At 35.4% G+C, this 60,948-nt stretch overlaps 1 protein-coding gene across 8 annotated transcripts; it reads left to right on the forward strand.

Annotated features, from left to right (window-relative positions):
* Nucleotides 1-6,064: 6,064 nt before the first annotated feature.
* Nucleotides 6,065-57,997, forward strand: ZMAT1 (zinc finger matrin-type 1). Of its 8 annotated transcripts, XR_014020080.1 has the most exons (8): nt 6,065-6,393; nt 29,838-29,885; nt 31,239-31,345; nt 35,451-35,625; nt 37,546-37,614; nt 49,959-50,058; nt 51,186-52,872; nt 54,314-57,997. XR_014020080.1 is itself a non-coding variant. In XM_081277838.1 (7 exons), exons 1-7 carry the CDS (start codon nt 6,096-6,098, stop codon nt 52,504-52,506), a joined length of 2,118 nt encoding a protein of 705 aa, XP_081133964.1. In that variant the 5' UTR covers nt 6,065-6,095; the 3' UTR covers nt 52,507-52,930. The 8 variants fall into 8 exon arrangements, 7 of the variants coding, with proteins under 7 accessions (XP_081133964.1, XP_081133965.1, XP_081133966.1 ...); XM_081277838.1 differs by lacking the exon at nt 54,314-57,997 and having other exon boundaries at nt 51,186-52,930; XM_081277844.1 differs by lacking the exons at nt 6,065-6,393; nt 54,314-57,997 and adding an exon at nt 6,589-6,647 and having other exon boundaries at nt 51,186-52,930.
* The last annotated feature ends 2,951 nt before the right edge of the window (nt 57,998-60,948 follow it).

Here is a 60,948-nt window from a genome sequence, read left to right on the forward strand (position 1 = left end):
TTGAGAGTATCACTAACAGAGTGGAGCAAGTAGAAGCCAGAACGTCAGATAATGAAGACAAAATATATCATCTTGAAAAGAGTCTAGCCAACTCAGAAAGGCTGGTAAAAAATCACGAGAAAAACATCCAAGAGTTATGGGATAACATAAAAAAACCAAACTTACGAGTCATCGGGATAGAAGAAGGTACAGAGATTCAAACCAAGGGAATGAGTAACCTGCTGAATGAAATAGTTACAGAAAACTTTCCAGAAATAAAAAAGGAAACAGATATACAAATTGAAGATGCATACAGGACACCGAGCACACAAAATCACAGTAGACCAACGCCAAGACACATTGTTATGAAGATATCCAATATACAGAACAAAGAGAAAATATTAAAAGCTACAAGATTACATTCAGGGGTAAACCAATAATGTTAACAACGGATTTTTCATCAGACACTGAAAGCAAGAAGGTCATGGAACAATTTATTTCAAACACTGAAAGACAATGGATGCCAACCAAGAATTCTGTATCCAGCAAAATTAAGCTTCAGGTATGACAACGAAATAAAAATCTTTCATGATAAACAAAAGTTAAAAGAATTTGCAGCCAGAAAACCAGCATTGCAAAGCATTTTGAGCAAAACACTACACGAGGAAGAAATGAAAAACAATAACCAAAACCATCAGTAGGAAGTGCCTCGGTAAAGACAGAGGGTGAGGGGAAAGATAATCATGGAGAAACAAACTAAATTTTTTTAAAAAAGGATAAATAATCAAACATGGATGGAAGTACAAACCATATATCAATAGTAACTCTGAATGTTAATGGCTTAAACTCTCCAATAAAGCGACATAGGCTGGTATCATGGATTAAAAAAACAAATCCAACAATATGCTGCCTCCAGGAGACACATCTGATTGGAAAAGACATACACAGGCTGAAGGTGAAAGGATGGGAAAAAATATACCATGCACACGGTCCTCGTAAGCAAGCAGGGGTGGCCATCCTCATATCGAATAAAATCGACTTCAAGACTAAGTTAATCAAAAGGGATAAAGAAGGACATTATATACTGTTAAAAGGAACCATTCACCAACAAGACATAAAAATTATCAATATTTATGCACCAAATAATGGTGCTGCGACATTCATAAAACAAATTCTCCTCAAGTTCAAGAATCAAATAGACCACAACACAATAATTATGGGTGACTTCAACACACCTCTCTCACCATTGGACAGATCCTCCAAACAAAAGTTGAATAAAGAAACTATAGAACTCAATATCAGAATCAATAACCTAGACTTAACTGACATATATAAAATATATCAACCATCATCAAATGGATATAATTTTTTTCTCAGCAGCACATGGATCCTTCTCAAAAATAGACCATATATTATGCCATAGGGCAACCCTCAGTAAATACAAAGGGGTGGAGATAATACCTTGCATTTTATCTGATCATAATGGAATGAAACTGGAAATCAATGATAAAAGAAGGAAGGAAAATCCTACATCACATGGAAAATGAACAATATGTTACTGAATGATCAATGGGTTACAGAAGACATAAAGGAGGAAATCAAAAAATTCTTAGAGATAAATGAAAATACAGACACAACATATCGGAATCTATGGGACACCATGAAAGCAGTTTTGAGAGGAAAATTCATCGCCTGGTGGTCATTCCTCAAAAAAAGAAAAAACCAACAAATAAATGAGCTCACACTTCATCTCAAAGCCCTAGAAAAGGAAGAGCAAAACAACAGCAAATGTAGCAGAAGGCAAGAAATAATTAAAATCAGAGCGGAAATCAATGAAATTGAAACAAAAGAAACTATTGAAAAAATTAACAAAACTAAAAGTTGGTTCTTCAAAAAAATAAATAAGATCGACAGACCTTTAGCCATGCTAATGAAGAGAAGAAGAGAGAGAACTCAAATTACTAACATACGGGATGAAAAAGGCAATATCACAACAGATGCCACAGAAATACAGAAGACAATTAGAAATTATTTTGAAAACCTATATTCCAATAAAATAGAAGATAGTGAAGACATCGATAAATTTCTTAAGTCATATGATTTGCCCAGACTGAGTCAGGAGGATACACACAATTTGAACAGACCAATTTCAATGGATGAAATTGAAGAAGCCATCAAAAGACTACCAACCAAGAAAAGCCCAGGACCGGATGGGTATACAGCGGAGTTTTACAAAACCTTTAAAGAAGAATTAATACCAATACTTTTCAAGTTATTTCAGGAAATAGAAAAAGAGGGAGCTCTGCCAAATTCATTCTATGAGGCCAACATCACCCTGATTCCGAAACCAGACAAAGACACCTCAAAGAAAGAAAACTACAGACCAATATCTCTAATGAACCTAGATGCAAAAATCCTCAATAAAATTCTGGAGAATCGAATACAAAAACACATCAAAAAAATTGTGCACCATGATCAAGTAGGATTCATCCCTGGGATGCAAGGATGGTTCAATATATGGAAATCAATAAATGTTATTCACCACATCAATAGACTTAAAGATAAAAACCATATGATCATCTCGATAGATGCAGAGAAAGCATTCGACAAAGTACAGCATCCCTTTATGTTCAAAACATTAGAAAAACTAGGGATAACAGGTACTTACCTTGACATTGTAAAAGCTATCTCTGCTAAGCCTCAGGCTAGCATCATTCTGAATGGACAAAAGTTAAAGGCATTCCCTCTAAAATCTGGAACATGATAGGGATGCCCTCTATCACCACTTGTATTCAATATAGTTCTCGAAACACTGGCCAGAGCAATTAGACAGACGAAAGAAATTAAAGGCATAAAAATAGGAAAAGAAGAACTTAAATTATCATTATTTGTAGTTGACATGATTCTATACCTAGAAGACCCAAAAGGGTCTACAAAGAAACTACTAGAACTAATAAATGAATTCAGCAAAGTGGCAGGATATAAAATCAACATGCATAAATCAAAGGCATTTCTGTATATCAGCGACAAAACTTCTGAAACGGAAATGAGGAAAAACACTCCATTCACAATATCCTCAAAAAAAAAAAAAAATACTTGGGAATCAACCTAACAAAAGAGGTGAAAGATTTATACAATGAAAACTACAGAACCCTAAAGAGAGAAGTAGAAGAAGATCTTAGAAGATGGAAAAATATACCCTGTTCATGGATAGGCAGAACTAACATCATCAAAATGGCGATATTACCAAAAGTTCTCTATAGGTTTAATGCAATGCCAATCAAAATCCCAACGGCATTTCTTGTAGAAATAGATAAAGCAATCATGAAATTCATATGGAAAAATAAAAGACCCAGAATAGCAAAAGCAATTCTAAGCAGGAAGTGTGAATCAGGCGGTATAGCAATACCAGATTTCAAACTAAATTACAGAGCAATAGTGACAAAAACAGCATGGTACTGGTACCAAAACAGGCAGGTGGACCAATGGTATAGAATAGAGGACACAGAGACTAATCCACAAAGTTACAACTATCTTATATTTGATAAAGGGGCTAAAAGCATGCAATGGAGGAAGGATAGCATCTTCAACAAATGGTGTTGGGAAAACTGGAAATCCATATGCAACAAAATGAAACTGAATCCCTTTCTCTCACCATGCACAAAAGTTAACTCAAGATGGATCAAGGAGCTTGATATCAAATCAGAGACTCTGCGTCTGATAGAAGAAAAAGTTGGCTCCGATCTACATATTGTGGGGTTGGGCTCCAAATTCCTTAATAGGACACCCATAGCACAAGAGTTAATAACAAGAATCAACAAATGGGACTTACTTAAACTAAAAAGTTTTTTCTCAGCAAGAGAAACAATAAGAGAGGTAAATAGGGAGCCTACATCCTGGGAACAAATTTTTACTCCTCACACTTCAGATAGAGCCCTAATATCCAGAGTATACAAAGAACTAAAATAGTTAGACAATAAGATAACAAATAACCCAATCAACAAATGGGCCAAGGACCTGAACAGACACTTCTCAGAGGAGGATATACAGTCAATCAACAAGTACATGAAAAAATGCTCACCATCTCTAGCAGTCAGAGAAATGCAAATCAAAACCACCCTAAGATACCATCTCACTCCAGTAAGATTGGCAGCCACTATGAAGTCAAACAACAACAAGTGCTGGCGAGGATGTGGAGAAAAGGGTACACTTGTACATTGCTGGTGGGACTGCAAATTGGTGCGGCCAATTTGGAAAGCAGTTTGGAGATTCCTGGGAAAGATGGGAATGGAACCACCATTTGACCCAGCTATTGCCCTTCTTGGACTATTCCCTGAAGACCTTAAAAGAGCATGCTACAGGGATACTGCCACTTCGATGTTCATAGCAGCACAATTCACAATAGCTAGACTGTGGAACCAACCCAGATGCCCTTCAATAGATGAATGGATGAAAAAAAATGTGGCATCTATACACAATGGAGTACTATGCAGCAATAAAAAACGACAAAATCATAGAATTTGCAGGGAAATGGATGGCACTAGAGCAGATTATGCTTAGTGAAGCTAGCCAATCCCTAAAAAACAAATACCAAATGTCTTCTTTGATATAATGAGAGCAACTATGAATAGAGCAGGGAGGAAGAGTAGGAAGAAAAGAGTAACATTAAACAGAGACATGAGATGGGAGGGAAAGGGAGAGTAAAGGGAAATTGCATGGAAATGAAGGGAGACCCTCATTGCTATACAAAATTACATTTAAGAGGTTGTGAGGGGAATGGGAAAATAAACAAGGAAAGAAATGAATTACAATAGATGGGGTAGAGAGAGAAGATGGGAGGGGGGATAGTAGGGGATAGGAAAGGTAGCAGAATACAACAATTACTAATAAGGCATTATGTAAAATAGTGGATGTGTAACCGACGTGATTCTTCATTTTGCATTTGGGGTAAAATTGGGGGTTCATAACCCACTTCAATCTAATGTATGAAATATCATATGTCAAGAGCTTTGTAATGTTGTGAACAACCAATAAAAAAAAAAAAGGAAACAATAATGACTTTGCTAAAATATTGGGGGGAAAAAGAAGAAAATTCTATACCTAGTAAAAATCTTTCATGAATAAAATTTTAAAAAAAAAGTAAAAAAAAAAAAAGAAACAGTTTCAAGCCAGGCAGGGGGGCAGGGTGGCACACACCTGTAATTGTAGTGGCTACAGAGGCTGAGACAGGAGGATCAAAGCCAGCCTCAGCAACAGGGAGGTGTTAAGCAGTTCAATTAGACCCGATCTCTAAATAAAATACAAAATAAGGTTGGGGACGTGGCTTAGAGACCAAATGCCCCTGAGTTCAATCCCTGGCTCTCCCACCCCCACAAAAAAGGAACAGTTCCAGAATGCTACCTAGAAAAAGATATAAATATTTGTGAAATTTGAAACTAATCAAAACTAAGAAACATTAGTTAGACAAACATCTTTGTGAATAAAGTGTTAAAAGAGCAAGGAAATAATAAGCATGAATCAGGATTGGGGAGTAAGGGAATTTGAAAGAAAAGAAAAAAAAATATCAGTAATATCCCAGTTCTTTGGGTACCAGATTGAGGGAACTTCACTGTAATTTAGATGGGTAGATGTACAGATAAACAGTCCTTTAAGAGGCCATGGGGAAAATGTATAGTGACCAAAGATTCTTATTTCTAATCTGTTTACTAAGGGTTGTAAAACAGAATAAAATGTACTTTAGAGATAATTTGGAGGCGGGATCAATACATTTCCAGACTTACTTATTATTATTATTAAATTGGTTTTAGATAGATGCTCCAAGAGTCCTCACTGTGTGAGGTCCAGGTGCTTTTACACCCCGCGCTTTTTGACCTTTACCCTTGGTTATCATCACTTTCCCTCCAAAGGGAGGCTGGTGACGCCAAGCAGGAGGAGGTGGGAGGGGGAGGCGTCCTGTGGGTGTACAGCATTCCCATTGGCGGACAGAAGGAGCCAGAAGGAGGCTCCAGTTGAAGCGAGGAAAAGAGGGGCGAGAGGGAGGATCTAAGAGGAAGGCGGAGCTAAAGAAGCCTAACCGGAGCGGGGCGCAAGTGCAATTGTACGCGCCTCGCTGTGCGATGGCGGCGGCGCCGAGCACAGTCATCCTGCTGGCCGCGGAGTCTTCCCCTCAGGAAGCTACCGTCTCTGCCGCCTCCTCCTCCTACGTCGCCTGCGCGGCGGCGGCGGCGGCGGCGGCGGCGGCGGCGGCGGCGGCGGCGGCAGTGATTGTGCCTGCCTCCTCCGCCACCTCCACCCAGGTCTGCCCGCTCGCCGGTGGCTGTGGCGACGGCGGCGGCTTTGGCGGCTCCACTATGGCGGCGGCGGGGAGGGGGGGCAGTAGTTTTAAAGTAGACACCCGCTCTTGCCTCAGAGAAGGTGAGTTCCCGTCCCGGGGTGCGGGGGCGGCCCCATCTCCTTCTCTGCCTCTCTTCAGCTTGTCAGAAATCGGACTGGGCGCGGTTCGCCTCCGCCCCACCCCCCACCTGCTGTGGCGCAGTAAAGGCCAAACTCGCCCCGCCCCGCCCCGCTCTATTAGCCCTGAGTGTGCAAGATGGACTGAAGCAGAGGGGCTTCCCTACCTCTTCCCCTTCCCCGCAAAGGACTGGGGTCCTCAGGCAAAGGAACTGCAGGTACTCACAAGGCAGGAGTTAGAAGGGAAAAAAAAAAATATGTATATAACACATTATTTCTCTCCCAGCCAGACGCTTTAGTGTGATGTAGAACGGAGGTGTGATTTGGGAAAAGAAGAGGCAAGGTAGAAGTGCTGTAGTCCTTAAGGGTCAGGGAAAGAGGAGGCTGATGGAGGAAGGGCACAGAAATCAAAGAGGAAAGAAAAGAAATGAGGGAGACACCCCCCCCTCCCCCGTGAAATTCAATGTCCTGAAGTGTACAAACTAACAGTAGGCTATTTACAGAGGATTTCCAAGAGGTTACCTTGTATACTTGGGCTTTCAAGTAGGATCTGTTGTATTTTAGGATCCAGCGTATGGTGCAGAAGACTACTGGAGAAAGAGAGGCAGAGAGTTTGACAGAAGTAGAGATTTCAGAGACCACTGGAGAGTTTTCTGTGGCTATTTGAGGTTGTATACTAGTAAAGCAAGGTTTACAGGCCCATCTTAAAGGTGCTTTGGGTTTGAATCAGTGCTGTATTACTTACCAACACATACTACTCCTAACAAAAATGTATTTCTTGACTATTTCAATATAAATGGACTTTAGTTCACATGAAGTACGATATACTTGTAAACAGTCTACTAATATCAGACTTATAAAATGTGCCTTTGAAATGTGTTTTAAAGCAGTTTTGGAAATGTTCTTAGACGGTGGAGACCGATATCATTGTAGAAGATCTCAGAGAATATTGCCATTGTAAGTTTTGTAATTTCCACTGTGTGCTTTGTTACTTTATCTTGCTAACTTACCTCCAAAGTGAAAGATTATGGATGCCAAAATTGAATAAAATAATTTAAAATAATTAAAATTACCCCATAAAAATTTGTTCTTCACATTTGTAAATGATATATATTTGTGTGTGATATTCCATAATTTTCATACCTTTCACTTTGGTAGAATGGCAAATCAATAAAAACAAATCCCTCACAATAATTGTAATAGGCACATTACATAAATGCCACTTACTAAATATGGATATTAGAAATACACTGTAATATGATGGTGTTTTATTTATCAACTCTCTTAGCAAAGATGTTAGTATCTTCAATCAGCTTGGATTTATGTCATTGTCCTAGGATGAAACTCCTAGATTTTTAAGTTTTATACCAAACTGTGCTGTAACCAGCAGGAAGGTGAGAGCAGTGTTACAGGCATCAAAATCACCACTCAATTTGGCTCTCATACCTGTTCACAGTTAAGGTTAAGGTCAAGGTCATCATTTCATGGGGGGGAAAAGTGGCTTTTGCCAGGCTCTCTAACTGGTTTGATTGTACTATCTTTGAATATATGCAAACATTAAAGGCTTTAAGAGATGTAAGTTCATAAAGTAGCAGCAACACCTTATCTGTATGAAGAGAACTCTGGCTTAGAAGTCCAGTGCTGCTAACTAATCCACTAGACTTTGTGACCCTGAACAGGTCCTAAGCTTCTTGGATTTGGGTTTTGTCATTTCTGAAATGGGGGAATTGGACTGTCCAAACTCTTGAGTTAAATTTCATACCTAAAAGCATGAACCATTATTTTGGAGTTCTGCATTGATAGTCCTTTGTGGGTTATTTGCATGGTTGTGTATGGGGACAGTAACTTACAAAATATAAGAAACCTTGACCAATAATCATCATCTGACATTCACTGAGTAATGAATTCCGTGTTGAATTAGGGTTCATACAATTTATTAGGGTATGAAAAACCAAGTATAATTGTTACCTAAAAATCATTTATCATTTCTTTTTAGCTAAATATCCATCATTAACTCTTTAGTCCAAATTAAAATTTTCTCACCTTTTCACTTCACAAATGGTGAATATTTGATATATCACACTGCCCAAAACACTGTTAGGCCTCAGTGGCTTTGCGAGGTTGTTATGAAAGTAGATAGTTATAAAAGTCATAATGGCTGACAGTTACAGTGGATAAAGGAGAAAATAGAAAAATGTTACTTGGTTGTGTGCCAATATCTTTTGCCCATTTGGTTTTTTGAAGTCTAGTTAGGATACAGCTCTAAAAGACACCAAAGGATTGTCAGGATTCCGCTTATTATAAGTCAGCTCCTGATAAGATCATTAAATGTGATTTGAAAAAGCCTTTGCTGATACATTTTTCTTTCCTTTTTTTTTTTGATACTAGGGATTGAACCCACGGTACAACTGAGCTATGTTCCCAGTCCTTTTAATTTTTGCACAGGGAGGGACAGGGTCTCACTAAGTTGCTGAGGCTGGCCTCAAATTTGAGATCCTCCTGCCTTAGCCTCCTGAGTCACTGGAATTATAGGCATTTGCCACTGTGCCTGAGGCTTGATAAATTTTCATTTCCTGCTAAGATTCATGGATCTTGTCCCTCCTGGGTTGGCAATGGGCAAATGTCAGTGGAAATCAGAAATTGTCAAGGAATATCAGAAACTGTAAAAAATGGGATGTGAACAGACATGAAAAAATTCAAACATATACACTCAATACATTCAGAATTCATGGTAAGGTTGGGTCATGAGATTTTGTAGAACATATTTCATTTAATGAAGTTTTTAAAAAATGTTCAATGGCTCAAACATGAATTTTCACCCAGTAATGATGTTACCTGTACTCATAGTAAAAACCAAAACAAAAAAATAAATGAAGCTCCCTGTTAATTTGCTATTTTCTTTCAAGAAAAAGAAATTATGAAATAGTTGTTGTTTTATATTCTTGCTTTTTATTTAGTTATTAATCCTTTTGCATAGCACTAGAAGTGTTTTGTTTCCATATTGTTCAATAGAATTTCAAGTCATATGTCAGTAAGTCCACCGTGTAAGAAAACCTAGTTACTAACCTTTCCTTCATTTATTCAGGAATCACTTAATGAATACCTGTGTATGTGTGCCAGGCACTAGGCTTAGTGCTTAAAGATACACAGACAAAAGACACAGCTATACTGAAGAGCTCAATAGTATTTCTCAATATTAAAACTACAAAATAAACAAGTGGGAAAAAATGTAGTTTTAAATGACTAATTGTGCTCCTGAATGAATTGTGTTCCATTGTTTATTATAAATCTGCATTCTGATCTTGGTGGTTTATGTAATAGAGGCATACTAATGCACATCATATTTTCAGTCTAGTATATTTGTGAAGAATTATTAGTAAACTGTTAGAAATAATTTTTTATTTTGTATTTCACAGGTTGGGGATGTCTGGAGAGAGGTTAATGAACATTTGTTAGTTTCTGGCCCTCTCTCTTAGGTGTCAATATATGAAAATATTTACTAAGTTTATAAAGAATAACTTAAGCAAGTTTCCTACCATATTCATTATATCTGTGAGAACTTTGATTCTTTCCCATCTGAAAACCAGTCTTACAAATCCAGTCACGTTTATTAACCTGTTGGAATGAATGGCATGTATTTAGTGGCTTTCTGATGCAAAGTAGCTGTCATGGGATCAAGTAAGTTAATGGATTACACAGGACCTAATTCAGTTTCTGACTTCAGAAGCATGAACCCTGAATTCACTAGCCACAAAGGTTTATGATTATAAAGGTCAAGGTTTAGTTGAAATAAAAATGACATAAATGTTTAACATTATATCTAGTACTTTTCAATTATTTTGTTAATTCCTTTTTATTTGTAATTATTAATGTACAATGGGAAATGTCATTATCTGATTGTGATAATTTCTGTAAATTAGTCAAAACTTGGTAAACTAATGAATCAGACACTAACCTAATAACCTGAAAGTTTAAGGATATTAGATGGCTTTATAGCTTTGAGTGTTCATCATGTTGACCAGTACAGATTTGTATTTCTAGCGCAATTAATCTTTCTGAAAACTCCTTAAGAGGAGTGCGGCCTTTTAAACACCTTGGCAAGATTAACACAGTTCCTCATTCTGCTGTATCTTAGTATTGATGTGCTCTGGTCATTCTTTTCTGAGGTTATGATGGTATGCAAAAGATTTCAAAGGTCAAGCCAGCATTTACCAAAAAAGTCCTGTTTATTCAAGAATGTTTGAGAGATTATCTCTAAAGATGTAATCATGGAGAATATAGCACATGCACTCTTTGCACAATTAAAATGCTTATTTCTCAAACTTCTCTGTGACTATGTTTATAGTATTACAGCCAACACTTTTGAGGTTTGCTCCATTTTGGTCACTTTATTTTAAACAGGATGTACAAAAAGTTCTTTACAATCCTGGATCTCTTTGCATCAAGATCAGTTAGACTATGAAATTCCCATTCAGCAATGAATTAAAACAGCTAATAGCAAGTTCTTGCCATAGATATATATGATTTGTCCTTAGGAAGAGATTTGATGTTTGTATAACTAAACCCAATTGTCATTTAAGAGATGCAAGTAAGATTCATTTTATTCATACAGCCAGATATATGTAGAATCACCTAATTTTAGGAAATTTAAACTGATTATCAGGCTAATCAAAGAACATTTCATAAAACAGAGAAAATTATATTTCCCCAAACTGAATAAATATGGTAATCTTCTGTTTCCCTTCCTCAGACATTCTGTAACATTTATAATTCCACAAACAAGTGTGGACCAAATTCATTTTTCTTTTCTGATCCAAGCCATAAGTGTTATATTTTTTGTCACAAAATCTATTTCATTTTAAATTGTCTGGTGTTATCTAGTAGTATTAGATAGGAGAACGTTTCAAATATGATAATTTGGTTTTAACACACAGTTGCATTTTTGGAAGCAGAAGATAGTGATATTTTGCATTTTCATAATAGTGTAACTATTCAAACTAGGCCCAACCTAACAAAAGTCACTAAAATTAAGTTTCTGTCAAATGACTCCATCTTATTTTATTTCATTAAAGGCAAATATTCTGGTATAAGCTGAATCAAATATTTTTATATTGTAATCCTGTAATGCCCAAGTCCACAGAACATGAGCTGTTCGTATTCATAATTATGGTTTACTGATTAGCATTTCTCTGATATTACTATTGACTTTCCTTGGACTACTACAGTTATTTTCTGGACCAAATCCAACTGAATCTAGAATTATATCTTTTAAATTTTAGTCACCCCATTCATTTATTTCCTGTAACCTCCCTGGGCCTTAGCTTCCTCATTTATGAAATGAGGACATTAGGATGGATTCGTCCTGAATTGGAGGCAGTTTTGCCCCTCAAGGGACATTTGATTATGTCTGGATATGGTTTTGTTTTTACAACTAGGTAATGCTACTGACATCTTATTGATGGAGGCCAGGGATGCTGTCAGATATACCTATAATGCATAGGACAGCCTCTCACAACAAAGAATCATCTGACCCAAAGTAACAATAATATCAAGAATGAGAAATTTTAGACTAGATGATCTTTCAAATAACCTGACCTGAACTAAGATGTTTAAGCATAATATTAAGTAAAAACTCAAAAGTGTTTGGATTGGTAAAAAAAAGTGTACTTTTATTAAAGTGTGTACATGTTGAATGAAAAAACTTTTATCTCATTTAATATTTGCCAAATCCTTGGAATTACATATGCATTTCTGTACTTCTTAGATGAAAAATCAGTTTAGAGTAATTAAATAATTTCTGAAGTTTATATAGTTACAAGTACAGATGGGATTTGAATATATTTAAACAACTCAAAAGCTTAACTTGTTTTCTCTTACTACCCAGTGAATAGGTCATAGTTCTCTCCCATTCCAAATTATTATGAAAGCTTTATTTTTTTCAGATCATGTAAATATTTTCTGTAGTAAAGAAATAAAGAGATAAACACTTTTATTTTTATTTTTGCAGTGCTGGGGGTTAAACCCAGTGACTTGTGCATGCTAGACAAATACTCTACCCCTGAGCCACATCCCCAACACAACAGTTTTATTAAAGGAATATTGGGGTTGATTCATTCTCCCACCAAAGGCTAAAGCCACACTTAAATGTAATAAAATACATTGCATTGAATTATGAACACTCTTGTCAGATTCCATTTATAATTTGTCACAAAATCACTCTTTCATTCAAATAATCCTCATAAATATTACTCAGGAGGTTCACTTATACTGTGGTAGCAAACAAAAAAACGTTTATCACTTGCTCTTGCATTTTCTTCTCATTAATGGGTTCATTCTGGGGCACTTGTTTTTATGCACTGATTCCAGAAGACGAAGGTGCTTTTATCTTTTATTTTCTCAATATTTAAAAAGTTTTGCAAAAAAAATTGCCTAAGTATTTTAAGTGTGCCATTTAGTGGCATAAAGCACATTCATAATGCAGTGTAGGCTTTACAGTGATTCATTTCCAGAACTTTTCCATTGTTCCAAACTGAAACTCTGTACCTGTAGGTAATAGTTTTGTTATATGACCATGTTTCTCCACTCTGTACAACTTTCTGACATGTCTAACTTCTAGAAAATAACATATTTAAAAGCTATGCTTAATTTGTTAACAGTTGACAACCTGAGGAAATACAGTTTATTATGACCACAAGGCACAAAGCAAAGCAGTTTTACCCTCTTTACCATAGTATAAATGGGACCATCCGTTAAACATTATTTTATCTTTTCCATATCCTATCATTTTAAGCCTTATTCCATTGCAGATTTATTTTTTCCCATTTCCACTCTAGTTTTTGTGACAGTTATTTCCTATTTCTCATTACACGTATGTTAAAATGTAAAGAAATGATGTTAGCATTAGAAATTCCTGTTTCAACAACAGTACATCCCTGTCCATATTTGAGAGCATTCTGTTGTATCATTAACATCTCATTACTGTTTCACTAAAGTAAGCTTTGATTCTGAGAATAAAATCTTGCTCTGCTATCTGTATATCTTTTCCAAGTTCATAGTAGCATAAAAATTTAAGTACCATGGAATGAAGAACAGTTCAGAAGCACTATGCTAGAAATATTAAAATAACATTCCAAAGATTGACTGGGGGCATTTACCTTACCATGTTCTATGACATTTATTCAATGCAAATGAGAGATGAATTTATACTTTGCAGCATTCAGTATATTGTCATTTGATATTCTAATGTATAATCTATATTTTTTACCCAACATCTCCTAACTTCTTACTGAATTGGATTGAAAGCTACAAGACCCAACATGCTATGAATTTTGTGTATTTATTGGCAGAGAAAAAAAATGAACTCTTTATACCAATCTATAACAAGAATGTTAAATTGCCAAAGAAAAATTCTTTTTTTACACTTGTAATAATGACTAAAACAATATAATTGTTGATAGAAAGGTTGTGTGTGTTTTCGCAAAGAAATATTTTGGGGAGAGCCAGCTTTAGGGTTTGGACATAGACAAGAAAGTAAAGGGAAGGAAGGAGTACGGGGAGAAATATCGATTTTTTTAGGCCCTTAAAGTTCCATGTTTACAGTAAGGCTTCTTAAAATGTTAAGTCATCTTTTTTTTGTTTCTGATTGTCTTATTATGTGGATGCAGCTAAAATATTTATGTCCTCTGTAAGTGTTCCACCAAAATTCTGCTTCTATATGTATTCCTATCTAAAAACTTTTTTCCACCAATCACCATAAAAAATATAAAGTCAAGTACAACAGAAATCTGAAAGGTTGTGATACGTTCTTAGTCATACAGTAAGTAAATAGCAGGATGACAACAGTAATGCAGTCTCTTACTCTGGTGTTTTTTTTTTTTTTTTTTTTTTGTACTTGGGATTGAACCCAGGGGCACATTACCACTGAGCTACATCCCCAGCTCTTTAAAAAAATTATTTATTTTGACTTGGATGGGGGGGGTCTCACTAATTTGCTGGGGCTGGCCTTGAAATTGTGATCTTCTGGCCTCAGCCTCCAAGTTGCTGGAATTACAGATGTGCACCACTTCTCCCAGCTACTCTGGTGCTTTTTACAACTCTGTTTATGGAATTAAGAAACAGTGTAAAACTGAATGTAACAACTAACCAATAAATACATTTGTTTAATATTCTAATCAGTTAAGGAAGAAAAGATCTTGGAAAGACTGTAAAGAAGAAAAGAAAAGAGGATGACACAAACCCCCAGGTTTCCTCATTTCTTCAGCTATGCTCTGGTTCCCATTACTAGCAGAAATAGTTTCTAAGTTCTAGTTCTTTTTTTATAGACAGGGTCTCACTAAATTGTTGAGGCTGGCTTTGAGTTTGTGATCCTCCTGCCTCAGCCGCCCGAGCCACTGGGATTACAGGCATGCACCACCTTGCCTTACTCCCATTTTTTTTTTTACTAGAACACTTACTTTTAATTTGAGGTACATCATGGGTATTTAGTAAATAATAATTTCTTTCCCCACCATCTTCCTCACAGCCAACATCATCTGCTTACCTGACTTCTAATTCAACATCTGTTCCCTGAAATTATCCTTCCCTCTAGGCCTTCACACTGAGACAGGCTGAGAAACATTTGTACTATGAGCACCAGTTTCCTCTCCCACTCTCAGAATTGGATATTGGCCATTTATTTCTGGGAGTTCAAAAGTCATGTCTCAAATAGTGGAGGAAGCAGGTAGGGTGAGTCTAAAGAAACAATTATTTAGCATCTTATGAATGCTGAGCCTAGAAAGGAAGTTTCCCATTCCAGATATTGCCACCTCTTTTTTGTTGTAACTGGGAATTGAACTCTAGAGTCTTATACATGCTAGACAAGAATTCTACCATTGAGCAACGTGTCCAACTCAAGACTGTGGCCTTCTTGAGAACCACCTCAAGGAAACCTTGGGTCAACATATATTTGAATCCTGGCTCTGACACTAAATGTGTAACTTTGGGAAAACCACTTAATCTCTCCAAATCTCACATATCACTTTTAGAAAGCGAAGATCATCACATCCATGTCAAAATTTAGGGGCCATGCAACTTGAGAATTTGTCAGTACAGGGTGACCTCTAAGAAACAGTATTCAAATTACTTCTTAATAGAAATTCACCACCCACAATCCCCCAGATGACAAATTCAGAATCCAGAAAGATCTTGAAACACTAGAATGATAAACTGAATCTAAGAAGATGAAATTTAAATGGAACTAATGTGTTATGGTTTAGATAATAGATGTCACCCCCCCTCCCAAGCTTATGTGTTAGACAATGCAAGAAAGTTTAGAGGCGAAATGATGGGATTATGAGAGCCATTATCTAATTGGTGTATTAATCCACGTCAATGGATTAAATGGATGGTAACTGTAGGCAGGTAGGTTATGCCTGGAGGATGTGGGTTACTAGGGGGCATTCCTTTGATTTATATATTTGTTCCTGGTAAGCAGAGCTCTCTGCTTCCTGGTGGCTGTATTCTGAGTTGCTTTACTCTACTATGTTTCCACCATGATGTTCTGCTTCTCCTTGGAATCAAAGCAATGGAATTGGCCGTCTATGGACTGAGACATCTTAAACCGTGAGCCAAATAAACTTTTCCTCTTAAATTTTTCTTGTTAGGTCTTTTGGTCACAGCAACAAAAAAGTTGATTAAAACAAAAAGTATATACTGGGTCTGTTTAGGGGTCCATAATTTTTTCTGATTATATAACTGTGCCCTGCAGGAACACAGATTAATCAGTCCTAGGTGAAGTAGAACCAGATATTTGAGTCAAAAGTTAGCTGAGCATGAGTCAATTGATGTGACCCCCACAAGTAGTGAATTTAACTTAAGCTTCCTTGATAAATTTTCAAAATAAGGTATTAAATATACTTAATGCTACTGAACTGTATACTTCAACATGGTTGAAGTGGTAAATTTTGCTTTTTACCATAACTCTAAAAAAGAAGATGATCCCATTTTACTTGTTTGTTGTCATTGTGACCCTATTAAAGAGATTGTGTTAGTTATGAATGGCAAGGATTTAGGCAAACTAATAAGAGGACTAGAAATCATGCCATATGAACTAACTGGGATTAACTCACAAAAGGGGTAAAGACAAAGGAAAGGAAGAAAAAGCAATAGCTCTTTTAAAGGACTGATGGAATATTAGAAGAGGGGTCATACTCACCATGTCTTCAAGAAATGAAACTAGGCCCCATGGAAGCTCTAGATGGTCCCTACACCAACAGCATCAGTATTTCCAGGGAACTTTTTAGAAATGCAATTCTTGAGCTCAATCTCAGAACTACGGAATAAAAAAATTCTAGTTGTGTGAATCCAGTGATCTCTTATGACAATTATCCAGGAAATCCTGGTATACACTAAAGGTAAGAACTCCTACACTAGGAAAACAACTTTCAGTTCAACAGAAGCCTGGAAAATCCTTAAAAGATAGCGTTAGTTCTCAACTCTCACTATGCAACTGAATCACCCAGGAAACTAAAATAAACAATGAATGGGAAATACTTAGATTCTTATTAATTAATGTGGGATGGAGCCTTGGAATTGGCCTGTTTAAATTGGTGATTCTGATGGGCAGCCAAGGTTAAGATGATGGAAAGCTCAATGAGGTCAATAGTTCTGCTTTTTCACAGAGTACAGCCAAACACCAGCTTCTCAGAAACCTGCTTAAACACAGATTCTTGGGCTTCAACCATGGAGAGATTTGAATAGTGCCGAGGAATATGGGCATTCACTCATTCATCCTTTTTTTTTTTTTTCTAAAACCTTTACAGATTAGACTAAACATAGTTTAGCCTGATAAGTAACATTCTAAATGACAATATCTTTTTACAGTTCATTTTACTCACCAAATAAATATTGGACCATCATTATGTGTAAGAATCTGAGCCTGTCCTATAAGGAAGGGTTCCCATCATGTTGATCATCATAATCACTTGTGGATAAATTGAACCACCCACAGAAATTTTGATTTTAATTCAGTATGTATGATTTTGAAAAGCTTCACATGTGAATTTGATGTGAAACCCTGATTAAGAAGAATTTTACATAAAGAATTATTGCTGAAAATTAGAGTAGAATTAATCATATTTAAATTAAGAGAGTTGCTATTTATATAAAATTTGGGGAAAGTATTTCAAGTCAATTTTAAGTGTGAATCATCACTTCAGCATCATCTTTTATAATTTTATGTTTTCATTTTTGATTCACTGAAGTCGGGACATCAGCACATTCATATAAAATTCTCCCACAAAGAGAATTTGCCACTGACAAACAGTTGTAGATACATTCATTGGATGTAATGCCAAAGCTCCACCTCTTACATCAGAAACAACATTACTGAAGTTTATTTGTAATAGATGTAAAGGCTTATAATATTCACAGAAAGTTCTTATCTCAGTCTTTAATATCCTCTAGTTTTGATAGACATGACTTTCTTTTCTTTCTATGCCCACTGCCCCTCTTCTAGTTCAAGCCTCAGGTCTTCCATGGACACCTAACTGATATGCCAATTTAAATCACTCCTTTTGTCTATTGTTTACATAATTAAATCCAAATGCCCTAATGAATCTCATTATGATTTGACTCTATTCTTTTTTTCCAGTGTTATTCTTCATACTCTTTTACCTTCCTTGAAATACCATTATTCTACTTTTTAAAATTTTGCATATCTTTTAATGCTTAGTTCAAATTCTGTTCTCTTCTATGAAGTTTTCTCCAAAATTTTCAGCAAGAATACGCTATACTTTCTTATGCCCTATAGCATATAAAATATTTTGGTTTTCAGATTTTAGCACTTTCTATACACATATTATCTTCCTTACTGAATTGTACATTACTTGAGATTAGGAATTACTTAGTTTGCATTCCCAATAATTTACAGTCCAGCTTGATCACATAACATGTGACAGGTTAGTTTTGGTTCACTGAATCACAATTTCCAAACTTTTGGAATGTCAAAAATACCATTTACCATATGCATTTGTCTTAAATTCAGAAGAGATAATCTGTCACCTTGTTTGACTCACAGAAAACCCTCAATGTTCAATCATTTTTCTACCTATTTTCAAAACACCTACCATAATACTTTGGATCTAAACACAATAAATATCAGTAAAGCTAAATTATATCCAAAGACACTTGAGGGCCTGTACTAGGTGGTGTTAAGGGCATTAAGAGGTAAATAGGAAAGGATGTCATGTTATAATTGGTATGAATTAGTGATTTTCTAGGGACAATGGTTGGATTTTGAGCCTGAGGATATTATGTCATTTAAGAAAGAAAAACAGACCCAGGCCTTGTTTGAGGAAATGAGTCAAAGGCAATCTAGGCAATATTATCCTAAAGGAAAAGTTATAGGGACACCAGCAATTTCCTGGACTTTATGGATGTGATCTGGAATACCAGTAATGAAAGACTGGGTGGAAAAATCCAGGCTTCTTGTTTACCAACTTGAGTGTCAATTTCAGATTATCTCAGTAGTGGAGAAACTTGGAATTAAAGGTTGATCTAGGAGAAAAATCAGTGTAAATTTTTTGGAATTCTTGAACCTATAAATTAGTGGTTCCCTACTTCTGAAAGAAATGTTTCTGCAGGGTGTGATGCCCCATGCCTATAATCCCAGCCACTAGGGAGGTTGAGGCAGGAGAATCACAAGTTTTAAGTGATTCTTGTCCTCATCCTCAGCAACTTTTAGGTCTTGAACAACTTGGTGAGACCATGTCTGAAAATAAAATATAAAAAGGCTTGGGGATATGGCTCAGTGGTTAAGCGCCCCTGGGTTCAATTCCGGGTAACAAAGAAAAAAGAAAGAAAAAAAGAAACACTTTTTCTGTAAAGTTATAATGCCACCACAGGATAATTAGTGATACTTATAAACTTCTTATTCCTTGTTTCTGTTTGTCTGGGGAAGTCTTTATTTATCTTTAATTTCTGAAGGGCTGCTTTTGTGGGTATGTTATTTTTGGTAGTTATTTCCTGCATCATCTTGAATACATTTTCCCATGTTCCTGGTCTGTAAGGTCTCTGCTGAAAAATCCACATTGAGAAGTTAAGATTATGACACTATGCTTACATTGCATATAGCGTTTATTACTGAAATAAGGAAAGTCCTGAAATAAATTTTAGATAACCTTTTTACTTTGCTGATGTTAGAGTCAGATAAATCATATATTTTAGGATAATCTCAAAAATAATTCAGAGGTGATGTGATAAATTATAGGGATAAACTTGTAAATATTAATTATTTTATGACATGTTTCTAATTACAGTTATTCTAATCTTGAACATGTAATTTTTAAAGTAACTTTAATTTTTAAAGTTCAGTCCATAGAAAGGTATTGAAAATTAAGCTTAGTGAAAGATACCTCACTTAACTTTTAAAGTAAACATCTTCAATTGTTTTCATGTAAGTGTAGTTATTCCTTCTATTTTTGGTATTCATTTTCATAGAAAAACTTTCCATCTTTTCACTTTCTACATGTGTTTTTAACATGTGAAGTGAGTGTCTTATAGGCATCATGTGTTTGGGTCTTGCTTTTTTATCCATTCAGCCATTCTCTTTGGATTGGAAAATTTAATCTATTTATATTCAAGATAATTATTGATATGTGAAGATTTAATAATGTCATTTTATTAATTGCTTTATGTCTCCTTTCTCTTCTTCCTCTCTTACAGTCTTCCTTTATGATTGATTTTCTCTGATGTTATGCTTTGATTCCTTATATTTCCCCTTTTGTGTATCTACTATAAATTTTGCGTTATGGTTACTATGAAGATTTCAAGAACATCTCATAGATATAACAGGCTACTTAAGCTAATAGCAACTTTGATCATCTAAAACCATTTCACACTTCTTTACTCCTCACACATTTTATATTTTTTTAGATGTTGATGGACCTTTATTTTATTCATTTATTTTTATGTGATGCTGAGAATTGAACCCGGTGCCTCACACATGCAGGGCAAGCACTCTACCACTGAGCCACATCCCCAGCCCACATTTTATATTTTTGATGTCACAGTTTATATTCTTTTATATGTGTATCCTGTAACAAATTATTGTAGCTATTATTATTCTCAAAAGTTTTATTTTTTTAGCTTCATTATTAACAATATAAGTGATTTACCCACCACCATTTCAGGACTAGTATATTCTGAATTTATATGTGTACTTACTTTACCAGTAAGTTTTACACACTCCTACATTTTCATGTTACAAATTAATATCTTTTCCTTTCAGCTGGAAGAACTTCCTTTAGCATTTCATGTAAGACAAGTCTGGTGGAGATTTATTCCCTATTTCTGTTTGTCTGGGGAAGTCTTTATTTATCTTTAACTTCTGAAGGGCTGCTTTTGTGTGTATGTTATTTTTGGTAGTTTATTTACTTCATTATCTTGCATACATTATCCCACATTCCTGGTCTTTGGGGTCTCTTCTAAGAAATCCACTGCTGGATTTTTTTGTTATGCTGACACTCCAGCACAGGGACGTGAGCATTCTAGGCAAGCACTGTTCCACTGAGCTAGATTATCAGCTTTCACTGCTAGCTGTTTTGAAACTCCTTTGTATGTTATTTGCTTCTTTTCTCTTGCTGCTGTCAAGATCCTCTCTTTGTCCTTGATATTTGAGAATTTCATTATAATTTGTCTTGAGATAATCTTATTTGAATTGAATCTGATTTGATACCTTTTCTCTTCCAGTATTTAGATATTTATACTTCTCCAAATTTGGAAAGTGTTCTTTGTTTTTTTTTTTAATTATTTGTTCCTTTTTGTTATACATGACAGTAGAATGTAATTTGACATATACATACATGGAGTATAACTTCCCATTCTTTTGATTATACATGATGTGGAGTTACACTGGTTGTATATTCACATATGAACATAGGAAAGTGATTTCTGATTCATTCTACTATCTTTCGTATTCCCATACCCTATCCCTTCCCTTCATTCCCCTTTGTCTAATCCAAAGTATTTCTATTCTTCATCATCCCCTCTTATTGTGTGTTAGCATCCACACATCAGAGAGAACATTTGGGCTTTGGTTTTTTTGGGATTACCTTATTTCACTTAGTATGATAGTTTCCAGTTCCATCCACTTACCAGCAAAAGCCATATTTTCATTCTTTTTTATGGCTAATATAACATTGTGTATATATACCACATTTCTTTATCCATTCATCTATTGAAAAGCACCTAGGTTGGTTCCATAGCTTAGCTATTATAAATTGAGCTGCTACAAATGTTGATGTGGTTGCATCACTATAGTATGCTAATTTTAAGTCTTTGGGTATGTACTGAGGATTGGGAGAACTAGGTCAAATGGTGGTTCCATTCCAAGTTTTCTGAGGAAGTTCCATACTTCATTTCAGAGTGGTTGCACCAAATTGCAGTTTCAACATAAATGTATGAGTGTACCTTTTCCCCCAATTCTCACCAACATTTATTGCTACTTCTATTCACAATAATTGCCATTCTGACTGGAATGAGATGAAATCTCAATGTAGTTTTAATTTGCATTCCTCTAATTGCTAGTGATGTTGAACTTTTTTTCATATATTTGTTGACCATTCATGTTTCTTCTTTTGCAAAGCATTTGTTTAGTTCCTTTGTCCATTTATTGATTGGGTTATTTGACTTTTTTTGGTGCTAAGTTTTATGAGTTCTTTGTATATCCTGGAGATTAATGATGTATCTGAGGTGCAGGTAGCAAAGATTTTCTTCACTCTGTATGCTCTCTCTTCACATTCTTTATAGTTTCCTTTCTTATGAAACAGCTTTTTAGTTTGTTATCATCCCATTTATTGATTCTTGATTTTACTTCATGTGCTTTAGGAGTCTTGTTGAGGAATTAGGTTCCTAAGCTGACTTAATGGAGAGTTGGGCTTAGTTTTTCTTCTAATAGGTGCAGGGACTCTGGTCTAATGTCTAGGTCCTTGATCCACTTTGAGTTGAGTTTTGTGCAGGGTAAAAGACAGGGGTCTAATTTCATTTTGTTACATAGTTTTCTCAGCACTGTTAAAGAGGTTATCTTTTCTCCAAAGAATGTTTGTGATGCCTTTGTTTAATATGAGACAACTGTATTTATGTGGGCTTATCTCTGTGCCTTCTATTCTGTACTATTGGTCCTCATGTCTGTTTTGGTGTCAATACCATGCTGTTTTTGTTACTATAAGTCTGTAGTATAATTTAAAGTCTGGTATTGTGATGCCTCCTATTTCACTTTTCTTGCTTAGGATTGCTTGGGCTATTCTGGGGCTCCTATTTTTCAAAATGAATTTCATGACTGCCTTTTCTATTTCTACGAAGAACATCATTAGAATTTTAATAGACATTGCATTAAATCTGTAGAGTGCTTTTGGTAGTATGGCCATTTTGACAATATTAATTCTGCCTATCCAGGAACATGGGCAGTCATTTTCTAAGGTCTTCTTCAATTTCTTTTCTTTAGAGTTCTGTAGTTTTCATTGTAGACAACTTTTACCTCTTTTGTTAGTTTGATTCCCAAATACTTTTTTGAGGGTATAGTTTTCCTAATTTCTCTTTCAGTTGATTCATCACTGATGAATAAGAATGAAATTGATTTGTGGGTATTAATTTAATATGCTGCTACTTTACTGAATTTATTTATGAGTTCTATCAGTTTTCTGGTGGGATTTTATGGGTGTTCTAAATACAGAGTAATGTCATTGGCAAGTAGGGATAGTTTGAGTTCTTTTTCTATTCATATCCCTTTAATTTCTTTCTTGTAATTGTTCTGGCTGGAGTTTCCAGGACTATGTTGAATAGAAATAGTGAAATAGGGCATCCCTATATTGTTCCTGTTTTTAGAAGCAATGCTTACAATTGTCTATTTAGAATGATGTTGGACATGGATTTAGCATATATAGCTTTTACAGTGTTGAGGTATGTTCCTACTATTCCTAGTTTTTCTAGGGTTCTGAGCATGAATTGTTGCCCTACTTTTTCAAATGCTTTTTCTGCATCTACTGAGATAATCATGTGATTCTTGTTTTTAAGTTTGTTGATGTGATGAATTATGTTTATTGATTTTTGTATGCTGAACCAATCTTGCATCTCCTGGCATGAACCCCACTTGATCATGCCATACGATCTTTTTGATATTGTTTTGTATGTGATTTGCCAGTATTTTATTAAGTGTTTTTGCATCTGTATTCATCAGGCATATTTGTCTGAAGTTTTCTTTCCTGATGTATCTTTGTCTGGTTTGGAAAGGCTCCCTACTTTTTGATTTCCTGGAATAATTTGAGAAGGCTTCTTGTTTGTTCTTTGAAGGTCTCATAGATCTCACCTGAGAATCCATCTGGATTTTCTTTGTTGGTAGGCTTTTGATGGTTCTTCAGTTTAATTGCTTGAAGTTGATCTGTTTAAATTTTCTATGTTCTCCTGATTAAATTTGGGTAGGTCATAAGTATCTGGAAATTTGTCAGTGTCATTTTCTATTTTATTTTATTAGAGTATATTTTTTTCAAAATAGATTCTGTTTATTGTCTGTATTTCAGTAGTGTCCATTGTGATATTTCCTTTTTCATCACGAATTTTAGTAATTTGAGTTTTTCCCTCTTTCTCTTTATTATCTTGTCTAAGTGTTTATCAATTTCATTTATTTTTTCAATGAACCAACTTTTTGTTTCTTTTTAATTTTTTTTTTGTTTCAGCTTCATTGATTTCAGTTATTTCCTGTCTTTTGCTGCTTTTGGTGTTGATTTATTCTTCTGTTTTCAGGGCTTTGAAATGTAATATTAGGTTATTTATTGGGTGACTTTCTGTCCTTTTAATGAAGGACCTCTGTGGGATGAACTTTACTCTTAAAACTGCCTTCATAGTGCCCCAGAGATTTTGATAAGTTATGTCACCATTCTTATTTACCTCTAAGTATTTTTTTGTTATCCCTGATTTCTGCTGCTATCCATTGGTAATTCAATAGCATATTATCTAGTCTGCAAGTGCTAGAGTAGCTTCTATTTTTTATTTTATCACTGATTTCTAATTTAATTCCATTATGATCTGATAGAATAAAGGTATCATCTCTATTTTTTTGTATTTGCTAAGAGTTGCTTTGTGGCTTAAGATATGGTCTATTTTAGAGAAGGATCCACATACTATTGAGAAGAAAGTGAATTCAGTCATTGATGGATGGAACATTTTGTATATGTCTGTTAAGTCTAAATTATTTATATTTTTAAGTTCTATAGATTATTTAGTTTGTTTGGAGGGTGTATCCAATGTTGAGAGAGATGTGTTAAAGTCACCCAGTATTATTGAGTTGTAGTCTATTTGATTCTTGAAGTTCATAAGGGTTTCTTTGATGCACATATATGCTCCGTTTGGGGGACATAAATATTTGTTATACCTTGTTTTTGTTTAATTCCCTTAAGCAGTATGAAATGTTCTTCGTTGTTCCTTCTTATTGACTTTGGCTTGAAGTCCACTTTATCTCATATGAGGATAGAGACCCCTGCCTGTGTACAAGATCCATGTGAATAATATTTTTCCCCATCTTTCACCTTCAGTCTGTGAATATCTTTGCCTAAGAGGTGAGTCTTTTGGAGACAGCATATTGTTGGATCTTGTTTTTTTAATCCAGTCTATCAGTCTGTGTCTGTTGGTTGATGAGTTTAGGCCATTTATCTTCAATGTTATTAAGAAATGATTTTTATTCCCTGACATTTTGATTTAATTCTGGTTTTGACTTTGAGGCAGTTTCTCCTTTTGTTGACTATTCTTGCAGTGTAGTTTCTCCCTTATCTGCTTTTCACATGTATTTTTCATGAACTATTTTATTGAGTATGTTTTGTAGTATAGGCTTTCTAATTGTGAATTCTTTTAACTTTTGTTTCTCATGGAAGGTATTTATTTCATCATCAATTCTGAAGCTTAATTTTGCTGGGTATAATATTCTTGGAAGGCATCCATTTTTTTTTTTTCAGAGCTTGGTATATATTATTCCACGACTTCTCAGCTTTGGGAGTCTATGTTGAGAATTGAATTGAGATCTAGATTGGTTTCACTCTAAATGTAACCTATTATTTTTCTCTGAAATCCTTTAAAATTCTATCCTTGTTCTGTTTGTTAGGCATTTTCATAATAACGTGAGTTAGTGTTGGTCTGTTGTAATTTTGTACATTTGGGGACTTTAAGCCTCCTGTATTTGATTTTCCATTTCATTCTTTAGATTTTGGACATTTTCTGATATTATTTCATTGAAAAGATTGTATATTCCTTTGGTTTGTATATTGAGCCTTCATCTCTCCTGATAAATCTTAGATTTGGTCTTTTCAGGTTATTCCATATTTCTTGTAATTTCTGTTCATGATCTCTTAACATCATTTCTCCATGGTCATCTTTATTTTCAAGATTATGTATTTTATCTTCATTGCCTGTCTTTCAAATGGTCTAGTCTGTTGGTGATACTTTCTGTTAAATTTTTAATTTGGTTTATTGAACCCTTCATTTTCAGGATTTCTGCTTGATTTTTTTTTCAGAATCTCTTTTTATTGAAGTGATTTTTCACTTCATGTATTTTCTCTCTGACTTCACTCCTTACACCATCCTTTACCTCACAGATCAGTTTAATTTTGTACATGCTAAATTCCTTCAATGACATTTCTTCACAGTGATATTGATGGATTCTGTTATTGAAGTATCTTGGTTTATTTGGGGGCAAATTGTTCAGTTGCTTTTTCATGTTGTTTGTGTATATACCCATCTAACAGTATGGATCTGAGGCAGTAGAATTTCTATCCTGTGGACTTGTAGTGTCCCTGAGGCTTTCCTGTACCTCACTCTTTATGGGGAGATAAATAATAACAACCACCAATGCAAATATACAGCTTTAAAACAAATAGCTCCTGCTAAGGCATTTACAATGATAATTGTCACAATAAACAGAAATGATATAATCAGTTATTGCCCACAGTAAAAACAGTAAGTTTGAAAAGGGTTTACAATTTAAAATTGTGGACTGAAAGAACAGAAGTGATATAGGGTTGGGCATAGTGTGCACCCCTGTAATCCCAGCAGCTCAGGAGGCTAAGGCAGGAGGATCATGAGTTCAAAACCAGGCAAAGCGATTGCTAAGCAAATCAGTGAGACCCTGTCTCTAAATAAAAATACAAAATAGGCCTGAAGATGTGGCTCAGTGGTTGAGTGCCCATGAGTTCAATCCCTGGTACCCCACTTCCAAAAAAGAAGTGATGTAGGATGTGATGACTAGTAGAGAGGAGATGAGAAGATAGAAGTAAAATTAAGGGAAGAATGAAAGAGAGAATAATAGAGTTTGGCTATAAGCAGAAGAGAAAGAGAATCAAGGGAAATTTAAGAGGTGTGTGTGTGTGTGTGTGTGTATGTGTGTGTGTGTGTATAATGTAAATTTTAAAAAAAATGAAAATTAAAAAATACAAAACAAAACTGAAATATACTAATCAAACATCGTAGTCCTCAAAATACTGATCCATGAAAAATAACTAGTTTCAAAAATGCTAGAAATGAGAAAAAACAAATATGAATATGTATAAATGTCCATGAACCATTAAGGTCACAATTAAACAGAGGAAAGCAATAAAAAGAACCTCAATGAAAAGTTAAAGAATTGTGTCAGTTGGAATTAAAAATATTATCAGTTTCCCTTCTCAGCACTGTTTGGTGGGGTTGCCGAAGAGAGGGAGGTAATCCTGTAGGTGGAACTCATGTAGGCAGGGTTTAGGCTTAGGTGGATGCAGGTTCTTTGCTAAATGCCAGTTGGTCTGGAGATATTAAATCAGTTCCCTCCAGGGCCCAGTACTTGCTGATCCACACTGAAAGACTGTATTCCAAGGATCTCTCCTGGGTTCTACTCATGTAGTCAAGGAGCCAATTCTTAGTCTACTAAATCACCTGCAAACCTGTTTCTTGGTCTTGGGTACAGTCTCCAAACTCAATCTCTCCCACCCCCACTCTTTCGAATTCCTGGCCAGATGTTTCTTTCCCCAGCTGGTTCTGCAAGCAACCTGGATGGAGGAGGAGGGGGAGAGCCATGTGGGTTTCTACGACCTGTTGTCCCATGTGTGAACCTCTCTCCACGTTTGATTTTCTTCTGGTCACTTAGGCACACTCTATGTTGTGCAATGTAAGTTTGCCAGGACTGTTTTTCAGGCCATATTTAGCTTTGCCAGGAATTGGCTTCCCCAGCTGCCATCTTCAATTCTTTAGCTGCAAATTTTTTTTTTCCTCTGTCCACACACAGCCAGGAGAGATGCAGTTTCCTTTCTGTATGAGGATATTGTGTAGCACACCTTTAGGTTTAGTCAGGCAGTCTCTTTGATCTCTAAACTGTGTGTACCTGGACATGCCTCAGTCCTCCTAAAAATGTGGGTTTCTTTAATACCCTTATCCTTCCACTTTGCTCATGGAGGGCATTCCCCAGATGGTGCCTCCAGTCACAGCTGTGGCTGTGGGGTACTGTGGATTTCTTCCTTATTTTATTGTAGCCAATTATTATCCCCAATCTGGTTTGAATGTCCAATATTTAATTCCAGTAAAGCTCTCCTTTTTGTTGTTGTTGTTGTTTACCCACCTCACTGAGAAGCTGCCTGTTTGCTTTCTTGGTTTCTTAGTCAGGAAAGCAATCTTCTCTATTCCACCATCTTGAACCCCGCCCCCACACACACTTTGCTTTATACTCCTTTGTCTTTCTCTTTTCCTTCATGAACATCCATAACCTGAACATTTGCTTTTTGATGCTATCTCCTAAATCCTATAAACTTCTTGTTTCTTTTCATTCTTTTTTCTCCTCTGATTGTATTTTTAAATAACCTTTCTTTGAATTAATAGATTGTTTCTTTCACCTGATAAAGTCTTCTGTTGATGCTATGGATTAGATTTTTCATTTCATTCATTGTATTTTTCAGATTTTTAAAACAATATCAATCTATTTGTTAAATTTATTATTTTTGTCACATTGTTTTCTTGATTTCATTAAATTGTTTCTCTGTATTAGAGTTTTCTGAGCTTCTTTAAGACAATTACTTTTAATTCTTATCAGGCAGGAGTCAGCTATAGGGAAATTATTGTGTTCTTTTGGTGGTGTATGCTTCCTTTTTTTTTTCTTTTCTCATTGCCTTACATTGATGTTTGTGCACATAAAGAAATAGGGACTTATCCCACTCATTGCATACTATCTTTGTTTGGGAAAGCCTTCAAGAGTCAGACTGTCCAGAGATTTTGAGCAGGCCATCTGATGTAGTCCTCAGGAAAGCTTGCTGCTGGAGGCTTTGAGCAGTCTATCTAATGCCTAGGTTAGCAGGTGGGAAGGCCTGTCACCTGAGTCCTCAGGATTGGCCTGAAGCCTAAATCCAGTGTGGTAGACTAGTTGATTTGGACTTTGGGGATGAGCCCGGGGCCTGGGTCCACAAAGGCAGGCCTAAATCTTGTACCTCTGCTGGCCAGCCTGAAGCCTGAGCTCACAAAGGTTGAAGTGGTGCTGGGGTGGGCCATAACCTGAACCTGCATGGGCTGGCCTAGCTCTTGGTCAAGCTTACTACCTGGAACCATTGAAATAAACCTGGCATCTGAGTCTCTAAGAGTGATCTTTGAATCTCAATCCAAGGTGTCTAGTCTGGCATCATGGTCTACTTGAGTGGGTATAAGGCCATGGTTCCTCTGGAACCTGGGGCATAAGAACCATCCTGAAACCTGAGACTGGCCTGATGCTGTGGCCACTCTAGAGCCTGAGTCCACAGGGACTAATCTAGAACTTAGGATCATAGGTACTATTCTGATTCTTAGAGCACTGAGGCGAACCTGAAGCATGTGGCTGTGGTGCTTGCCTGAAGGCTGGGTATGCAGGTGCCTCACTTAGAAGTTATATCCAAAATAACTACCCTAGGTCCTGGGTCTTCAGTGGGATAGGCTGGGTCCTGGATACTCAGGTGATCCTGGAAACTGAGTCTCTGAGTGCATGGTTCAGAACTCGGATCTAGTGGAATATTCCTGGATCTTGGTTTGTTAGAGCATGGGGATAGAGGGGCCAGCCTGAAGGGCGAGGCTGCAAGGGCTGGAGGATCCTGCCTGGCGCTGGGTCAGGCTTGAAGGCTCAATCCACAGGTACAAGCCTGGAGCCTGTATCCATATCTGCCCAGAACCAGAGTACACCTCAGCATTGAAACAACCTGGAGACTGAATATTTTATAGATTTGGAGACTGGGGTGGCAGAATCTGGACTGGCACCAGAACAGTCCTGCAAGTTCAGCCTTTTAGCACCAGCCTGGAATCTGGGACTATGGAGACCTGCTTAGTTTTGTGTTTCACTGTGGCAGACCCAGTGTTGGGGTTCAAGATAAAGTCTGGTTCTAACTTTCCTCTTCTTCCCTCATACACAGGGTATCTCTCATGCTGTACCACTTGGGATTTGGGGAGGGGTGATGCAGGTAATGTTGGTCTTTCCTGTACTCTTCAATTCATTGTATTTCTGTGCTACACCCAGAAGCTATTATCTCTCAACTGATTTCCTTAGCTCTTGAAATTATTTTCACGTGTGAATAGTTGTTCACTTTATGGTTTTAGTCAGGGAGTAGCAGGATCAATTGCTAGAGGGTCTTATTTTTCCATATTTCTGACAGCCATCTTAATCATTTTAATTAGAAAATACTGCATACTTTTTACAAAACTTTAGGTAGTTGTACAGAGAGTTAAACATTATTTTATCTCCCCTTGTTCCTTTTCTTGCTTAACTTCCCAAAGTTAACTACTTTTAAATTTAGTTTACATCATTCTATACATTCCTATGAATATATGTGCATATATTTAATTTTTGTTAGTGTTGGGGATTAGACATATTGCATTTGTTCTACAAATTTTAATTTAATACATCAATGGAATCTCTTCATGAAAGTATATATGGTACCAAATTATACATTAAATGCCCAAATAATAAACAAAATTTTGATATTTTGTGATATATGCCCTATAGATAAACTAATAAACTTTGGTATAATACATTGAAGCTCTTAAGGACTTTAGATATAAGTGTGGACACTAAGTATAAATGCAAAATTACTTGGCTTGTGTTACTTATTACATTGAAAAATACTATAGCATAAATTTCTGTATCTTAGTGTATATACTCACACACAAACACAATCTTTGGGGGTTAATATGAAATTTGTTTGGCCAAATGATTGTCCTAGTGTTTGTACAGTGATAGAAGATATTTGCCTATGGTGGACAAAGATGATTTGTAGTTCCAGGTGATTTCCTTTTTCTTTTCTTTTTGCAGTACTGTGGATCTAACCCAGGGCCTCATACATGCTAGGCAAGCACTTACCATTGCTCCACATCACCAGGCCCCTCCATGTGATTTTTAGATAACATTGGAGTCATATCTTGAAATAAGTGACAGACTTAAAACAACAAATTTCTAAGGATTCTCTACTATAAAACTCAAAATATCAGGCTAAGTTTTAAAACTCAGTCTTTCATTATTGATTGCCCAAATCATTCTATGAAGCTCATGAAGTTACTGATGCCCCATGACTATCCCTTTAAAATGTCATTGATTAGACTTATCATACTAAATGAATGTAACTTTTCATATTAGACATTAGAGACATTCTTAATATATGCATATTAAGTTGAATGTTTTAGAAAACGCTATTACTGCAGCCTCATAAACAGTCAAACTTCAAGTGGTATATGAAATATATAGTTGAGGAAAGAAATTGGTACCTGTATGTATCCATTAAAGTGATACATTGTCTTACTTCCCTCTATTTTATTCATAGATGCCACTTGGAATGAACAGGGAAAGACTGAACTTTTTACAGATAACTTTTGTCGAGTATGTGGAGTGATGCTACAGTTCGAATCACAAAGGATTTCGCATTATGAGGTTGGTTAAGTACAGTGGTAATAGGGTTGAAAGCAAGTTTTTGAATATAGCAAGTAAGTTTCATATAAGTAATCTTATTTGATGATTTCAAGAATCCTGTGAAATGGTGGTATTATTTCCCTGTGATGGAGAATACTGGTTCAGAGAGGGACAGTAATATACTACCTTAAGTTTGGGGAATCCAGATTTAAACATAGACTGTTTCCCTATATCTATTTTACTTTCTTCACATCATTCTCCCTCCTTTATATCCATCAAGCAACTATACTATTCATCCTTGTAGTAAATATTCCACGTGGTGTAGGAAACTGTTAATGCAAATCAAGGGAAACTGTAGAACTCCAGGGATTTCCTTTTACAATACAAGATGACTACACAAACAAAATTAACCAGTTATTGACTTGGTCACATGATTTTAGATACTCAAACATAAATTCTTCAGCTAGAAGAGAAAATGTTTAATGTTCTTACTCTTTTAGTTAATACGTTAGGAAACAGACCCAGGGTGATTTTTTTCTTTTTAGCATTGGGATTGAACCCTGGGGTGCTTAGTCACTGAGCCACATCCCCACACCTTTTTAAATTTTTATTTAAAGACAGAGTTTCATTAAGTTGCTTAGGGCCTCACTAAGTTGCAGAGGTTGACTTTGAACTTGTGATCCTCCTGCCTCAGCTTCCTGAGTCACTGATGTGTGCCACTGAACTTGGCCAAGGGTTATTCTGCATAGCTATTCATTGACATGATTAAGCCTAAAGTGATTTCTTTCATATTCAGTGTTCTTTGCTTTCATTGGATATTGTTCTACATTATACATCATTTGATGAACCATTAAATTTCTTTCATATCTGATATCTAGATTACCAAAAGTAATAGATATCTTTACTTTAAACAGTGCAATGCCCATATGACTTTTTAAAATACTTATTCTATTTTTGTCCATTACTAATCTTACTGGAAACTATATTTTATTCCTTATGTTGACTAGGATTAAGTTATTATAATTACTGATAGGAAAATTTTGTTGGTTGTGGATGAAGAGCTTGGTTCAAGTCATAGCTCCACCATTGAATAGTGGTATAACCCTGGGAAAGATACTTCACCTCTCTGAGCATGTTTATTGAACCTACAAAATGTGGGTAGCAAAAGTTTTGAAGTTGCATTTATTAATATCTCCTTTTATATCTATGCTTATATGTTTAAGAAACTATTCTATACACTTTCTTCTAAAACTTTGAAAAATTCTACTTCATATGTCAAAGTGTTTAATCCATCTGATATTGATTTTTGTGCATAGAAAGTGGATAGTATTTTCTCATATGGATATACAGGTGATACAATAGATGATATCCCAGAACTGTCTGTTGTATAGTCCATCCTTGCCCCCACTGATTTGTGGTGGACACGTCATTGTATACTAATTTCTACCCAATGGTCTGTTTTGAGGATATTCTTCTGTTTTATTCTATTGGACTGTTTCCCTATATCTACAGCAATTTCACCTTTAAGGCACAGCTTTATAAATTAAATCACAGTATCTGTAAGAGAAATTTATATTATCTGCAAAAAATGTCACAATAAAGTCAAATATAAGCCACACATTGGGTGATGTTTATAACTCATATAAATAACAAAGGATTAGTGTCTAGAATATACAAAGGATTACCACTAAGTTAGAATAAGAACCCAAAATAAAAATGGGAAAGGGATATGAACTGGCTATAGAAGAGATACTGAATTAGTGATCAAACAGGAAGTGCAGTTAAAATGATATTGTGGTACTTTATATGGATTACCATATAAAAGTGATACTTTATATGGACTATCATATAAAAACCATAATACTGGCAAAATATAAAATCTAATGATACTTAACACTTCAGAATATCAGGAGACAGAAACACTACCTTGAGAGATATAAATTGCCTCAGAATGTTACAATACCTCATAAGGTTGAAAATTTACATATTTTAGAAGCCAAGGATTCCATTTGTAGGTATCTGCTCAAAATAAACTCTTAAACATGTATGTTAGGAGATATGTTTATTGCAGAAATGTTTGTAAAAGCAAAATAAATTCAAGCATAACTGCACTTGATAGAGGACTGGATGGGTAGAATATGGAGTAGAATATTATATAGTATGTAACATGAATGAACTAGAACTATATGTATCAATATGGATAAATCTTTAATACTGAGTGTTTTTTTAAAAAATTTATTTTTTTAGTTGTTGTTGGACATAATATCTTTATTTTAATGTGGTGCTGAGAATTGAACCCAGGGCCTCACACATGCTAGGCAAGCACTCTACTGCTGGGCCTCAACCCCAGCCCCTTTAATACTGAGTTTCAAAAAGCAATTTGAAAAAAAAATATATATATATATATATTAAGTGATTCAATTTTTGTAAATTTTTAAAGAGCAGTATGTAAACTTTACATACACATGTAAATGTGGTCAAAGAATAAATTCAGGAAAGGAAATGCTATATATCAGATTTGCCTGTGGGGGGGAAGAGAGGTGGAAAGGATTGTGGGCATGAGGGTATAGGACTGTGTCTATGAAATTTTACCTCATAAAAAGGACTTTTGAAAGAAACAGAGCAAAACCTAGACATCTATTGAAACTAGATAGTATTACAGGCTTCTGGCTTGTTATTTCCTTTCCTTTCCTATTCTGTATGATGGACTATTTAAAATTCTGTAAAGAGAGTAGTTTACCATTAATCTAGGTACATGTATGATTGCACAAATGGTGTGACTCTACGTCATGTACAGCCAGAGAAATGAAAAGTTGTGCTCCATTTGTGTACAATGAAATGAAATGCATTCTGTTGTCATGTATAACTAATTAGAACAAAGAAAAAAATACAAAAACCCGCCAAAACTCCCAATATAGAATTTACTTCTCTGTTAAAAGTGTATATGTTGTGTCTTATTTCTTTTATTTTTTTTATCATATCTATGTTTCAATCATAATTAAAGTTTTGGTTATCTCTATTACAAAAAAAGAGAAATGTTGCCTCAAGCAGTATGTTAAGAAATTGTTCATTTACCCTCTCCCTACACTAATTTAAACTTGGTTTTTCTTACGTATTAGGTTATATATTTGTTCAGAGATTGTTTCTAATATTGCTTGAATCCAGAAAGGCTTAATTCCTCACATAAAATATTTTGAGAGGTAGGCAGTGTTAGAATCCTATGACAGCTCAGTACTATTAGGAGTGATCTAGGCATTTCATGTCTTTCTGATCTGATGAACTGGATTTTGTCCTCACAGTTACCTGTGATCCAAGGTGAATTCTGTCCTTTTCAACATAATTCTAGAAGCATGGGGGAAGTAGGATAGAAGAAGGGCTTATCCTTTTAAGGAAATTTTTAAGGAAAGTTTTTAAGGAAACATCCCCAAAGTTTCACCAAACACTTCACATTATTACTGGCCAGAATCTAGTTACATGACTACATCTTATAGAAAGGGAGGCTGAAAAATATATTCTTTAGTTGGGACCATTGATGAGGGTTTGTAACTAAGGAAGAAGACCTTTGATATTGGGTAGCAACTAGAAGTCTGTCAAAAATGAGAACCTAAAAATGATTGACTTCTAAATTTTAGCATTATTTTTATGTTAAGTGAGATTTAGAGATTTGAAAGCCTGTGAAGTTTTTTTTCATAAGCAGTACAGTTTAAATGTAATAAAACTCATGAGTACTGTCTTTAAATTCAGAGAGAGATAAAATTTTGATGACTTTGTTATTGGATAAACAAAGTCATATCTTTTTTCAGAGTGAAAAACATGCTCAAAATGTTAGATTTTATTTTCAAATGCATGGGGAACAAAATGAAGTGCCTGGTAAGAGAATGAAGATGCATGTTGGGAACCTTAAGGTGAGTGGTCTATGTTAATGTCATAATTCTAACCTTTGGGTCTGGGATTGTGGCTCAGTGGTGGAGTGCTTGCCTAGCATGTGTGAGGCACTGGGTTCAATTCTCAGAACCACATTAAAAAAATAAAGATATTTGGTCCATTTACAGCTAAAAATATTTTCAAAAAATAATTCTGAATTTTGAGCTATTGAATCATTCTAACATGCTTGTGCTTATTTCAGGTGCATAGGAGTGGAGTAGTGGACAGAAACAAATTTTGTGATCTCTGCAACATGATTTTTAGCTCTCCAATTGTTGCTCAATCTCATTATGTGGGGAAGGTCCATGCTAAAAAACTGAAGCAACTAACTGAGGAACATTATCATGTATCTCCATCAGGATTTCAACCAGAGATGGGTAAGGTTCTACTCACCTCTTTTTGTTTTTTAGAGAGAGGGGGGGGGGAGGGAGGGAGGGAGGGAGGGAGGGAGAGAGAATTTTTAATATTTTTTTTTTTAGTTTTTGGCGGAAACAACATCTTTGTATGTGGTGCTGAGGATCAAACCTGGGCCGCACGCATGCCAGGCGAGCGTGCTACCGCTTGAGCCACATCCCCAGCCCCTACTCACCTCTTTTTTCTTTAATAAAAGATCTAGACATCTTTTCCCTCAAACCTGCCATCCATTTTTTATCAGGCAAACTTTCACTTCAGTTTAAACAACTTAATTATTTTTCTTCTACTCAGTTAATCTCTGTGTCCTTGTCAATGGAGATTATAACTGCTAGCTGAAATTAAAAGGTGTTATGACATCTCACTTTCAGTTTGCTAAATCCAAATAAAGCAAGTGACTTGCTATACTGCTGTAAATATTAACACGTAGCTAGAGCTCTATCAGTTTATAATCAAGTCATAAGCTCTTTAACACTTTCTTATTTCTGCCCCTTGGCATCTTCTTTATTGCTGTAGTACTTGCCAAAATGATGTCTTAAATGTGTGTTCAGAACAATGTCTTCACCATAATATAATCACAGATGCAGCTTTTCCTGGCTATAACTGCAGGCAAAAAAAAGTTATTGACTTTCCTTTTACCCTGGCTTTCCATTTATTTCTTCCTATGAATATAAAGAAAAAGTACCACTAGCATTATCAATCAGTAGTTGCTGAGTAATTTTGTTATGTTAAATTCAAAAGATACAGAAAATTATAAAATATTATTTTTCCCTTCTTCTGGTGATGTTGGGCTACCAGTGCAGAGAGATATGACCCAAAATTATCTAAAAAGGCAGAGCACACTCTGGGAAACCCAACTTCTATTTTGAAAAACTTGTGTGCAAAACAAAAAAGATGATGATTAATCCTCTGAAATAAATATTTTTTCACATTCTAAGTAGCTTCAACCTTGTAGTTCTAAGGTATACCTAGCATGGAAAATTCATCTACATTAATTCCTAAGTCATCTTATAGGCATCACCCAGCAAAGTCAATGCTACAAGAAGCAGTATTAAAACTTACTATTTTCTTAACAAATGAAACCAGAATTTGTATTTAAAGTTATTCTAGTCTCTTTAATTGTTGTATTTTTTTCTGACTGCCAATCTAATGAAGGACAGAATTAGTGTGCCTTAAAAGAGAAAGTATTTTATAACAACCATATCTTCGGACACCAATATCCATTGTCTTGGCCTTGAGGAGAGAAAGTGAAATAGCAATGAAATAACTGGAATTGTAGAAACAGGTATAGTTTCATGGTCTTAACTGCATCAATTTTATTCTGATGCAAACATTATAAATCTAGGCAGGGGCTGGGACTGTGGCTCAGTGGTAGCGCACTTGCCTGGTATATGTGAGACACTGGGTTCGATTCTCAGCACCACGTATAAATAAATAAAATAAAGATCATCAACAACTGAGAAAATTTTTTTTTAAAAAAGGAAAAGAAAAAGTTAAAATTTAGCCTAGGCAGAATAGGTGCATTTGCTATGTTACTTAAGAAAGACATCAACTTAGAGGTTGGTACCATTTGTTTTACACTAAGACAATTGTCATACTTTTATTGGTTCCTCAAATGAACCAATAAAATTTAGGCAATGCCTGATGTGGAAAATTCCTTCCCTCCCATGTCTTTATTGGCAAAACCTGGTGATAAATGAGTGTTCAAATTTCCATTCTCACAGAAGGAAATTCTTTTTGACTTCAGTTCTTCTATCCAGCATCCCTTTGCTGAAAAAGTCCAAAGATGCTGGGTTTCTAAAGAATTCTAAATTTCTGTAATACTTTATGAATGCAGCTCAAATATATGAACACATACTGATCTCTTTTCATTATAACTATTTCAGCAGGTTTGCCTGTTCGTACTTACACAGAGTCAACCTTCCTGAAGCCTTTTGCTGCCAAGCCTCCTCCAGGTGGGACTAAAGACAAGACTATGCCTTCCTCTTCCAGCAGTGCTTTGGATTTGAATAATCTGTCCTGCTTCCTTTAATAGTCCAATAATGGCCCAACAACATTATATTGGGGGAAAAAACACAAAAGAAATGAAGCTAGGAAGACATTTGTAGACAAGATAAGAGAGAAACCTCTTCCAGTAAAATCAAATGCAAATGATAGACAGGAACATTATCCCAAAACTCTTTCATGGGAAGTTCATGTTTCATAAAACATACTAGTTTATTTGTATAACATTTTATTCTTATTGAGTGAGGGACTGAGGGTATTCATGGAATCATGGAATTTTAGATAAGTAAGGACTTTGAAGTCCATCTACTTTGATCTGTTTGTATTCTAGAAAATGAAACACAGAATGGTTTAGGTGACCCTTATTAATTCAGAAGTAAATATAGGTATTCACATGGTTGTATGCTATCTTAGGTTCATAAAAAGTACTTTAAATTTGTATTGTGATGGTACTGTTCATTCACTAAATATGGCTTAAGTGTCTCTTGTGCGCTAGGCTGGCCATTCTTGGGAATACAAATGAGGATATATCGTTTTCCCTGAAGGATCAAGTATGTAAACTAGTTGGGTTAATAACACTTTATTGCATGAGGATAAATATATATATATATATATATATATATATATATATACAGACATATATATGTTATTTGTATATATATGTCATTTGTCTACATATTTTTGGTAACTAGAAGTGTGAAGCATTATGGTTTATAAGATCTTCATAGACTTCTTCTGTGATTTCAGTTAACAGAAGTGGGAAGGAGAGATGATGAATGAAGGACTTGGAACTAAGAAAGTCTGGCAAGAGTTCAGGCACAATATAGACTGATCCTGACTGGAGTGATCCACTTGCTCTTCTTTTTTTTTTATTGATTGTTCAAAACATTACAGAGCTCATGATATATCATCTTTCATACATTTGACTCAATTGGGTTTTGAACTCCCATTTTTATCCCAAATACAGATTGCAGAATCACATCTGTTACACACTCACATTTTTACATAATGGCATATTAGTGACTTTTGTATTCTGCTACCATTCCTATCCCCTACTATCCTCCCTCCCCTCCCCTCCCCTCCCCTCCCCTCCCATCTTCCCTCTCTACCTCCTCTGCTGTTGTTCAATTATCTCCCCCTTTTTTTCCCTCCCCCTTGCCCCTCACAACCTCTTATAATTTTGTGTATCATTGAAGGTCTCCTACCATTTCCATATGCTTTCCCTTCTCTCCCCCCATTCGTCTTTGTTTACTGTTAGTCTTCCTCATGCTCTTCCTTCCTGTTCTGTTCTTAGTTGCTCTCTTTATATCAAAGAAGACATTTGGCATTTGTGTTTTAGGGATTGGCTAGCTTCACTTAGCATAATCTGCTCTAATGCCATCCATTTCCCTGCAAAATCTATGATTTGTCATTTCTTAGTGCTGCGTAATACTCCATTGTGTATAGATGCCACATTTTTTTTTTATCCATTCATCTATTGAAGGGCATCTAGGTTGGTTCCACAGTCTAGCTATTGTGAATTGTGCTGCTATAATCATTGATGTGGCCGTATCCCTATAGTGCGCTCTTTTAAGGTCCTCAGGGAATAGTCCGAGAAGGGCCATAGCTGGGTCAAATGGTAGATCCATTCCCAGCTTTCCCAGGAATCTCCATACTGCTTTCCAAATTGGCCTCACCAATTTGCAGTCCCACCAGCCCCACTTGCTCTTCTAACCATGTTTTTTTTTTTTTCATTTTCCCCCACAGGCACCTTCTCATTACTAGTATATTTTATTCCCCTTTCATACTTTCTCTTCCATCCATTTCTTTTCCTCAACTTGCTGTTATTTTTCAATTCTTTCTTTACTAAACTTTGCTATTTCATGTGGAAATGCTCATTACTCCTATCTTCTTGAAGCTCTATTCTTTGTCATATGTAATTCCTTATGCTCTGGTTCTTCTAATGTGTTTCTATTTCTTACCTGTTCTCTATATGGGCTCTTTCTTTGTGGTTGTTCATTACCTAGATGTATTCCCATAATTCCATTCTTGAACTTACTCTAGAAAACACGATTCAAATCTATTCCTCTGGTTTCATCTCTCATCTGTAGGCTTATGATCTTACTGTCAAACTTTAGACATATATATTCAAATGGCAGCTGCTGTTTTACCTGGATACCTCAAAGCCATTTAAAATGTATTCATCAAAAGTAGAAACCTGTGAACTCCCCAATGCTACTTTTTTCACTTTCTATATCTAATCAGGCACCAAGCTGTCACTATTTTATGTCTTTATCTCCAGCCATATTCTTCCCCTAAATTCTTAGGTCTCTAACATCTTTCCTAAAGTTGTACTACTTAGATTGTGGGTTGTTGATCAACACCATTGGTATCACCTGGAAGCTTATTAGAAAACATAATCTTAGGCCCCACTGCAGAACTACTTAGTCAGAATCTGCATTTTAACAAGATCCCTAGGTGATTTGCACCCAGTAAATTTTGAAAAGCATTATCCTTCCATAACCTCCTAACTACTCTCCCTCGCTCCAGTTTTTTTTCTGCCCAAACATACCCTCAATTAAACCACTGAAGTGTTTTAGTTAAAATGCAAATATTTTCTTATTGTTCCCCTTCTTAAAAAATCCTCCATTGTCTCACCATCTTCTAAGAATAAATACTAAGCTTCATAGCTATGCACCTTCTTATTCTTGCCTATCTTCTCCAGGCTCACTCTTTTCTGCTCCCTGCCATAATCTATGCAGGTCATTTCCTGTGAACCATTTGTGGTTTCCAGAAACCATTGTCTTGTTTCTTGTCTCTATACTTTTGTTCATGCTGTCATATTGCCTGAAATAATTCCCATAACCCTCCTCTGGCTAACTCCTATTAATTGTTTAAAATGCAGCTGCTACCTGGAAGCCATTTTACTTCCTTCAAGGCTAATTTTCTATGCTTTCTTAACTTGCATTTCCAAGTATCTCTCCATGTGTTTTTATCTCCCATTACAATGTGAGATCTTTGAAGGATGGGGCGTTATTTAACTCTTTTATAATTCCAGTACTAGAAATAAAAACTGGCACAAAAATTAGTCCTACCTCAATAGAGATTGGTATAATATATAAATTAGTGAACTGTTAATTAATATTTATCAAGTGCTTACTCCATGTTTGTACTATTTTATCCTACTTAAAGTGATTCAACATATCCCCCAAAGTTCCATACAGATGTGATTTTATCTATGATCTTATTTTATTTCTTTTTTATTATTTTGGTACCAAGGATCGAACCCATGGGTGCTTAAACACTTAGCCACATCCCCAGTCCTTTTTATTTTTATTATAAGACAGGGTCTCACTAAGTTTCTTAGGGCCTCACTAAGTTGCTGAGACTGGCAGGATGTGATCCTCCTGCCTCATCATCCTGAGCTGCTGGGATTACAGGTGTGCACCATCACTCCTGGGTATTTATGCCTTTAAATGTTGATTTAAGCAAGTGTAGAAATAGAAGTGATAGGGCTTCTGAAGGTAAAAGATGGTTAGAGAAATGACAGACTTCCTGTTGTTAAGATATTTTTCCTATCTCTGAGCTGAAAGTATCTGAGATAAGTGGCTTATAGTTTAGTGGCATAGAGTAAATTTTAATTGAATCAACTATGAGTAGTGTTTGCACTTTTGTCACTATTAAAGGGGAAATCATTTTAGTACTCTGAAGTTTCAAGGTTATTATAATGAGAGAAAAAGAATTTTAGTGAAATTTTCATATGATGAGGAGGGAGGGGAATGATCATCAATTTAATTTAATCCAGTCATTGAAGTCATTTTACACTAGTTTCTGAAGCTAGAACTCAAAGAATAGATTTGTCCTTTCTTGCCTGTTGCCTGAAGAGCAGTAAACATTTGAGAATTTAAAAATTGCTAGAGAAATTAAATTAACTAATGAGGATTTCAAAGAACTGTGGCAGTAGAAGCCCATATTACAAATAAGCAGACAGTAAGAAAAAAACAATTTGACATATGCCACCTTAACTCTTTCACTCTTTACCAATTTCTCCTTTATGTTTCAACCTTCCTCTCCATCTGCTGTTGCTTATATGTGTTTCTTCCATATCTAATCTCTTTTCTCGTTTTTTTTTCCTTCATCATTCTCACTGCTTTCTTTATGTCCTTTATCCAGCCCAGGCCTTATTAGCCCAGGAATGGCTACCATAACGATATGGAACTAAAGTATGTATGTATTTTTATTTATTGTATTTGTTTTGTTTATCTTACTAATTTCTAGCTCTATTATTGCACTTAATGCCTTGCCTTCACATGCAACTCAACATATCTAAAAGTGAATCAATAATATTCTCTAAAACTAACTTGAATTTCCCAAGATTTTTGTCTTTGCCAGTAGGACCATTATTTATTAGCCATCTATACTTGAATCTTTGAGGGCATCTTTGACTACTTACATGCTGTCCATCCTCAAGTATTATAAAATATTAGAACTGGTTCTCCTTTCTATAGTCCTTTATTGTATTTCCTCTACCATCATATTGCACCTTAATGCTGTAAGAACCTTTTGGAATGGCTTATTTGTATCTCTTACATTCTAGTAATGAAATATTAAGCCTGGATCAATTATGTTTTCCACCTTTTCTGTTTCAGCATACAGGCTACTGAGTAATGCTGAGACAATTATATAAGTTTAGAGATTGAGTACCTCTTCAGAATCTTGGTATCTAACCACTTTGGGTCTTTAGTCCTACTTAACCTTTTTCTTTTCCTTCACTTTTCTCCTTAGCAATCATTTTTAATTCTTTTTTATTTATATATAACAGCGGAATGCTGCTATATATAAATAAAAAAAAATATAACCCCGTTCTTTACATTCTTATTATATATATAGAGCTCAATTTTTCATATCTCTGGTTGTATACATAGTATACTCAAGCCAATTCATGTTTTCATACATATACTTTGGATAATAATGATCCTCACATTTCACCATCATTAATAATCCCATGCTTGGGGCTGGGGATGTGGCTCAAGCGGTAGCGCGCTCGCCTGGCATGAGTGCGGCCCGGGTTCGATCCTCAGCACCACATACCAACAAAGATGTTGTGTCCGCCGAGAACTAAAAAAATAAATATTAAAAATTCTCTCTCTCTCTCTCTCTCTCTCTCTCTCTCTCTCTCTCTCTCTCTCTCCTCTCTCACTCTCTCTTTAAAAAAAAATAATCCCATGCTCCCTCCCTTCCCCTCCAACCTCTCTGCCCTGTTGAGCTCCTCTGTTCCTCCCATGCTCCCACTCCCTATCCCACTATGAATCAGCCCCCTTATATCAAAGAAAACATTTCGGCATTTGTTTTTTTTTCGGAGGGGGTTGGCTAACTTCATTTAGCATTATCTTCTCTAATTCCATCCATTTATCTGCAAATGCCATGACCCTTAACAATCATTTTAAAACTGTATCACTCTCCAAGACTCTCTTCCCTTGCTCCACGCTCCCCCTCATCACACTTCTTAGACAAGCTTCTTTCTTAATTTCATCAACAAGGAATTGTCCATCAGATGTGGATTACTAAGTATCTTGCCCTTCCCAGATCCTCTTCCTCCTCTAACCCTAAGCACCTCCTGCAGATACTTCTCTTATAACCCTGAGTTCCCTTTTAACTACAGCACTCTCCTTGTTTCCTTGGTAGCCAGGTTTCTGTTTTTTAAAAACGTATTCTACCCTTACTGTCTTAATTTGTTATTCACTCACTCCTCAATTCATTGCCATTGTTGGTCCATATTCACCCAGCCTTCATGCTACCACTCTATCATATCACTCCAGTGAAACTACTCCTCACTGGGTCATAGTGACCTCCAAATTTCTAAATGCAGTGGACATCTTTACTTAGCTTCCTAAAACATTGTTTTCTCTGTTCATCATTATAACCCCATCCTTTACATTTTGTACTTTGCATAGGCTCCTCCTTCTCTACTATCTTGGTTTAAAGAGTGACATTCTCCAGGGTTTTTATCATTATGTTGCTATTCCTATGCACACCTATACATTATGTTAAGGAGATTTCACCCATTCTGATTATTTTAATTATCCCCATGTCCTGACATCTCCAAAATCTCTCTGGACTTTCTTCTGTCTGTTCAGACTCTTATCTATAACTGCCTATTGGATAACTTTACATGAATGTTTCAAGAATATTTCATATACCCTTAAGTATTCAAACTTATACTCATTATTACTTATGCTTCTACTCTGTAAAACAACACTTCCTTCTGAAGTTCCAGTTTCAGTTAGTGGGATCATCACCCACTCAATTACCAAAGTAGGATTCTGGGAATTATTTTACACTCCTCTAGATTCCTCTCTCTCCCTTACCCCTCACTTCACCTAGTCACTAAGTTTTACCAATTTTGATACTAAACATTTCACCAACTTGCCTGTTTCTCTCTACTTCTACTTAGAACCTTTTAGTCCATGTCTTCATTTTCTCTTGCCCTGTTAATTGTATTCACTTCATGTATGTGGTCTCCTTACATATAGGCTTGTTCCTCCTTTTAAAAATATTTATTTTTTTAGTTATAGGTGGACACAATGTCTTTATTTTATATTTATATGGTGCTGAGGATCAAACCCAGTGCCTTGTGCACTCTACCTCTGAGCCATAATCCCAGCCCCGAGGCTTGCCCCTCTTAAAATTATATTCTATATTGTAGCCAAAAGAGACATTCTTCAAAAACACATAGTTGAACAACCATGTCATTTACTACTTAAAACACTTCAAGTTTTCTTAACATACAGAAAAAAAGTTTTAGGTCTGTCTTTGATCTGACGCCTTATGCCTTGCTCAACTTGTCCCCTGGTATTTTACTCTACAACAATTCCAATTTTTAAAAAAAAAAAATCCTAAAAACCTATCAGTGTTTTTTTTTCTATTTCCTGTATCAATAAGGCTCTTAGCAACTCTTTCCATCAAGTTAACTATTTTTCATCCTTCCAAGTTTAGGTAAGTCATTGTCTTTCCTGGTAACCCATTTTTTGCAAGTTTTCCCACAAATTTTATTATTATTTTTTGGATTGTCAATAAGAGTAAGGAGTTTAATTCAATTATTAGAAGAAAAAGATTTTTAAAATGGATAACAAAGTAAAACAATTCTACAAGGTATCAATTCTCAAAATTTTTGCCTCAGGACCTACCCTCTTATAACTCAAAAATTATAAAGAACTACAAAGAGTGTCTACTTGTATAGATCACTTCCATTGGTATTCACTGTTTGGGAAATTAAAACTGAAATTTTTATTTTTTTAATAATTATTATTTTCTCTAAAATAACAAAATAAGCCCATGGCATATTAACATAAATAACGTTTTAAGGAAAAAACTACATTTTCCAAAACAAAAATTTAGTGAACAGAGTACTACTGTGCTATATATTTTGCAAATCTCACACCTGGCTTGAGAGAATAGCTAGATTCTCATATATGCTGTAAATATAGTCTGTAAATTCCAGAAAGCAAAAATAAAACAGACAAAACTGACCACTATGCAATAAAACTAGAAATTAATACAATTGAAAATTTAAAAGATCCTTTCATCTGAAAATTTTTATTGGTTCTTTTTAGTTATACATGATAGTAAAATCCATTTGATATAATTATATAAGCATGGAATATATCTTATTCTAATTAGGATGTCATTCTTGTGTATATACATTATGGTATGATTTACTGTGGTGTATTCATATCTTCAGATAGGAAAATTATGTCAGATTCATTCCACTGCCTTTCCTTTTCCTTCTCTTCTCTTCATTCCCCTTTGTCTAATCTACTGAATTTCTCTTCTTGCTCTACCTTATTATGGGTTAGCTTCCACATATCAGAGAAAACATTCAACCTTTGGTGTTATGGGACTGACTTATTTCATTCAGAATGATAGTCTCCAGATCCATCCATTTAAGAGCAAATGTAATAAAAACATTCTTCTCGATGGCTGAGTAATAAATATTTCATTGTGTATATATACCACACTTTCTTTATCCATTCATCTGTTTAAGGGTACCTAGGTTGGCTCCATAGCTTACCTATTTGAATTAAGCTATAAACATTGATGTGGCTGCATCATTGTAATATGCTGATTTTAAATCCTTTGGATATGTACTGAGGAGTGGGATAGGTTGGTCAAATGGTGGTTCCATTCCTTTTTCTTTTTTTGAGGAATCTCTATACTGCTTTTTAGAATGGTTGCACAAAATTGTAGTCCCACTAGCAATGTATGAATGTACCCTTTTCCCCATGTCCTCACCAACATTTATTTTTAATTGTCTTTCTTGACAATTGCCATCATGACTGGAGTGAGATGAAATCTCTGTAGTTTTAATTTGCATTTCTCTAATTGCTAGAGATGTTGAACATTTTTCATACATTTGTTGACCATTCGTATTTCTCTTTTGAGAAGTATCTTTAGACCCTTATACTGTGCTAAGTGCCTATGCCTCACTGTGCTCCCATACCTCTCAAACATACTTTTCTTACTTTTACCATCTGAGATTGAAATCCTTTGTTCATTTATCTGTTTCTCGCATTGGTCTTGTAGGAAAACTGGCTGTTTAATTCATTTCGTACTTCTAACATGTAGCATGATGCTTGGTGCCACATAGATACTCACATTTTGTTGAACAGATTGTTCAAATTCCACACATCATGCTCATTTCTGTCTCTTCCATATTTGATGTTGTTTCATCCGCTGGTAAGCTTTCCTTACAATTCAAATCCTTCCTGTACTCTGTGATCCATCACAATTTCCCTTACTGCTATAGCTCTTGCTATTATACTTTTTCTCTTATAGTCTACTGTTCATTGACAATTGCATCAATTATAGCCCCACAACTAACTCACTCTCCTTGAGACAAGGGGTTATATTTTATTCTGCAACACACTTCTTAGTGCTTTATATGGTAATGAGTTTTTCTCAATTTATATTTGGTAATTGCTTATTTTGGGAAATATCATGTAGGGGGATAAATATAGATTTAGACATGTGTTTGAAGCCACTTGCGAATTTGCACCTCAAATTTGTTGGGTAAAAAGTAAAAATAATGTAACATCATAGGATTGAACAAAGGTGAAGTGAAATAATGTGTAAGTGTGCGTGTGCATGTGTGTATGAGTGTGTGTGTAGAGAGAGATAGAATAGATTCCTCTGTGTATATATAGATATGTGTATGTATGTGTGTGTACGTATATCTCATCACAGAATAGGTTTAAATATTAATTTTTTAAAAAAGTTTTGTTTTCTATCATAATTCTAAGACAAGTAATTTGGATGTTTTCTGTTTTTCTTCATAAGTTCCAAATTAAGCTGCTTTTTATTTTTTTTACTTTCATGTAACTTTCAATTGTTGCCCCCAATTTAATACATTAGACCAGAGGTTCTCATCCTTGACTACACATTAGAATTATTTGAGGGGCTTTTAGATATCCCAATGCTCATATCATTCCACTGGTCAATTAAATTACCATCCCTGGATCCTACACATTGTGTTTTGTTTTTAAAAATTCATTGAGTGGTTCCAACATGAAGCCAAATTGGAAACTACAATGTTAGATTATAAAGACATACCCTACCCAATTCATGTTTTAAAAATAAAGACCTTTGTTCAAGGAGTTCTGAGATAGGGCTGTGATTAGGAGAAGATTGGACATCCAAGTGCTGGGTTGTCGAAGATTCTGAAAATTGCAGGATGCAAAGAAGCCTCAGTTTCTGGATAAACTCAGAAACAAAGGATCCTAGCAGGGGCAAGTACAGCAAATCTGAATGGGGCGAAGGAGCAGTTTCTAAGATAATGGAGAGTGTAAGAAATAATGAAGTTTTATTATAGGATTAGACCAGGAGTTCTGATCTTTAGATCAATGAATAGGTTTCCTGTCTTCAAAGAAAGTGTTTACACATTTTTTAACATTTATTTTTTAGTTGTAGATGGGCACAATGCCTTTATTTTATTTATTTATTTTTATGTGGTGCTGAGGATCCAATTCAGGGCCTTGCACATGCTAGGCGAGTGCTCTACTGCTGAGCCACAATCCCAGCCCTGTTTACACAGTTTTTATACATTATTTTATGAGATGTCTACAGATGAGAACAAGAAAAGAACATCATTCTGTGGAAAAGCCAAGGGCTAAAGTAATAGTAATCACACCACAGTAGTAGAACTGCCTCTGGATATATGATTGGCAGCTCTTCTGAAGTCCTATGTTGTCTCTATTAGACTCTGTCATAATTGTGGAGAAACAAAGGAGGAATTAAAGATAAAACTACATACAGTGTACTTTATAATTATAAGCACTAAATAAGTGCACAAATGCTCTGATATATAATCTGAGTTTTTAATCACAATAAAGATCATTGGCTCAGTCTAGGGAAGGTGCTCAACAATAGCTGAAAGTACAAACATCTGAAAAGCTTTCACAAAGTAAGGAAGCCATGTTCCACCCCTAAAGAGTCTGATTTAATTGATCTTACGTGGAGCTGTAACATGAATATTTCCCCCAAACAATTTTAATATAGCCAGCATTGAGGACCCCTTATCTAGAGGAAGCTAGGATTCCTTGCATACCTTGGGTGCCTTAAAAAATGCATAGTATTGGCCATATAAATCTGAACCTTAAAATAAGGATAGTAGTAATTTCCTATAAAAGGTTTTTGTAAAGATTCATTTTAGTGTCCCATGTTTTTCAGGAAGTCCAGAATCTTCAGTTGATCATTATCAAATCAGGGAGCCACTAATCACAAACTTGAAAGGGGCTGAAATTAACCAAGGAACAGGAAAATATTCCCTTGGTATATTTCTCATGAAATACCAGATAATAATAACTAATGATATTCATTAAAAAACAAATTGCCTGTCCCTGCCCCTAAAAGAGCGAATCATATTCTGCAGGATGATACCCCAGGTGATTCTTATCAGAGAAGTTTAGTAAACATTATAGTTTAAGTTGATATATTGTCATTCTGCTATTGATTTATGGTAGGAGGATATATATATATACCATAAGGATATAACCCCAGGATATATGTGTGTGTGTGTGTGTGTGTATGTGTGTGTGTATACACACACATATATTTATATGACCCCAATGCCCAGTTTTTATGTTTGTCATCTAGATTGTACTTTTCTTGGTATCAAAAAATATGGGAAAAATTATAAACAGAGAGTGATATGGTGAGCATGAAATCAGAATACAGGGATAGGAGGACAAATTTGGGGAGTCATTCATTCAAATTTTTACGTGACCTGCTGAGCTCTTCTGGTATCACACTAAGAGTATATCTTAATAGTGAACAGAGTCTCATGTCTTCAAAGTCAGCATCTTTCTTTCCACTTGACCATAGTCTTTTATTTCTGTGAATAATCTTCACTCAGACAAAACATATACTTCATAATGATTAATTTAGCTTCCTTTCCATGATTAGCTTATTGTTTGATATAAAAGAGGGTGACCTTAGTTGTCCGTAATATCTCTACAGCACCAATTTATTGCCTCATTTCCTAGTGTGGGTTTGTTTTTATATTTGACTTAGGAAATTTATTAATTTGTTTCTTCTGACCAAAGATGAAGTAGAAGGATGGTGAGAGTAAGACAATGAAAATAATTTATTCCCCCACTTCTATCCAAGAAGCAAACTATTAAGGTAGTTGGACATTTCCTATTTTATAGTTTTTGACTCTTTTAAAATGGTAACTAGCAGTTTTGTTTTAGAATTTTGCTTTCAGCTTTTATCCTGTGAGTGGGGCTCACTGAACCTCTCTCCTTTCTAAAATATGTGGAAATTACTTTGGGTAGCTAATGCACTACAGTGATTTCAGGTAAGAGTGTAAAAATTTGCTTTTGTTTGTCTTTAATCTTTTGGGACATTTCAGACTTTGGTTGGGTGGAAAAGAATTAGTGGCAAACAAAAAGAGGTTTGTCAAGGGACAAAGAGTCAAAAGTTGTGCAAGCACACTAAATTTGAGGTGCCTGCTACACCATCATGTAGCAACAGTAAGCAAGCAGATACCAGATTTTTAGGGAATAAATCAAAGTTACAGAAACAGTGTGGTATAGTGCAAAGAATTCTGGGGATTAAATTAAGAGACATGGGTACAAAGGCTCACTACTACTAAATGGCTCTGTGACTTTGACTAAGTCATTTTGCCATTCTGGGCCCAGTCCTAATTGGGAAATTTCAAGTAGATCATCTCTAATAAATTCTTCTCCAGTCCTAATATCAAATGATTCTAAGTGTATCCATACTAACCTTCTTAACTTGAACTTTCTATTTTTTTCAGCATTTAATATGAGAACCTACATTTGCCATATTTGTAGTATAACCTTTACATCTTTAGATATGTTCCGGTCCCACATGCAAGGGAGTGAACATCAAATTAAGTAAGTGGTTTTTTTGATAAAATGTTCCTGACACCAAACACATATTTCACAAAACTTCTCTGGGCATTCATTTCCTTATGAGTTGAACTGGATATGGTTAACAGTATTAGTAACATTGTACACTAGTGTTCCCAAGGGTGTTCTTGTGTCATGATAGTGTGCTGGAAGAGCTGGCTCTTTTGTATCCCTCCTGACCAGAGAGCATTATATTTTTTAGAGAGATGCTAAGGAATCATTCTCAGGCTAACCATACAAATTCAAAGCATTTCTAGAAGCTTGGCTTAGTTCCATGGTTTCAATGATCCAGTCAGCATTCAGTGAGGTGTAGTGGTTAAGAACAAAGGTTTTGCTGTTAGACAGACCTGGATCAGAATACTAGATCCATCTTTTATAAAGTGTATAATTGTGAAGAACTCTTATATAAGATTGTTAAAAACGAAATATAATAACATATGTAAGGTACCTGACTCGGACATAGGTGGAGCTCAATAAATGCTTAGTTAACAGTTATTTTAAGGAGATAATAATTGAATGTGCAATTGAGGAGTGGGTAATTTAGGTAATACAACAGAGGGACACTTAATTGTTATATAATTGGCTTATTTTTAAAAAATCAAATATAACATTTCTGTTACTTTATTATAGATGAATATTTAGGACCTAAATTGTCTGACTTGCCAAAATTAACCTACATTTAGTCATGTTAAGAAGAAATTCAGGGTTCTAGAATACTTGCCACATTTGTAGATCTATACAAGGAACTGATTAATCAAAACACATATCATTCTAACATTCAGATCAGACCATTTATTAGAGCATTAAATATTAATGGCCCTTACTCACACATCCAAACATGTCTTAAGGTTTTTAGTACATCAGCATCTGATATATATGCTCCTCCCTTTAATCCCAGCCAGAGAAAGTTTTCTTAAAAACAAAAATTGTGAGATGCCTGGGAGATATCTGATCATTCCCACTGTATCTTTTTACCATGAAAAGTAATTCTTTATAGCTTTAATCCTGAGGTTGATTTTAAAATTTTATTTGGATTTTTTTTTATTTTGAGAGCAAAGAAAATATTCAGAATAAAATATTCTTGTAACAAGAACTTTCTGTCCTTTTTGCAGAGAATCCCTTGTTATCAATCTAGTAAAGAATTCAAATACACAAGATTCTTACCAAGTTGAATGTGCAGATTATATCAAAATTCAGAAAACTAGAGAACTAGAGTATAGGACTTGTTTCAGAAAGATGGAAGAGAATTATTTGGAAAGCCTTGGGTACAGAGAAATGGTTGATTCCAGATCCAGACCTAAAATGTATGAAGAAAGACTTCCATTTGAGACTTTCCAGACATACCCAGGACCATACAATAATTCACAAGCAGTGGAAAACCAGTTACCGCATTGCTTACCAGCTCATTCAAAGAAGACACATGACTCTTTCAAAGATGAACTTGAAGATTACATCAAAGTGCAAAAAGCCAGAGGACTAGATCCAAACACTTGTTTTAGAAAGATGAGAGAAAACTCTGTGAACCGAGGTTATAGAGAAATGGTTGATTGTGGACCCAGACAAAGAATGTGTGAGCAAAGATTTTCTTTTGAGACTTCCCATACATACCACCAATCATACAGTAGTTCACCGGTGGAAGGCCAGTTACCTCGTTGGTTACCAGCTCATTCAAAGAGAACATATGACTCTTTCCAAGATGAACTTGATGATTACATCAAAGTGCAGAAAGCCAGAGGATTAGAGCCAAAGACTTGTTTCAGAAAGATAGTTGATAGCTCTGTAGAAACTCATAGGCACAGAGAAATGGTTGATAGCAGAACAAGATACAGAATGTTTGAGCAAAGACTCCCATTTGAGACTTTCCAGACCTATACAGGACCATACAATAGTTCACACACAGTAGAAAACCAGTTACCTCATTGCGTACCAGCTTATGACAGCAAACAGAGACTAGACTCTGTAAAGTACTCTCAACTTCCCAGAGACTATTTCTCAGAAAAACCAGTACCTCTGAACCTTAGTCAGCAAGAAAATAACTCTGGCCCATATAGTGCAGAATGTGAAATTTATAAGCACCTTTCCTCAGAAAACAACACCAGTGACGATCAAGCAGCTCATAAACGGCGACACCAGAAGAAAAGACGACACCTTGAGGAAGGTGAAGAAAGGCAAGAGAAGGAGCAGTCCAAGCATAAAAAGAAAAAGAGTTATGAGGATATGGATTTAGGCAAAGACAAGAGCATCCAACAAAGTAAACGAGAAGAGGATAAAGTCAGGGTCAGTTCAGGAAAACTTAAGCATCGAAAAAAGAAAAAAAGCCGTGATATATCCTCTGAAAAAGAAGAACGTAAGCACAGGAAAGAGAAAAGAAAATCTGTTGAAGAAAGGACAGAAGAGGAAATGCTTTGGGATGAGTCAATTCTTGGATTTTAAACTTTTAGTTTACCAAAGGATGATTTGAAGAAAATAGTATGGGTTTAGATAAAGACAGGAGAATCCAATGAAGAAAAGGAGAGTTTGATGTGGTCATTGTTGGTGCAGGAAAGCTTCATTGTTTTGTGTGCAAAAATTAAAAATGAATTGAAAGAAGAAACACACGAAAAGCCTAAGTCAGTCTTTTAGAAAGAAGAACAGCAGAGAAAATCAAACCTATGAAAGAAAAACAGAAAAGTCAGTATTTCGGGATGAATCTGCTTTTGGATTTTAAACTTTTAGTTGGTGTTTCCTCAAGGATGAACTGAAGAAAACATCAAGAAGATGAAATTAGATAAACACAAGAGCATCAGATGAAAAGGAGAGGTAGATACAGCCATTGTCAGTTAAGGGAAACTGGTTTTCTCTTTTCTTTCCCTTCCCTTCCCTTCCCTTCCCTTCCCTTCCCTTCCCTTCCCTTCCCTTCCCTTCCCTTCCCTTCCCTTCCCTCCCCTCCCCTCCCCTCCCCTCCCCTCCCCTCCCCTCCCCTCCCCTCCCCTTCCCTTCCCTCCTTCCTTCCTTCCTTTCTTTCTTTCCTTTTCTTTCCTTTTCTTTCTTTTTGTAAAACTTGAAATTTAACTGAAAAAAACAACCAAGAAAACCCAAACCTAACCTCTGAGAAACAAGAACATAAGAACACAAGAAGAACATAAGAGAAAAGGAAACTTATAAAAGAAGTCAGAAGAGTCAATGCTTTAGGATGATTCTATCCTCTAATTTCAAACTTCCTAGTTTTATTCCCTTAAGGTTGAAGAAATAGGTTGAAAAGTTTGGTTTTATTAAATAATTATTTGATTTTTCACATGGACAGTTAATGTAATCTCTATAAAAGCCAAGTGAACTGAAAGTATTCACTATGCCTTTTCCTCAAATTATTCTTCCTTAATTTTTTAAAAAAGAAGAAAAAAGAAAGAAAGATTATTAAATGTATCTTACATAAAATGTAATTTCCCTAAATGGGGTTATCTCTACTTTGTCCATCAGATTGCTGTGATAGTGGATTTTTTTACCCATGAGAGATAATTTATTTTTTAATGAGAGAATTATCAAGAGTTGCAGTGTACAGCCATACCACCCTGAACTCACCTGATCCTATTTGTTCTTGGAAACTAAGCATGGTCAGCCCTATGGGAGACAAGGCATTTCTGAATCCATTCCTTTTGGGGTTTGTGTTAGTGTTGGTGGTATTTTATTATCGATGTGTTTATTTATGTTTCTTAGTTTTCTCAAAAGAAAATGTATGAAACAATTTACACTGATTTTTTTCTTTGTTAAATCTAATTTGCAGTGTATTTTTGTATTTTCTAGTTCTGAAAGTGAAAAATTAAATAGTCTATAACAAACTTAGAAGATATATACTTTTAAAAAAAGTTCTCAAAGTGCTGATACAAAAATCACTCTATATTCTGGAAGTGTTTATATTAAAGTGTTCTAATTTCTATACATTGTTTTATTTAAATGATCATTTTCCATCCATAGATGATTGATCTTGGAGTGAAGGGGCAGTAATTAAATAGTTTGCACTTAATACTTCTGGGAAAATCACACTATAAAGCTATAATAATTTCATTGCTTTTACAGCTTGTCTAGTGGAAGCTGGTACTTTATCTTGAGCTTAGTGTTATCTTAGAAAAATATGACCAGCTAAATACTTGAAATTGAAGAAGGAAAAATTTTAAGTGATAGGGGCCCATGAGGGTTTATTACCTTTAAATTGTTTGATTTTGATGATTTTTTTTATTCTGGTGCTCCTTTTTTTTATCATCAGCAACTCCTGTAAGCATTTGAGCATCACTGTGGTATAATAGAAAGTATAATGGCCTGGGAATCCAAATCCCAGGGTTGGATTCCAGTTGTACCATCAAGTTGCAGCGTGATCTTGAGAATGCCATCAGAATCCAACATGGAGTCACCAGGAATAGGAAAAATAGGCTATAGTAGTCCCTTCACGTGCTAAACCTATTCAAAAAGTAAGTAAATTTTAATGGTGATATATCTGCATTTAGGCAAGCCATTTCATATTTGGTTTTTATATTTGAAATTTAAATAAAATGGTAGATATGTGCTAAAGCATGATATTATTGGTTGGGCTTATACCTAGTTAAATAAATAATCCCAAAGAGTTAGATGGTCCCCAAATCATTTTTTTCTTTCATGAGACTGTTAATATAAGATTATTTTATGCTATAGTATCATCCCCCCCCCCTTTTAAACCATATTTGGTATACTAGTGAAAGGAGAGGAAGAAGAGCCAAGATAGAACAAGTAGACTAAATTGTCAGCCACAAAATTGGCATTTTTTTTTTCTGAGCATACACACATAAATACAAAAGTACAAAGTTTTTTTTTTTCCGTACAGAAAATGCAAGATAAGATCAATTGAATCATTAACATTTTTACAGTTGATAAATTCTTATGCAGAAGTCTTTTTCTATTTAAATCTGTTGGGGTAATTCAACATTATATATCAAGAATATTCACTAAGATACCAAATTACTGTGTTATTCTCAAAATGTATAGATACAATGTTCCATTAAAATTAGCCATACATAACTTTATAGAAGATGAATCATGTAAATTTAAAAAAAAAACATTTAAATTGGGTAGTGTGGCTATTGGAACAAATAGGGTGTGGTTTTGATTACAATCTTAAGGCAGTAACTTGGCTTGCCCAAGAAAAGTGGTTTTCAAAGATTTTAGGATAAATTTTTTTGGCAAAAGTAAATTATTTGTTAACCAGAAAATTTAATTTTATGGTTGAAGCTGGTGACAAGCACTTGGAACCCAAGTTTTGCATATTTGCTCTGCTCCCATCTTCTGCCTCTAAGCATCTGGAGGTAAGAATATATCTAAGTCAAGATACATCAACACACAGAGAGAAGATATAAAGTGATCTCCACTTCTGGAGTTGACTGCTGACTCTGTTAAGATTAAATTCAGTAGTAAAAGTTTTTTAAAAATCCTGCACGGGGTATGGAAGACAATATAAAGACTTATTTGAGGAAAAATAATTTAATATATTACATATGAAAGCAATGTTTGGGGATGTATTACATGTTTGGTTTGAAAGACCAATATCTAGACATAAATTCACATGTGATCTGAGGCAAATGTTAAAGACAGTATTCAGAACAAGTAAACTAATAGTACCTAACTTCAGAGATGTGCCCTGAACTGGATAGTAGAAATGAGCAAACATAGGCTTAATTTGAAAAATATTTTTCAAAAATGGGAGTTTTATAAAAAAATATATAATTGGCTGTCCTATTATATACATGCATTGAGAAAATAATAGCTGACTATCAGTATTGTGCCAGAAAGGGACCTGAGGAAGAAATGAACATATGTCCTGTTTCGCAAAAAGCTCACACAGTCCACAAGAGGAAAAGGACCAATAAACAGGTAATTGTGATATGAATTGGATAAAGGCTACAACAGGAATGATGATGAAGGGGAACGTGGCATTCAGGAAAGGCTTCACAAAGGAAACTGTTCTAAATAAACTTCCCGGTTCAAAGTTGTATCTCTTTAATATGTCCATGTAGCTAGAAGGCACCTCAAACTTAATATATCCAAAATAGAGTGCCTGCCTCTGTCATTATTAATCATTCATTTTCTAGTTTACCCATTTATGTAAAAATCTTCATTCAGTTGCTCAAGCAAAAACAAACAAACATTTTTGAGCATCTCTTCTTTGCATTAAACCAAACAATTCCTCTTAATTATATGACCAAAAGAGGAAAATATGTTTGAGAGCAACTAAAACATTAGAAGTCATTACAGTTTCTGAATTACAGGTAAGTGAAGAAAACTGCACAGGATCATCAAAAGAGAACTGTAGTGAACTAACTCCTTGAGGATCTCAGAACCATTCAGCATACATTTTCCTCCAGGGTAAATCCATGTGAAAAAAGAAAACTTCTAGTTTCTGAAATCAAATTGAACAGAGCAGAAAGATTGTAAGGAAAATGTAAAATTCATATGTTAGAGGATGGGAGAAGAATCTAGAGAAAGCAGATCTCAGAAAGCATTATGGCACCAAAATAAATATATAAACATGAGATTAACACATTAGACCAAGACCTGTTGAATGTGAACACCAGAAAATGCAGACAAAAAGCAGCTGGAACATCTGACCTAGTAATTTTTTAAGTGCGCTAAATGGAAGAAAACATTTAACCCTTTGAAACAGAACGAATCAGAAAAATAATCCAGAAACAGTCAACTGGAGGGTGTGAAACAAAAACTGACGGAAGGAAACAATTACAAAAAAAAAAAAAATCCATAAATGAAAGACTTGGAAGGTAGGAGAAACACTGTGATAAAAATGGTAAGGAAGATAAGAGCAAAGTGAAGGCAATTTTTAATTATATAAAAGATTGATAGAAGTAATAAATAGGTAAAAGAACCAATGGAGATCTAAATTAAATATGTTGTATTGGATGCTGTATTGTGCTGACCCAAACCATCCTCTATCTGTCACACCTTTTTCAGGTGAGAGGCATTCATTTCTCCAGTTTCTAGGGAATAGTCCTTGTCTAAGGAAACTGTCCTTCCTAAGACCAGGCCTCCTGCTTCAATCTGGGACACCTGCAAAAGGCTATTCTAGTTACAGAGTTCCTTATGGGATGAGCAGAGGTATTTGTCGTGATATCCTTCTATCACTGCCTTACAAATATTTTTTCTTTTCTGATACCCCTTTAAATTGCCTTCATCAAATCCCTACCTCATAATAATTTCTTCCCAGAACCTTACCTAGGACAAGAGGAACCAGAAATGGTCTTAGGAAATAGACACCAAAAAGGGGCGGTTTGGAGCAGGCAATATGGATTCTCTTATTTGTAGGAGGTAAAATACAGATGGTAGGTGGTTTCTGTCATGCTATGGCAGTATAGTTTTAAAAGTTTCACCAGTGATGCTGTTGGACAGGAATATACATGCATGTGTAATATCTCAAGCAGTTGAGAGGATCAGGGGACATAGCAATTATATGAAAACTGCTAAATTTCAGAGTCATTGTTGCATTGGAGAAAGAAATTGAAGGCTGACAGAAACACCAATTTAAGGAAAAATATGAAAGTTAAAAGGTGTTATGATTTAGATATCTGGTATACCCCAGAAGCCCATGTGTGAGAATGCAAGAAGGTTTAGAGGCCAGATGATTGGGCTATGAGAACTTAACCTAATTAGTGTGTTAATTCCTTGATAGGGATTAATTGAGTGGTAACTGAAAGTGGGTAGGGTGTGGCTGAAGGAGGTGGGTCATTAAGGGAATGCCTTTGGGGTTTATATTTTGTGGTTGTGAGGAGAGTTCTCTCTCTGCTTCCTGGTGCCATGTCCCCAACAGCTTTCCTCTGCTACACACTTCTGCTGTGATATCCTGCCTCACCTCAGGCCCTGAGAAATGGAATTCACTGTCTGTGGATTCAGACTTCCAAAGCAGTGAGCCCCAAAATAAACTTTTCCTCCTTAAAATTGTTCTTGTCAGATCTTTTGTTCACAGCAGCAAAAATATGTCTAAACTGAAGGCATCCTTGGTAGCATATAAAGGGATTTTCATCTCTTCATCTTCATCATACCTTCCCCTGGACCCTCTGAACTCTAGAATTGCCAGATAAAATACGGGATGACTAGTTAAATTTGAATTTCATATAATGAGCTAATTTTAGTATAAATGTGTTAGTGGAATATTTGAGATAAAATACACTTAAAATTGTTTATATAAAATCCAAAATTAACTGGGTGTCATTATATTTAATTAGTTTTGATAAATGTGGCCACTTAACACATTTCTAACAATTAATGGCTAGCATTCTTTTCTTGCTTGAAGATAATATTGCCTTGAAAGACAATAAGGCCCTTCCCCAAGCATTTATACCCATCACTCCTACTGTCCATCAGACCAATTACTATGATCAAACCACAGTTTAACCCAGCCTGAGAAGTACTAGTCTTATAAGGGGAAAAAGAGAGACTGTATGTATTCAACAGAAGGAAAGAACTAGGAAGAGGTTTGGTGGAACTGGTCTCTAAGATTAGACTATTTATGGCCAGAATGTAAAAGAGCTCTAGGTTTCTAGGAGGAGCTCCAGGAGAAGGGCAAGTCAGGAAAGAGTAAGAGTGGGCTCTCCAGAAATGGGGCATGGAGGACTTTGATAAACAGTATTAGTAGCCTTGTTCTGTTATGAAGCAGGAGTTGCTATGGTTTGAATGTATTTATATTCTCCATAATTCACATGCTGGAAACCTAAATTCTCAATGCATCAATATTGGGAGGTAGGACATAGTGGGAGGTGCTTAGATCATGAGAGTCCTGCCCTCACAAGTGGATTAATGTCACTATACAAAGGACTTGTGGATGTGGCTTCATTCTCATCAGTGCTTATGCCATATGAGGAATGGTTTTTACCACCCCTCTCCCACCCCTGATAATAAGTATTCAAGTCACCATCCTGGAAGTGGAGACAAGGCCCTTAACAGACAACAAATATATGCCAGCATGTTGATTTTGGACTTTGCAACCTCTATAACAGTGAGAAATAAACTTCTGTTTTTTTATAAATTACCCAGTCAAGTCTCAGACGTTCTGTCATAATAGCACAAATATAATATAACAGGAATCATGAAATATTTCTAAGCAAAAAATAAAATAAAAAGTTGGATTGGATTGTCTCTGATGATATTTTATGAGTCTAATGTGCTCATAAAACACATTTAGTGTGAAGCTGGAGGCTAGGCAGGGAAGGAGACACAACATAGAATCTGTACAGTAATCTAAGTGTGATATTAGGTAATAGGGTAGTATCAGAGAGAACTGGGAGTGAGACACAGAGGGAGAAAAACTGTAGGATTCCTTGACAAAACTGAAATGCTAGGCTAGGTCATAGATTCCTAATGAATATTTGAACTGAGAGGAAAGTGGGAAAGCAAAGCCCTATTTAGATGGGCTAATATCAGAAACACTGATACAAAGAAAGTCAAACTGAGATCATGCTGAGATTAATGGAAAGAGGCTTCAGATTGAAATAAAACCAAATAATTTTTCATTACAAATGTTAAGTTTCTTAGGACATTTGAGACCAAGGAGGATTTTAAAAAATTTTAAGTATGTAATAATCGACCTATAACACTTGGGATCAGTAAAGCTTCACCCTGTACCTCAATTTAAGATAAGCACTTAGTAAAAAGATGTTTGGGAATAGCAAGGATCAGTCATATTATGGAAAAGTCAAAAAGGATTCCCCACATACCTGTTATTCTAGAATATGCCATATGGGTACAACCTCACCAGATGTTTGGTGTATTTGTTTTCTTCCCTGTTTTTAATGAGTAGTTCATATAATTCTTAAGCATATTATGACAAGGTTCTGGAGGAAGATTTCATAAAATCTTTCAAAATTTTTTATTTATCTTTAATTGGCACATGGAAGATAGAACACTATAGACAGGAAATCTAATTGTGTACTTCTTTTCAAAATATTAGCTGTACATCAATCTCACCTCACCAGCTAGACACAAATGTAAAGGATATTTATTAGAAAAAAGAAAGCATAGGTGCAAGGTAACCCCAAAGAGATGGAGAAGAAGGAAGTGTGCAGTACTTAGGTGATTTTCATAAATGGTGTATCTAAGAATATAGAAATAGGTATAGGCAGAACTGAGAGTCATCAAGCTCTTCTGTATCCTGAAATGCTGTATAAAGTAACTAAGAAAGTAAGCATTCATTTGACTGTATATTCTCCACATAATGTTTCTCTTTTGCAGAGCTCATAGATCCCTGAAGAGGTTGGGTGGGGCAGAGTTTATTTCCATCCCAGAAAAAGATAAAATCCTGGCCTTATATATTTCTGCATCTTACATCAAATAAAATCAGTAGGTGATACTGAAATGTTCCTTGAATTCACTTCTATGTAATATATCTTATTCAGTAACTAGAAGTAAACTACCATGTACCAACATAACTCATAGTGCCAAAAGTGGGAGAGAAAACAGGATCCTAACATGTAAATGGTTCAGGCAATGGATTCAGATTCAGAAGACTGGGTTCAAATAATCACTGACACTCATTTGTTTTAGGGTCACTGGAGGCAAGTCATTTAGCTACCTTAACCCTTTTTCTGATTTGTGACAGGAAGACTTTGTAAAAAAAAATTTCACTTAGTAAGGTTATTTAAGGACTAAATAATATAATATGCCAATATATTTTCTGACATATTGAACTCTCAATAAATGTAATTTAATTAGAATGCCAAGTAGAGTAGTATTGAGGGAAACATGACTAAATTGACCAAAATTCAGTTGCTAAATTACATGATGGTAACCCTAGGAAAAATCCCTTTCCAGTAATAACAGCCAAATATAAAATAGGTTATCTCAAAGGTTACTGAATAATGGAGTGTTCAA

Source organism: Spermophilus citellus, assembly GCF_964194105.1.
Source record: "Spermophilus citellus genome assembly, chromosome: X".
Taxonomy (NCBI): Eukaryota; Metazoa; Chordata; class Mammalia; order Rodentia; family Sciuridae; genus Spermophilus; species Spermophilus citellus.

What these genes read in the sequence shown, in the direction of transcription:
- ZMAT1 (XM_081277838.1), top strand. Translation starts at nt 6,096, where the DNA reads ATGGCGGCGGCGCCGAGCACAGTCATCCTGCTGGCCGCGGAGTCTTCC. An exon ending in TTTGGGGAGGGGTGATGCAG is followed by an intron (nt 29,886 to 31,238) that starts GTAATGTTGGTC and finishes TTTTATTCATAG; the next exon opens with ATGCCACTTGGAATGAACAG. An exon ending in GGGAGTGAACATCAAATTAA is followed by an intron (nt 50,059 to 51,185) that starts GTAAGTGGTTTT and finishes TCCTTTTTGCAG; the next exon opens with AGAATCCCTTGTTATCAATC.